Source organism: Benincasa hispida, chromosome 11 (genome assembly GCF_027475165.1).
Source record: "Benincasa hispida cultivar pf3 chromosome 11, pf3_genome.v1.1, whole genome shotgun sequence".
Lineage (NCBI taxonomy): Eukaryota > Viridiplantae > Streptophyta > Magnoliopsida > Cucurbitales > Cucurbitaceae > Benincasa > Benincasa hispida.
This window is the reverse complement of record NC_143488.1, coordinates 69,553,916-69,610,104: the sequence shown is the minus strand read 5'-3', so window position 1 is coordinate 69,610,104 and position 56,189 is coordinate 69,553,916. Positions and strand designations below refer to the sequence as shown.

Genomic DNA, 56,189 nt, shown 5'->3' with positions numbered 1-56,189 from the left:
AGAATTAGAGATGGATTATCTTTAGATCAAATTTATGGAGAGAAATAATAAGTTTTTTAGTTAAAGATTTTGAACACTCACAAAATAGAATGATCAATTCTATTTATATATTATTGACATGCAACTCAATACACAAATAGTTTTCTTAGCTAAACTTAAAATAAAAGTACAAACGCTAAAGTTCAATTCCAAGTGTCACAATGACGATACTAGTAAAATAACAAACATATCCCTACTTAATATATTGTAAAAAGAATAAAAGTAAAAAATAATAATAAAATTACGTCCAAATTATTAATTGGAGACTTAGCCCAATGTCTACCACCAAAGTCGCCTTTTGTCGCCCCTCGAGCGGATCTTCACTAGTTATACTTGCAACATCTTATATTCACGTGGTGATATTCTATCTTTCTAAGAGTTAGTACTACCCTCTATGTAGTCTCGCCTTCCTCATTTCCCTGGACCTTCCCCATAGAGTGCTTCCTCAAGTTGGGCCACTTATCATAAGAAAAAAAGAAAGGAATTCACGAGCTCCCGTTTTGCGACGTGGTAGCAGAAGGTCCACTTTGAAGCTTCAACCTATACAAGGGAGGTCGAATTGACAACTAATGATGATACACTTTTTACATAACTTCTAATACAATTCTTTTTCATTCAATCAGTTCATCAGTAAATGGATGAGAACTCCCCTAGGTCTTATTATAAACCCTACCAACGTGTGCTTTACAAATGCATGCTTCACAGGCGGCTTTTATGGATCAAATGTGCTCCAAGCTACTACAGGTGAGAGAAAGAGATCCGTTGCATGAGCAACCCGACTATGCCCTTTAAAAAGAAGACCCTTAGGCATAAGATTAAAGAGTGTAAGTGACACACAGTACAAGCATAAAGTATCCTATACTGTTTCGAGGGTGAGATAATATCAAATTCAATTAGCAGAAAGTTGTTTACGTGTTTTACTTGTGTTGGCAACATCGACATATCTATATCGGTAGGAACAATGTCCTCAGGCTTTCTTCGAAATAATCTCGATCAAGCTATTGCTAGTTGCAAATTTTCTCTTCCAAAAGAACCTATTTGCCTACTGACTTTTAGCTAGCGAAAAAGAAGTGAAGATTTTGCTGAGGAACGCTTTGGTAACCAGTTGAAATTGGGCTACAATCGAGAAATGACTTGATGAACCGTTCCATTCGCCTCCTTGACCTTCATTCTAGATGAACTGCTAATACAGCTGTGGCCATTCTTGATAAGTGTCTTTCTTATATTGTGTAAACAAACTTCAAATCAACACGAATTCCTCCACCCTTTGATGAAAGCCCTAGTTGCTCGGACCTGATGGAAAGCTTCAAAAATCACAATTAGAGAAATGGACAACCAAAGGAGTATGAGTTCGAAGAGCTATGGAAATCCATATTTCCAAGATTCTTAGTCTGAGGTTCTTTGTAACAAGGGATTTGCTTTCTCTTACCCTTCTTTGTCCTTTTGCTTCAAAGAGTAAGCCAAACAACTTACTTCCCAGAGACATAGTTAGACTAACTTTTGTTGCCAAAAATACATTCCTAAAAGGAGATCTTCATAGCGCATAGAAGGCAAATGCTTGGCCCAGAAAATGCCTTAGGCATAAGGGAGATTGGAGCAACACGGAACGAGTAGCTCCCGTCCTCTCATATCATATAAAAGAGAAATTTGTCCTGCTTATAGCGAGGGTGAGCTAACTCTAAAAATCTGTCCTCAATTCAGATTGTAGGTTGCAAATAAGTGGAAGATTCATTAAACTGTGAAATGTTACCTCGTTGGTTGTTGTAACTATAGGTGGCACGAGTCTTGCTACAATAATAGCTAAAATTAAATTATTTAGGCTCTGTTTGGTAATCATTTCGTTTGTTGTTTTTTATTTTTAAAAATTAAATCTAGCTCCTTCCAATTTCTTACAAAGGTTTGCATATTTTTTAAGTACAATTGTTGAGTTCTTAACCTAATTTCAAAAACAAAAACAAAATTTTAAAAGTCACCTTTCTAATTTTTAAAATTTGGCTTAGTTTTTTAAACTATTAATAAAAAGTAGTTAACAAATAAAGGAATTTAAAGGACGAAATAATATCTATAGACTTAATTTTTAAAACAAAAGCAAAAAATCTCAAATAGTTATTAAATAGGGTCTTGACTTTTTTAAATCAATCTTTTTTTTTTTTTCTTTTTTCTTTTTTTTTTCCTTTTTTTCTTTATTTTTTCTTTCTTTTTTTATAGGAAAGAAATGAGAGAACCATAGTTGTGTCAATGGGGTTAAATAATATTTATTCAAAGATTTGGTCCTTTTAGATTAAAGATTCGAAAAAAAACTATTTAATTTGATTTGAACAAATTTCGCTTGATATGATAGATTTGGAATAAATTTATCCATTTTGAAGGAATTTATTGGCTTTTTAATTTCACGTAACATGCTGTACAGATACAATATACTCTTTTTATGTCAACCCTTAGTTTTCAAACATTTAGGTTCTTTTGATAATCTTTTTTTTTTTTTTTTTTTAAATTTTTTTTAATTTTTATAATTAAAAATTAAATGCATGACATTATTTCCACTCTCAAATTTCTTCATTTTTTATCTATTTTTCACCAATAATAATAAAAAAAAGTTAAATTTTGAGAATTAAAAAATTAGCTTTTATTTTTGAAATTTAACTAAGAATTCAACCATTGTAATTAAAAAAAAAGATGTAAATCATGATAAGAAATGTGCATGAAATAGACTTAATTTTAAAAAACAGAAATAAAAAATCCAATAGTTATCAAACGAGACCTAAAACTCTCCATATCGATACAATTTCAACATAAGATCAAAATTATTGAGAGAAATAATAAGTTCCTTAGTCCAAGATTCGAAACGTCGCAAAATAGATTGATCAATCTTATTTATATATTTGACATGCAACTCAATACATGAATAATTTTCTTAGTCAAACTTAAAATAAAAGTACAAACGCTAAAATTCAATTCAATAGTCTCACAATGACGAGTTTAGTAAAATAACAAAAATATCCCTACTTAATATCTTATAGAAAATATAAAAGTAAAAAAGACAATATTAAAATTAAGTCCAAATTATTAATTTGACGTGATATCAAGATTACTCACAAAACTATTGAGATTATAATGCAAATAAAAATAGACCAAATAAAAAATTTGATCCTCTATTTTTAATATAAATTTTAATTTGGAAATTTTACTTTTTACATTTTAAGTGAGAGAGAGAAACCTTTAAAAGAATATTATAAGCTAATTACAAAATGTTTTCCATTTGAAAAATAGGTAAGTTCTCATTTACTGAATAAAAAAAATCTATCAACCTGTTTATATTTTTTTTATTTATCTAATTAACTAGATTAACAGTATAAAAAATTGCTAATAGATGTCCAGTGATTAAGGAGACAAACTTGAAATCTGTGTTAAGCTTTAACTAACAATTTAGTTTCGGAACTTTAGTTTATAACAATTTAATCCTTATACTATCAATTTTGAAATAATATAGATTTTGGATTTTGATATGCAACAATTTAGTTCTTGTACTTTTAAATTTGGAATGATTTTGTTTCAATTTAAACCCTTAACTTTCATAATTGTATCAATTTAAACCTTCACACGTGTGTGGTGAAAGGGTTATACTTCACCACCAACACACTTTAGACTCACATCTAGCATGTCTTAGTATTTATACCCTTTAGGTATTGCTAAATTTTTTAATGTGGGACAAAGCTCTCCTATTCTCTTAACTTTTGTATGGGTTTAAGCCCAAAAGTCATTTCCAACCATCTCTCACAAATGATTGTTACAGAAAAGTTAACAAGTAAAACAAAAAACAAAATAATTTGAAGAAACTGTTATGAGGAAATAAAGGAGATCAAAATTAAATATCAATATCTAATGATTTGAATTGATGCATAATAAAGCAGGGCAACAACCTTGTTAGAGAGAGTGAGTTACCTCTTGAACTTTCAATAACACTAGTTAAGATCCCGACAACACTTTTTACTCCTAGTCTTTTTCTTGATTCTACGATATAGAATGTGCTTATTATGGCCATGTGAAGAAAATCTAAATAGAGATCTCCATGAGCAGCGGAAGTGGATCATTCCAAATCTCATTCAGAATGAACCCACGGTCTTGAACGGAAACGAACAGATTATGCATAAATCGAAAATACAACATGCTACAAGTGGATACAAGGGATAGAGTATGCGTACCTTTGAAGAACTATTCTTCAAGTATCCCTCGATCGATTTCCAATGCGTCCAAAGCAGCACTCGAACGCAACAAACAGAACACGGCCTCCACGAATGTCTGAATGAGCCTTGATCCCAATCGAGTCCAACTTGATCCACGAAATGAACAGAGACACCACCACAAGTATTACCTTGGTATTTTCGGTGTGAGAATCCAGGAGTTGTGGGCTCTGTATGATATTCGATTGAGGAAGATAGGAGGTATACGATCGAGTAAATGGGAGATATTAAGCCTGTCTATCGTATAGACGATGTACTCGATTGTTTAGAGAATGAAGCCTATCGTATAGACTTTGTTACTCAATCGTGTAGCAACGATCAGCGAGTTACTATCATATAGTCAACTCTTAGCTCAATCATGTAGACTCTCAATGCTATCGCTTAGTAAAAACACGTTTTACTTAAAAGCCTTTTCCCTGAGATTTTCCCGAATGAATCAATTCCTAATTTTGGAAAACAATTTTCCTTTTTATCTCACGGTTACCATAAAACTTCCAATAATCTCCCACTCAATTCGGTTATTAGAGAAAATGAATTAATTATCATATTATTAATATTATAAATAAATATGATAACCAACTTATCATATTATATTTATAACCTATAGTTTTAATATTTCATCATATGAAACATATAAACCATAGTTCTTTTTCTATTTAATGGTACTTAATATAAATCATTTTATATTAATTCCTCCAATTAATGTATCTAATACATCACATCAATTATATCACATATAATTGAATTTCTTCTTGTTAATTTGAACACTTCAAACTAACCCAAAATCTGATTCTCAACTTGAACCCATTGAACTACCAAGAGGACTTCATGGACGTGTAGCTTGAAGCTCCAACGACACGTGAATAATTGACTAAACTCTTTAGTCATGAGATCCACCATCCGTTAACTGTTGGTTACTCCATTAAAGACCGACAGCTGCACTCTTCTCACTAAAGATATATTTTCGTGTCCATATAACCAATCAACAGTGCGATAACCCTTCACAAATTGCTCGTAAGTATAGTTGGGCCAATTTACCATTTTGCCCCTGTAGTTACATCTAACTCTTTAAGTACCACTGATTCCTCTAATGAACAATAAGTCATAGTCTTACTATGACTAGTTCTCTCTTCTAAAGAGAGGGTATGGTCACTATGTTCAAGATCCGAAATTAGCCCTCAAGAGAGCAATTTATCTACTTACCCCTACTTCAAGGAGTGAATTTCATCTTGTGTAGCTGAGTTCCCAATTCCCCAATCAGACGAATCCTCAAAAAGGTAGGCCTGTTGAGTTGGCAATCTGGCCACTCTCACCCATACTACTCAAAGAACCGCCCTCATAGGCAGGAGTTCCCAACTCACTCAGGTTTAAGGTCATGTCACCTATGGTCATTTTAATGAAATGTAAGTTTCAGTTATCAACGGCATTATATAAAGAGACTAATCATCTCGTGGTCCGGTCTTATACAAACTCTTTGTATAGGACACCCCCGTTCGCATGTCTCCACATGAATGGTCAGGATCAGACCATTTGTAGCACTTTAAAACACTTGTAACATCTATAAAGCAGGACGTATCCGTAGTATCACCAGGATAAGGTATCCCTCCTTTATCCATTTATTACAGACTATTTAGGTTATTACTTAAGGCATGATCCACTTGTACGTCTCACATACATGCTTAAGTTACATGAAATAATCACAGATCTTAGTTTATTGGACTTGAGTAAATGCAAATAAAATAACATTTATTTTATTAATAACAATGTGTACAAAATGTTTACAAACTACGAGACCATCAGGAGAATAAACTAACCCAGTATACAATATATAATAAACTAGGGCATACTCTATACCCCAGTATCATCTCCCATTTTCCCTAGACAAGGTGTCACATGTCTCGTAGACCAGACTCTTCAGATGACCCTCGAACAATTTAGTTATGGAGGTCGTTCGTGTTGTTGCTGAGGAGTTCGTGGCTGAGGCGATCGTTGAGGACGAGCATGAAGTGTTCGTGCTATGTTCATTTCTGTGTTGCGGTCGTGTAGATCAAACGTTCGAGGTTGTTGTTGTTTGAGAGATCGTGTGCAAAGGAGCGTGGAAACGCATCTTCAAATGTTTGTAGAGTATTCTCTTTGTTCATTTGAGTTTTCATGCTATAATTTCTGTAAGAATTGTACAACCGCATGTTTCTGTTCGACTGTATATGTAATGTTCATTCATGATTGTGATTGGAAATAATCTTTTTTTCACTGCTCATGGAAATCTTGAGTTCAATTTCCTTCAGGCAAGGTGGGTGTTTTTTCATGAGATATATGAAACTGATGCACTGCTATGGTTTTCTGAGTTTTGACATCTTAATTCTCTTTAATTTCTCAATTAAATTTGTAATTGGCTCTTGTTTGATGAGCATTTATGTGTTAGTAAGAGTCTGTAATTTATTTGGAGTCATTAGAGTTGAAATTAAGATGTAATTGAAGAAACAAGCGAAGGAGGTTGAGCTGCTGTTCCAGTATTTTCAGCTTATGCTCAAATTTGTTGTTGAGGTCTAGTTGCTAAATGATCATTTAGCTCCATACATTACACGATAACAAGAAAAGCTAGACGATCGTTTAGTAATATGCGTTGGTCGTTGTGATGTTGAACGCTAAAGGATCGTGTACCTGCGGAAGGTAAGCGATGCGTTCATTTGCTATACGATAGCATTACGCGATCGTTTAGTTTTGTTGTAGGAACTAGACGATATGTTGATTTTGCTAAACGATGGTGCTATACGATCGTTTAGCAACGATGCCCGCTAAGCGATGCGATGAAATGCTACGCGATAGCATTGAGTGATCGTTTGGTCGCGGAGCTAAGCGATCGTGTAGATAAATTCTATGTGACGCAATGATGTTCTATACGATGGAGTTAAGCAATCGTTTAGCTGCGACGGATACTAATCAATGACTTGAATGCGCTGGGTGATGGTCTTATACGATCGCTTAGTACTATGCGATGGAACTAAGCGATCGTCTAGTCCTATGTGATAGAGCTAAACAATCGTTTAGCTTTCAGCAAACACTATGCGATTGTGTACTTCCTCTCAACTGAAGGCGATGACACTAGACAATTACCTCCAAGCGTTACATGATCAGCCTTAGCAGCACATTGAGGTTGGACCGAGAGCAACCGGTTCGACCGGTTTACTCAAGGTTCAATCTGGTTTAGCCTCAAATTGTTTGGTTGGTCCAATTCAGACTCATCCAGCCTGGTTCAAGTTGTTTTGGGTTCTGTTTGGAGCGGTTCGAGTGGTTCAAAGATGGTTATGAAGCTGTTTGTAATAGTTAGCTATCTGTTTGATTGTTTATGCCAAAACGAAAACCATATCAGTTAGTATTTAATTGTTTATGCATGAGATGTATGTGATAATTAAATAATTTATGTATATACATACAATATGCCATGTAGATTTAAAACTCCACCATAGGAAGCATGTTACATACATTAACAGTATGTTACAATTGTTATAATATATAGTATGCATGTTAAGGTTATGTTTAATATAATAGTTATATTAGATACCTTTGTTGAATGTTGTGGATGTTACATGTCTAAATTTTGTAAGTTGTTACAAAATTGGTTAGATGTTTAAAATCTATAAAGAACAGTTGCATGCTCACTTAGGTTAACAACTAATTTTAATCGTTAAAATATATTGTTACATTATAAAATACAGTTACAAACTCATATCGGTTCATAAACCTGTCTAAGTCTGGGGGTACTTAAGTTGACAGTTTACGAAACACCTCCTACCTGGGGATTATGACTGAACTATTGAGAGTCGTTAATTGATTTTATGAGCTTGCGTGAGCGATATGAGGTAATAAAATAGTTTATCACCTAGACACTGTAGGTTAAATCTAATTATAAGAGTTATATTTGGATAAAAAATCTAATTATAAGAGTTATATTTGGATAAACCACTTAGACTTAGGTTGTATGAAATTAGCCGTCATGCTTAAGTAAATTACTCAAACATTTAGAACACTTCAGTTGAAGATTAACAATATATTTGATATATAGCTATTAGCTCTCATGTCCTCAAGGGTTCACACCATAAGATCCATGCTCGACTTCTTATCGATTTTACCTCGACTACTCCATACAGAAAGTGTTTGCATGGGTCAATAACAAGGTGAATGAGGGAAGTGGTTCATAGTAAGTGGGTGAAGAAAATGTGTCAAACATTGTCCTGCGATCTCTTCCATTAGTTTGAACCGTGAGATTCCTATGTTGCACCTGCTCTCGTTTCTATGCGGCACTAGCTAGTCGTTAACCGCGGCGATCCCTACGGAGGGTTGTAACATAGGATTCGGAACAACCCAGGCTTCAGTAAAATGAATAGGGTTTTATAGTTCCATCTTGGATATTGTCTTCTATCTCGGAGGCATATTCATACCGTCCTATAAGATCTGAAAATGGCGGATCACACTTACAAGAATTACTAAGTGTTAGTAAAGATCTTGATTGAAAATGATAACCAAAAGAACTATTAGGATAAGAGTTATTCTAGATAATAGTATTTGGTCAAGAATTGTCTTGCTTCTGTGAAGGAATTTTTGAATGCCCTATGGTAGCACTTGTTCTAAATCACTTAAGTATCATTGCAAATAAATAAAGATTTATTGGGTACTTTATTAATTTTGCTAAAATGGATGTAGATGCATATTTAATAGACTTTATTTAAAATGTTTCAGCAATGTTGAACTCGATTATACAACTGCTTTCTTCTGACAAATTTAACGGAGAGGGTTACTTAAATTGGAAATCAAATATCAATACAATATTAGTTGTAGATGATTTGAGGTTTGTGTTAACGAAGGAGCGTCCTCCAGTTCCCAGTTCAACGGTGACCCAAAATGTTTGGGATGTTTATGATAGGTGGGTAAGGGCAAATGAAAAAGCTCGGGCCTATATTGTTGGGATCGGTGTCCTAATTCTCCCGAAGTCTCATTGTTTTGTAAAGATACACATTGTTCAATGAATAAAATAAGTGTTATTTAATTCTGGCATTTACTCATATCCAATAAACAAAGCTCCTTGGTTATCTTATGTGAACTTAAGCATGTATATGTGATATACAAGTAGATCATGCCTTAAGTGATAACTTAAATAGGTCTGTAGTATAAGGATTAAGGTGTGATACCTGATCCTTGTGACACTATGGATACGACCCGCTTTGTAGAGGTTTGCAAGTGTTGTAAACGACCCGATTAAGGTGTGTTATCAATTTATACTTGTAGAGGTCTGTAGCATTGTTCCGTTGATTTCGTGATTCGAGTTTAGAAGTGTATTGTATAAAATAATTGGAAAAATAAGTATAAATATAAATGATGCATTGATGCGTTAGTGATGTGCAACAGGACGCATGACACTCCTCTATTGATGTTCGAGTTTTCCTAAATCAGATCCAAGTATAAATCTAACTTAGGCTCTTGGTAAGTCCAGGGTCGAACTCAGGGATTCAGATTAAAGCTAACGCACACCTTGCATTGTAAAAGTTGTAGGGATATTCTAAGTGTATGGAGAAATGAGTTATTTACACTAAGGTGTGGTGTGTGTATGCAAGAAGATACAAAAGGGTAGAGTAGAGAATGACGGGTCGCATGAAAATGGAGTTTGATGCGTCGATCTAAGTTGGATGTACACGAACAAGAATATGATGCGAATGAGATGACGTGTTTATCTCTGTTTATGCGTTAGACTCTATTCGACATTTTTCAATGCGAATATCATACAATACCTATCTCTAGGATGTATGCGTCATACATAGGATGCAATAAAACATCAGTGCATTTATCTCTAGATGTACTAGGTGTTCTAACTTGATGCTGGCTTACTTATTCTCTCGATTAGTTTAAGCTAAAGAGGCTTTTACCAATTGATTTAGTTGGCTTAAGCGTTCGAAATGAAATTTTGCATGAAGTATAGATGCATCAAACAGAAACAAGAAATACACAATGACAAAGTATGATAGATCAAATATGTGAATTTATAAAGAAACTGATTGTCTTTACAAAACCAATGCTTAATCAGATGGAAAGATGAAAGCGATAAGTAAGATGAAATGAAATGAGTCAAGCCGCAGAGTACAATCTCTTGTCCTCTTTGGCTCAATTCTAATTGTGTACAACCACTTGTGTAAGAATTGGAAGAAGTGTCTCTCTCGAGCTCAGCTTCCTCCGCTCCTTGATCGGCGATGGTGGTGATTCTCTTCCCTCTTGTTCTTCTCGGCACCACAGCACAACTCTAAAGATTTAAAACTAAAACTAAGCTAACATTGAGACTAAAACTGAGAGTTGAGAATTTGGAACTTCTAACTCTTTCATCTGGTGGGATTTCTTCTATTTATAGGCATCGGTCTTCTCCAACTTGATGATGGGTAGCATTAAATTCCATACCCTAGTCAGCCGCCTGACACTCAGATGCTTTTCAAACGCCGCCCACTGCAGGTGCCCATGCTTGCAAGTGGTGATTTGACACAAACAGCATAAATCAATGAATATTCCTTGCGTTAAATCCCTCAAACGCATGCCCATGCGTTAGACTTTGCCTGCAACATTTTTCTTAATCATGCGTTAGCCTCTTTAAATCCCTCCAACGCATGCCCATGCGTTAGATTTAGCACGTCATCCCTGCATTCTTATGCAGGGTCTTCATCCATAAATCACAGAGGGTTCCTAAGGTGAGCAGGTAGCGGTGGCAGGGAAACATTCCGACCAAGACTTTATTAATATACTGCGTTGTGTAGACAAACTGGTCTTGCATTCTTCTTGTTTGCTGCCTCAAGTAATCCCTTAGAACCCTATTTTGTTGCTGAAGACTTTCAATGGACGCGGCCAGTGGTCTGAGTTGATCACTAATAAAAGTTTTCAACTCATTAATATCAGTGCATTGTTATGGCGGTGCTGGCTCTTCAGTTCTTTCAATTGGGTCTTAAATATTTTCTGCATTACTTGACCCTAACCCAGTTGGTTCAAAAATGACTGAAGGAGGCACAGAAGTTGGAATTGGAATTGGTGAGGGCGAAGGAAGGGGATTAGGGATTTCTTGATCTACATCGGTAGGCTCATGGTGCGTTGGATCAAGACTCCCTTATTGCGGGGCCAATGGTGAGTTTTGGAGATAGATGTTTAGGTCTGGCCACGCTTCTTCATCAGTAAACGCAAGCTCCGCTTCGTAATCTTCATTCTCCGAAACTTCATCGATGTGTTCAATCATCCGAATGTGTCTTCTTTTGGGGGCGCGTTTGGTCAAGGTCTGGCTGCCGCTTCTTTGCAAGGTAGGGCAGGCTGGTGCGGCGAACCGCGAAGCAGATGCCTGATCAATTTTATATCCATCTGACTATCGATTTCCTCATAATCATCCCCTAGAGGGATGCCCCTGAGTTCACACAGCGCGCAGATCAGCCAAAGGAAATAAAGTTGTCCTCGTGGTTTGGTTTTAATGGCTTTGATCTGGTCCCTTATTATCCTCTCTACATCTAGAGGAATGAGCTGCATGATACAGTAAGTGGCCAAGATGTGTTCTCTTGACAATGTCTCATCATGCATTGTAGGCATGATGCTTTTCTTAATCAAATAATACCACATGTTCGCGTCTGGTTTCAAGTTCCTAGAAGCTAACATCTTTACTCCATTTCTTGATGTTTGCCATTTGCTTCCAGGTTTGGCCACTACTCTTAACGCATCTTCTATTTGGCTCAGTTAAATGTTCCAAGATGTGGTTGCCCTCTGTGTCCGGGTTACTTATGATATTGAACACTTCATTAATCTTATTAGCTGAGAAGTGTACCAAAACACCATCAAGGAATGCCATACTTTTCTCCATATCGAACTCACTACTGTAAAATTGGCAAAAAAGGTTGGGCCAAATTCTTGTATGCCCAATGCATAGCTGACCCCAACCCATTGCTTTCATAGTTTCAGTTATGTATGCTGGCAATGGGTTGCGTTCGGGAAAGAAGCCCTTTTCTGCAAGAATGTCACTAAACTGACGCTTCCTTCCTGTGGTCTTTTTAGGTAACGTGTCAGTTACCTTGCGCTTTCTTGCCTCATGTGCTTTGGCTTCCCGCCAGCTCCCTTAATTCATTTTCAAATTCTCTTTGGAGAGCCGACTTCCTTCGCCCCTGCCTTGTGGGCTGATATTGTTCCAATTCCTTCTCTAATGCTATATGCCTTGAGCAGCTCTCATGCGTTGTACCCTCAGGACCAGATGCAGAATGCTCTTCTTCTTCCTCCAAAATTAATTTTCTTTTTCTCATCACTCTCTTTGCTTTCGATGGCCCTTCATTCGCGTCAGATTTGCGAGGTTCCGACGCATCCGGGCCAACTTCCCTTTCTTCATCTTTTTCCAACTCAGCTTCAAGCATCATTGCATAGTGCTCTGCTTCATCGATTTCAAGTGATACGTTGGTTGGGTCAGGATGCATCACTTGTTCCTCTTCTTGGCCCTGATTCAAACTTGCCAAGATTGCTCCGAAGACTTCTTACTCGTCTCTTCGACCCAATTCCGCGAGTTCCTTGATGTTTCACTCTGACGCGGGACTAACAGAGCTGGGTCTTGGTGGAGTGATTGGTGAAGTGCCGAATGGGGTATGCGGCGACCCAAGAGATGAAATGATAATGGGTGAACGCCGCGGAAGGGGTTGGCTGGCTACTTCTGCTTCAATCAGGTAAATGGTGGCTAAGGGTTGGATGGAGTGGGGGAGGTGGACGCACTGCGGGTGATGGCACGTTATGGAGATAAGTAGGGATAGGGTCATGTGTCGCACCCACCGGAGTAATATTTGGAATGAACGGTGGTGGGGCGGGCTTGGTGTAAGGTTTCTTGGCAGCCGCGGAGGAAGAAGGGCGTCGTTGCCTCAGTTTTGTGGCGGGTTTTGGGTTTTGGTTTTGCGATGGTTTTGGGTTTTTGGTGGGTTTTAGAGGAAGGGTTTGTGGTGGTTTTGATGGGTTTCGACCGAAATGGTCATTAGGAAGTAGAATAAGGCTCGTCATGCAAAGGCTTGGTCGGAATGGGCGTTTTTGAAGTTTGGCGAGGGTTTGAAGAAGGTGACATTGAAGCAGACGAAGAAGAGAATGAGCTTACTGACGACATGCCTCCGTAGCTCATCAATTAGTTTTGGCTGTCGGATGCTGAAAACATTGCTGCAGAATAATGAGCGGAGTAACAAGCTTGATTGAGCGGCGGTAAAGGCTTCGAGCGCTAGAGTTTTTTTTTTTTTTTTAGAATGCTTTGAAGGAGATGGAAGAAGAGAGAAACGAAGGATTGCGTGTTTTATAGGTTTGGGAGAAAGAGTGGTGACGTCAGGCACCGCCTGACGTCCGCATTTGTTAAGAAGACGAAAGGATGTGCCTAGGGCTTCCAAACAATCGAGTGTTTTGCGTTTTTCGAAATGCGTCCTTTCAGTTTAGGCCATACGTTGGCTTTAGTCCAACGCGTCCATTTTATTCTCAACCTAAGCTTCTTCTGATTGTACACAACTTTTTTTTATTATTTAAAACAAATAAATCTCTTAACTATGAAAGAAATAACATTCATCAATCAACTTAAAACGTAAAGACAAGCAAACAAAGTAAACTCAAACGCAGTGATAAAATACATATTGCAAAAGCAATGAAGATAGAAGAAGCGTCCTTGGAATATGTGTCGATGTGAACGCAGTGATGCTTTGACGCAAGCCTCAGTTGGCTTTTCGTAATACGAGGGATGACTTTTGTCGTTCTACATCATCTTCAAAGTAAGGCTTCACTCTTTACCCATTTACCTTGAACGTATTTGTGCCATCCTCCCATGTCAACTCTATTGCTCCATGGGGAAAGATTATTTTGATAATGAATGGTCCTGACCACCTTGACTTTAATTTTCCTGGGAACAAACGCAATTGTGAATTGAATAATAAAACTTTTTGGCCAACAACAAACTCTTTCTTACTAATGCGTTGGTCATGCCAACATTTGGTCTTCTCCTTGTATTGTTGTTCTCGTATGCGTTCAACCGCCATTCCTCAAGCTCATTGAGCTGTAGTTTGCGTTGATCGCCCACGGCGTCCAAGTTTAAATTCAGCTTCTTTACTGCCCAGAAAGCTTTGTGCTCCAACTCTAGGGGTAAGTGACAAGCTTTTCCGAATACTAAGTATGAAGACATACCTATGGGAGTCTTGTAGGTAGTCCTGTAGGCCCAGAGTGCTTCATCCAACCTCTTTGCCTAGTCTTTCTGCGATGTGTTGACAACTTTTTCCAGTATTGATTTTATTTCCCGACTTGATACCTCAACTTGATCGTTGGTTTGCAGGTGGTATGTGGTAGCGATCTTGTGCCTGACATTATATTTGGCAAACAATTTTGAAATGATGCAGTTAATGAAATACGTACCTTCGTCACTTACCAGGGCTCTTGGTGTTCCAAAGCGTGTGAAAATGTTCCTGGTAAGAAACTTAGAAACAGTCGACGCATCATTTCTGGCATAAGCTACTGCTTCTACCCACTTTGATACGTAATCTATTGCAAACAGGATATATTGTTGACCACAAGACAGGGGAAAAAGTCCCATAAAATCAATGCCCTAGACGTCAAATAATTCACCTTCAAAAATATTGTTCAGAGGCATTGCGTCCCTTGATGAGATATTTTCGGTGCGTTGGCAAGGGTTACACTCGCGAACATACTCCCTTGTGTCTTTGAAGAGGGTAGGCCAGAAGTATCCATTTTGAAGAACCTTTGTAGCGGTTCTTTGCCCTCCAAAATACCCTCCGTAAGAAGAGTCATGACACTCAGCAGGATGCATTATGTCTCTTCCTCCAGAACGCATCGACGCATGATGGAGTCGGGACCTTGTTTGTAGAGAAACAGTTCATCTCAAAAATAAAATTTGTTGTCGTGTACCAACCGTTTCTTTTGCTGAGAGTTAAAGTGTTTGGGGAATTGCTTGGTAGTTAAGTAATTAACTATGTCTGTATACCAAGGTTCCCTGCCTTCAACTCTGAATAAGCTTTCATCAGGAAATGCATCTTTGATTTCATTTTCTTGGTCTTGTATTTCCTGATTCTCTAATCTGGACAGGTGTTCGGCCACCTGATTCTCATACCCCTTTCTGTCCTGAATATTGATGTCGAATTCCTGCAATAGCAGCACCCATCTAATTAATCTTGGCTTCGTGTCCTTTTTACTCATCAGAAACTTAATGGCTGAGTGATCTGTATAGATGGTTGCTGATGCACCAACTAAATAAGATCTAAACTTTTCTCCAAACACTACAGCCAGCATTTCTTTCTTCGTGGTTGTGTAGTGTTCTTGAGAGTCGTTCAGTGTCTTGGACCCATAAGAGATGGGGTGTATCAAATTCCCTTTCTTCTGCCCCAACATGGTACCTACTGCAACATCACTTACATCGCACATTAGAATGAAACATTGCGTCCAATCCAGTGCTATTAGTACTAGAGCTGTAGTCAACGCATACTTTAGAGTTTCAAATGCGTCGCAGCTGTCGTCATTGAATTTGTAGGGCTAGTTTGCTTTGAATAATGTGCTCAGAGGTCGCGAAATTTGAGAAAATCTTTTAACGAACCTTCAGTAGAAGCCAGTACGTCTTAGAAAACTTCGTAGAGCTTTTACATTTGATGGTGGAGGAAGTTTAGCTATGACATCTATCTTGGCCTCATCAACTTCCAACCCAACTTTAGATACCTTGTAGCCCAAAACAATGCTTTCAGTCACCATAAAATGACATTTTTCCCAATTTAACACAAGATTTTTTTCCTCGTATCGAGCGAGGACAACCTCCAAGTTATCTAAGCATGATTGAAAGGAATCTCCAAAGACTGAAAAATTGTCCATGAAAACTTCAACGGTCTTCTCCAAGAAGTCAGAGAAAATTGCCATCCTGCACTTTTGGAATGTTCCAGGTGCGTTGCATAGTCCAAAGGGCATGCGCCTGAACATGAACGTTCTAAAGGGGCAAGTGAATGTTATCTTTTCCTAATTTTCTGGGTCAATTAAAATTTGGTTATAGCCATAGTATCCATCAAGGAAACAATAAAATTCTTTTTCAGCCAGTCTGTCAAGCATTTGATCAATAAAGGGAAGAGGGAAGTGATCCTTCTTGGTTGCCGCGTTGAGTTTCCTATAGTCCATGAAGATGCGCCAACCCGTGACAGTCCTTGAAAGGATGAGCTCATTGTTACTATTGACTATCACTGTTGTTCCCCCTTTCTTAGGGATGCATTGAATTGGGCTTACCCAGCTGCTATCGGATATAGGGTAGATTACTCCTGCGTCCAACTGATGCGTTATTTTATTAAGTGTGGAATATGGATGATATGCGTTGATAAAATTACGTTGTGCACTCAAGTTTCCCTAGCGGAATTCAAGTGTAAATTCCTCTGAGTTTCTTGGTAAGTCCAGGGTCGATCACAGGGACTTGTGAAAATAGTTTGCATTGATAATTTTCTTATGAAAACTTTAAGGTAACGGGTAAAATAAATAAGGTGGTTAGTTTGTTGGTTGCGTTGATTGAAAATAAATGAAATAAATGCGGCGGATTTGAGAAACGAAAGTTGCGTTGATAGATGCAATAAGTATGCGATGAACGGGTTGAGAAAATCTTTAGCTAGCGTTACTTGGGAATGCGTCGGACTATGCGATCATGTTACTACCATGCACAGCAAGTCATTTTCCAATGTAAATGCGATGCTCCTAAATCTAGGACACAAGTGTTGCATGAAAAATGTCCATAGAGCTTATTCCTAAGTCTCTACTCTTGTCCTATGCGATGCAAAATGCATGAAAGCAAGGTGACCGCATACAATCATATCTTATTGCTAAGATGCATGCGATGTGTTAATAACAAATAGTGCTCATCCCTAAGCGCCTATCTCTCGTTTATGCGTTTGAATCTGGTTTTCCCAAACCTAGATTTTGACCTGACCTTCCCAAGTTTAGATCCTGTCCTTATACTACCCTCCCGAGTATCTCTAATAGACGAATGAAGCATACATAAACAAGATAATCACAAAGAATGAAGATTCCCTCGTTGTGCTAGCTAAATGCTTCTCAACCCATTCAACTAATTTAGCTACTCATGCGTCAATCACAGAGAGTGAATAGATATAGAGAAAGAAATTTCATTCTTATAAATAAGTCAAGTACAAAATGCTAATGGAAGTTAAGGTAGAGAGCCTGGTAGCAATTCCTTGCTGACTGAGGCTTTTTACACTAGGATCTCTATTCTGAACTAAAGATATTCTCACTTCCACAGAAGTTGGCCCTCTCTCTGTCTTGGAGCTTCTGGTGCTTTCCCAAGCTCGCCGGAATGATCTACCGGCACATCTTCTTCCTCGCGTCCACCTTAAAATGAAAGAAGACTATGGACAGAGACGCGAACTTGTAAAATAATGAAAATAATCGATTGCTTAACCCCTCCTCTGAAGAATGCACTTGGTATTTATAGGTCATCAAAGGTGAAAGGAGTCTTTTCTCTCCTGGCTATACAGATGGGACAGCTTTAATTCCTGACTAATGCGTCGGATAATTTTCACCGATAAAGCTGGATGTACTTATTGACCATTATAGGCTGCCAACTTAATTTGGATCTGACTGCCGTCAGCTTTCTGTCCCATCGATCTTAATTGTCCTTTCGTCCGGATGCACCCATTATGTTGCGGTGATTCTTCTTGGGTGAATGTTTGCGAGCACGATCAACACAAAGTCTTGCGGTGAAGTTATGCTCGACCAATGTATTCCTTTTATCACATTCTTTGCATTGCGTTAACACATTATTCTGCACAAAAATATAAAGATTAATTGCTCTAATGCGTTGGACGCATGCGACCACAATATTATAGAATTTATGTTTAATGGACACATCTAACATATTTCAACAATGCAATCCAACATTGTTTAAGGATTTAGCACTATGATAATGTGCATTTCTGCCCGTTATCACCAACCACTTTAAGATTTCTTTCTTGACCACTTCCTTCATTATAGGATTCAGCCTTCGTTGAGGCTCAATCGATCTATTCTTCCCTTCTTCTAGCCTGATTTTATGCATGCAGTAAGATGGGTTGATGCCACGGTTGTCAGCCAACGTCCAACCTATTGCATGCATGTGCTTTTGTAACATCTGTAAAAGAGAATGTTTGTTAGGCTAGGTAAGATTTGCGGAAATAATTACAAGTAAGGTTTTGTTTGTTCCAAGGAAAGCATATTTAAGGTGATTAGGTAACGGTTTCAGCTTTAGTTCTGATGGTTCCTCTAATGATGGACACGTTGGTTTCATCTGTTGCTCACTCAGACTTGGCAGCTCGGGTTCTTTCATGTTTTCTTCCAACGCGAGGACCTCGCAAACTTGGGTCGCTTCCTCTTCAGGAAACTCTATTCTGTTCAGTTGACATTCTTCACTATCTGGGAACTTTAATGCGTTTAACACATTAAACTTCGCTTCTTGATTGTCTACACGCGTGGTCAATTCTCCCTTATGCACGTCTATTAATACTTTCCTAGTGGCTAGAAAGCGTCGTCCAAGAATAATTGGTACATCCTTGTCTGCTTCATAGTCTAGGATGATGAAATCCACTGGGAATATGAAGTTGTCAACTTTTACCAGAACATCTTCAATCTTTCCTTCAAGGTACTTGATCGTCCTATTAGCGAGTTGAAAAGTTACAGAAATGGGTTGTACTTCAGCAATTCCCAATTTCTTGAAGATTGAGAGTGACATGAGGTTAATGCTTGCTCCCAAATCACACAACGCATGTCCCACGTCTAACCCTCCGATTAAGCACAGGACTGTGAAGCTTCCTAGGTCCTTCTGTTTCTTGGGTAGTCCATTGTTGACTAACACATTGCACTCCCGTGTTAGCACAATTACTTCCGTCTTGCTGATTCTCCTTTTCTTTGTTAAAATATCCTTAAAAAATTTGACGTATTTTGGCATTTGTTCCAAGGCTTCTACAAGTATAATATTGATGTGCAGTTGCCTCAAGAGTTTAAGAAAATGCTTAAATTGTTGTTCATCATTCTTCTTCATCAAGCGTCTAGGGAATGGTGCATTCAGCTACACCGCAGGTTTTCCCACGTTAGACGTGCTTGGCTCCGAGTGGCTTGTGGATTCAGGTGTCCTTTCTTCTTGATCTTCTAATGTCGTTGGGTGTGTGTTGAGTTCTTTTGAAGGATTATTGGCTCTTGGGTTCATGGTTCTTTCTTCAAGAGCTTTGCCACTTCGCAATGTCACCGTATGACATTGCTCTTTTCCATTGTTATTCCCCAGGGTTTTCGTATTGCTAGGCAAGACTCCAGGCTGCCGATTCTTCAACTCACTCGCATTCTACCCCACCTATATCTCCAGGTTTTTGATGGACGATGCCTGGCTTTTTAGCAATGCGTCGTTCTGGGCAATATACTCCTTTAAGAGGTTTTCAAGTGAAGATGCTAAACTCGACGCATGACCTCCTCTATTAAAGGATTATTGGTGCGGCTGCTGCATTGGCTGGAATGCAGGCGGCGGTCCTTGCCTTTGCTGCTGGTTCACCCCTGGGTGGTGTGGCTCCTGTTGATTACCTGCCCAAGAGAAATTTGGATGGTTCCTCCATCCGGGATTATATGTGTTTGAGAATGGGTTATTTTTAATAAAGCATACCGATTGCGGATTTTGTGGGCAATCAAAGTAGGTATGAGGATCTCCACAGCCCACACAACTAACCATGGGCTGTGTGAATGTTTCTACATGATTTACCTTTTTCTGGTTTGATGCGTTCCCCAGTGACATATGCTGCAAAAGGTTTGTCATAGTAGCCACTTATGCAGAGAGCGTGGCTATTGTGTTAGAGTCAATAGAATTCACATTCTGAGATCGCCTCTTCCTTTCTACTCTTGCGTCATAACTGTCATCTACCTATTCCATATTATGCTTGGCAATGCGATCCAATATTTTCTTAGCTTCATTATAAGATTTTTCCATGATACCACCAGCTGCTGCTGCGTCGGCTGCTATTTGAGATGCTCTATTTAATCTGCCATAGAAAGTCTCCATCTGGATGGTTAACGGTAATCCATGATTGGGGCAATTCTTGACTAATCCCTTAAAACGCTTCCATGCGGCACTCAAGGTTTCAGCTTCTTCCTGCTCGAAGTTCATGATCTCTCTCCACCTCCTTGCATTGGTGGTGGGTGGAAAGTATTTCTGCATGAATTTCTCCACCAACTTTTCCCAGGTTGTGATCTCACTAGGCTTCAAAGAACTTACCCATTGCTTTGCTTCGTTACGCAGAGAATATGGGAATAAAGATAGCCTGATAGCTTCTAAGGTGATTCCAGGAATCACAAATGAGTTGCACATCTCCAGGAAACATTTCATGTGGTTGTGAGGGTCTTCTCCCCGAGCACCTCTAAATTGTCCAGCTGTTTGAAGCATTTTTAATATCACAGATTTCATCTCAAATCTTGTCCCATCTGGCGTTGGATATATGATCCCTGGTGAGAAATCATACAATACAGGAGACGCATACTCCCTCATGGGATGCGTACTACTGTTTCCCATTATGATACGATTTTGCATAGCATGGGCTAGCTGTGAGCTAAGTTTTGATTCGCTTGTTCGTCCGCCATTTATTGTTCCCTGGTTTTTTGTCTGAGTAGTTGTTGCCTTAACCTACGACGACGATTAGATCGATTTCTTCGTCAGAAGGTCCTTTCAACTTCGGGGTCGTATACAAGTTTAGGAGTACTCTCTCTGCTCATAAACATTTACAAGCTTCAGCTTAGCTCGTAATTCTCCCTCAACTGAAGTGTTCCTACAAAAGATACAAGCAAAATTTTTGGTTAGTTTTGTTGCTGAATCCCCGATAACGGCACCAAAAACTTGTTCCGTTGATTTCGTGATTCGAGCTTAGGAGTGTATTGTATAAAATAATTGGAAAAATAAGTATAAATATGAATGATGCGTTGATAACGGGTTGATGCATTAGTGATGTGCAACAAGACGCATGACACTCCTCTATTGACGTTCAAGTTTTTCTAAATCAGATCCAAGTATAAATCCAACTTAGGTTCCTGGTAAGTCTAGGGTCGAACTCAGGGATTCAGATTAAAGCTAACGCAGACCTTTCGTTGTAACTGTTGTAGGGATATCCTAAGTGTATGGAGAAATGAGTTATTTACACTAAGGTGCTGTGTGTGTGTGCAAGAAGATACAAAAGAGTAGAGTAGAGAATGATGGGTCACGTGAAAATGGAGTTTGATGCGTCGATCTAAGTTGGATATACACGAACAAGAATATGATGTGAATGAGATGACTTGTTTATCTCCGTTTATGCATTAGACTCTATTCAACGATTCTCAATGCGAATATCATACAATACCTATCTCTAGGATGTATGCGTCAAACACAAGATGCAATAAAACATCAGTGCATCTATCTCTAGATGTACTAGGTATTCTAACTTGATGCTGGCTTACTTATTCTCTCGATTAGTTTAAGCTAAAGAGGCTTTTACCAATTGATTTAGTTGGCTTAAGCGTTCGAAATGAAATTTTGCATGAAGTATAGATGCATCCAATAGAAACAAGAAATACACAATGACAAAGTATGATAGATCAAATATGTGAGTTTATAAAGAAACTAATTGTCTTTACAAAACCAATGCTTAATCAGATGAAAAGATGAAAGCGATAAGTAAGATGAAATGAAATGAGTCAAGCCGCAGAGTACAATCTCTTGTCCTCTTTGGCTCAATTCTAATTGTGTACAACCACTTGTGTAAGAATTGGAAGAAGTGTCTCTCTCGAGCTCGGCTTCCTCCGCTCCTTGATCGACGATGGTGGTGGTTCTCTTCCCTCTTGTTCTTCTCAGCACCACAACACAACTTTAAAGATCTAAAACTAAGACTAAGCTAACACTGAGACTAAAACTGAGAGTTGAGAACTTGGAACTTCTAACTCTTTCATCTGGTGGGATTTCTTCTATTTATAGGCGTTGGTCTTCTCCAACTTGATGATGGGCAACATTAAATTCCATACCCTGGTCAGCCGCCTGACACTCAGATGCTTTTTAGACGTCGCCCACTGCAGGTGCCCATGCTTGCAAGTGGTGATTTGACACAAACAGCCTAAATCAATGAATCTTCCTTGCGTTAAATCCCTCCGACACATGGCCATGCATTAGACTTTGCATGCGACACTTTTCTTAATCATGTGTTAGCCTCTTATTGAGATCCTGCAATATCATGCGTTAGTGCCACAGTACTTTAGCAATAAACATTCTTTTGCATGAGTTTGATAATGTTAGAGTAATTCCATGCGTTTTCTCTAAAAATGATGAGATTTTATCATTAAAGACCCTAATTGTTCCAACTTATGAGCCACAATAACTTGTATTTCTACAAGTTATCAACCATTTATGTGGAGACATGCAAGCAGGGGTGTCCTATACAAAGAGTTTATATATGACCTGGACCACAAGATGACTAGACTCTGTATATAACGTCATTGATATTCTGTATATAACATCGTTGATACTAGAGACTTACATCTCACCTAAATGACCATAGGTGACGACCTCAATCCTGAGTGTTTTGGGAACTCCTGCTTTTGAGGGCGATCCTTTGATTAGTATAGGTGAGAGTGGCCATATTTTCAACTCAACATGCCTACCATTTTGGGGACTTGTCTGATCTGGGAGCTAGGAACTCAATCCACAAGATGGAATTCACTCCTTTCCCAAAGCAGGGATATGTAGAAAGATTGATCCCTTAAGGGCTGATTCCGAGGTTTGAACATAGTGGCCGTAGCTTCTCTTTGGAAGAGACGACTCAGTCATAGTATGTTCATTAGAGGGATCAGTGGTACTTAAGGAGACAGATGAAACTATAGGGGCATAACGGTTATTGGCCCAACTGTACTTACGAGCGATTTGTGAAGGGTTGTCGCACTGCTGATTGGTTAAGATGAACACATAATATATCTATGGTAAGGAGAGTTTGGTTGTCGGTCTTTAGTGGAGTGCCTGGTAGTTAACGGACGGTGGATCCCGTGACTAAAAAGTTTAGTCAGTTATTCACGTACTGTTGGAGCTTCGAGCTACAGGTCCATGAGGTCTCCTTGGTAGCTCAATGGATTCAGTTGAGGATCAATTCTTGGTGTTGATTTGAAAAGTTCAAACTAACAAGAGGTATTTTGATTATATGTGATATAATCGGTTTGATGTATGAGATACATCTAGTGGAGGATTGATGTAAATGAGATTTACATTAAATACCATGGAATAGAAAAAGAACAATGGTTTATATGTTTCATGAGATGAAATATTAAAATTATAGGTTATAAATATAGTATGATAAGTTGGTTATCATTTATATTTATAATAATATTAATTATTGGATAATTAATTCTTTTTCTTTAATAACCAAGTGAGTGGGTGGTTATTGGAATCATGGTAACCGTGAGTTTAAAAGGAAAATGGTTTTCCTATTTTGAAAAGAAGTTTTTACAAAAGGTTGAAATTTTTTTTTGAGATTTCTCTCGGCAAAAAGGGATCTCACGGTAGTCGTCAGGTAAATAAAGATTTACTAAATGACGGCTGGGCGAGCTAAACGATCGTGCAGTGGTGAGCTACGATCGCACAGTATTTACTAATGATCGCATAGTTTTGTTAGACAATCGCTTGCCTTAAGTAAATGATTGTGTAGTGTCTGTAGGCGACATACCAAGCTAAACGATGAGCTAAACGATCGCATAGCTTTTGCTAAACGATCGCATAGCTTTTGCTAAACGACCGCTTAGCTTTATCTAAACGATTGGGCATCGACCTATACGATAGGTCTCCGCCATCTCCCACTTGCCCAGTCGTGTACTGATGCGTTGTTTTATGCGGTGAAATAATGAAAGGTATTGCGATGATGGAAAATGCATTGTGCAACAAGTTTTCTCAGCAAAATCAAGTATAAATCCTACTGAGTTTCCTAGTAAGTCCATGGTCGAACTCAGGGACTAAGGAAAACGATATGCGGTGGTAATTTTTAAGATAACTTTGCAGTAACAAATAAATAATGATTGGTTGGTTTGTTGTTTGCGGTATAAAATGTATGCGGCAGAGTTAAGAAAAGAGTTAATATTATGGAAGATGCGATGAATATGTGGGGAACGGGTTTAGAAGGGGTTCAGCTAACACTTCTTAGGATTGCGTTCATGTTATGCGATCATTAACACACATACAATAGCAAATCATCTCTCAACGCAAATGCTAAACCTTCTAGTTTTAGAACACATGCGATATATGCGATATATGCGATAAAGTATATAGGACCTACACATAAGCCTCTATTATTGTTTATACGATGACGAATAACATACACACATACAAGGCGACCGCATAATACCATAACCTATCTCTAGGGTGCATGCGATGCATGTTAGCAAACAGAGCTTATCTCTAAGTCCCTATCTCTTGCTTATGTAGATCTAATCTTGCTCTCTCGAGTCTAGATTCTAACCTAGCTTTCTCAAGTCTCAGGTTCTTTCTTTAGACTCTCTCTCGAGTAGCTCTAAAGGGGTGTTGGGTGCAACATAAGAAAAGATAATCGCATGCAATGAAGATCCTAGGTCATGTTGGCTAAGTTCTTCTCAATCTATTAGATTTAGCTACTCATGCATGCTTTTAAGAGAGTGAATAGGTGTAGATAAGAAAGTTCCATTTTATAGATATAGAATTGAAATACAAAATAACAATGTGAAATAAGAATAAAGAGCCTGATAGCAATCTCTTGCTTCCCAAGGCTTTTATATTGTTCTTCTCTACTCTGCTCAAAACATAATCTCGCTCTCGCGAGAGTCGGCCCTCTCTTTGCTTTTTCACACCTTCTAGGTTCTCTCTTGAGCTGACCAGAGCGATCTTCTGGCATCTCTTCCCTTCTCTCGCTCTGCCTTCTAAGTAAAAGAAAAACTATGAACAAGGCTACTTCTATCTAAGGGAAAATTATCTAACTGTCGAACTCCTTCACTGAAGGTGGCCTCTAGTATTTATAGAGTTTTGGGGTGAAAGGCTTCTTCTCTTTTATGATTGCACTGATGGGATGACATTAATTCTCTATCTGATGTGCCGAATATTTGTCACCGAAAAGTTGAATGTACTTGCTACAGTAGTTCATTAATGGCTTGTCAACTTAATTCGGAATCGACCGTCATCAGCTTTTTGTCCCATCGTGATTTATTATGCTTTTCACCTGGATGCGCCCACCAAGTTAAGCCGACTTTATGCGGCAACCTTCTTGAGCAAATATTTGCGAGCGCGAATGAGCGCATAGCCTTGCGGTAACGCAGTCTTTTGATGCACTCGACCGTTGATTTCTTTGTATAACATTTTCCGCCTTGCGTCAATGCATATTCTGCATAAAAATTCATAAGTTAATTGTTTTAATGCGATGGACGCATGCGACCGCAATATTGTGAACTTAATGCTTTTTGGACACAATCTTGTATATTTTTATCAATGCAAACTTGCATTGTTTTATAACTTAGCACTGTAATAACGTGCATTTCTTCCCGTTATCATACCCCCAAATTTAAACAATGCTTGTCCTCAAGCATAAGCTAAAGATTTCCTTTAGAAAGTCGACCGCAATCTATTTTCCTAGATTTCTCAAGGATGCCTTATTCGAATCCTATACACCAAAATTTCCTTAAAAATATTTCTAAAATTTAGGGACTGCAAGTTTAACCTTCAAAAAGACTTTACTAGATTCCAGGACATCGCATGATTTTTTTTTTCAAAATTTTTTTTTCACTGGGTGTTAAATGATTTTTTATCCTTACTTATTTTAGACATTATTTTTTTTTTCTCTCTGACCTTGCGCTGATCCAAGTGCCCTGCCTTTGTTTTGGCTTGCCCCCACGCGTGTCATACGGACATCCAACTACGAGCAAGGCGCTCTTTCTCAGACTAAACTCATGCCCATTTGGCAGCGAAGATGCGGTCATTTATTTATGCATTGATCACGATGCCTACCTTCGTTTTGGCTTGACCCCACGTGTATCATGCGGACATCCAACTACGAGTAGGATCCGATTGCAACGTTTTGATTTTTTTTAAGGCCAAAAAATAGCAAGGTCAAAAATAAATACCGCACCCCCAAATTTAAAATGCGGCAATGTCCTCATTGCTAAAAGATTGAAAGAAGTCTTCTTAGGAAGTTTCATAAAGGGTCAATTTAAAAGAAAGCTAGCAGACCACTAACATCTAGAAATATTTCATGAGGTGACTGTCCTAAAATTAAGTTGACTCTAGTATGTACAAAAAGATAGAGGCATGTGTTTCATCATTGAAATCATAATTGGCAAAGAGAAATCATGCGGTGACTTACTAAATTGATCAATGTTAAATGATTGCGGTAACCAAAGAGGATGCGGTGATAAAATTTTCAAAATTAAAATGCGATGCAATAACGAAATTTGGAATAAAATCAAGGAAAGATACAACCCCCAAATTTGCGTTGTTCCCCGCATTATTTGTTGACGCATCCTACTTTGCGGCGATCTACTTCCTTTGGATTGTGGTGACGAAATAAAGTAGCTGCATCTTTGTGTAGTGCCTCCGCAATCGTTTACCTTGATCATTGCAAAGAAAAACATTGAGAGGGTCAAATGATAACCAAAAAAAAAAAAACAAAGTTTACAAAAATTTTCTCTCTTTTTTTTTTTGTTTTTTTTTTAAGCAATCAGATAGTGAAATGATAAAACTAAAAGGGAATATAGATTAGTTTATGAATTCGGGTTTTCAACGGATCCTTCACAATACTTGCGTCGTGCGTCCCTGATGAATTTGAATCGCTTGATAGCGCAAGGACCACCTACTTCTTTCCCATTCAGAGTTTCCCAGGTCCACGGAGGCGACCTTGCGATGCCAATCTTCTCTGCAATAAAATTTCACTCATTGCCCATTAACTTTGAATATGTTGGTTCTGTCGTCATTGGATAACTCGACCGCGCCATGTGGGAATACTTCTCTGACTATGAAGGGTCCAGACCAACATGACTTTAATTTCCTAGGGAAGAGTCGTAGCCGTGAATTAAATAATAAGACCTTTTTCCCGACTTGGAGGTTCTTTCCACATAATTGTTTGTTGTGCCAGCGCATTGCGCGCTCTTTGTAGATCTTTGCGTTCTCATATGTGTTAATTCTCCATGAATTAAATACTTCACAAAACTTACTTCTTCTACTGCCTTTAAGTCGAAATTAAGCTTTTTCACCACCCACAGCGCTTTATGCTCCAGCTTCAGTGGTAAATGACATGCTTTACCAAACACTAACACATATGGAGACCTGCCTATATGTGTCTTATAGGTTGTCCTTTATGCCAACAATGCATCGTCCAGCTTTGTTGCTCAATCTTTTTGCGAAGGCTTTACCACCTTCTCCAATATCAGCTTGATCTCCCGGTTGGACACTTCGGCCTGACCATTCATCTGCGGATGGTATGCGGTAGCCACTCTATGGAGGATATTATATTTGCACAGTAATTCTTTAACAGTATGATTGACAAAGTGGGTGCCTTCGTCACTTATTATGGCACGTGGAGTGCCAAAACGAGTGAAGATGTTTTTCTTCAGGAATTTGGAGACCACTGTCGCATCGCTTGCGGCGTATGCCATTGCTTCTACCCACTTGGACACGTAGTCGACGGCTAACAAAATATAGTTTTGACCATTCGATGGTGGGAATGGTCTCATGAAATCAATGCCCTAGACGTCGAACAACTCCAGTTCCAAAATGGTGTTCATGGGCATCGCATGTTTCCATGAAATATTACCCGTGCGCTGGCACCAATCACACTTCATTGTAGTCACTTGCATCCTTAAATACTGTTGGCCTATATTATCCACTTTGTAATACTTTAGTTGCAGTGCGCTGGCCTCCAAAGTGCCCACCATATGGTGAGTCATGTCATTGTGATAATATACGTTGTTGAGCAGCATCCGATACACACAGTTGTTGAATCTAGTCTGACCCCCTCTTATAAAGTTTGGCTCATCCCAAAAACAATATTTGCATTCATGCCTGAGCCGCCTCTTTTGTTGGTGGGTATAATCTTCGAGAAATTGCTCAGAAACCAGATAATTTACCACGTCTGCATACCATGGCAATTCTTCGGTCTGAAATAGTTATTTGTCGGGGAACATTGCGCTCACCTTTGACTAATTGCGGTCAAACTCGGGATTTTCTAATCTGGTTAAATGATCCGCAACTTAGTTCTCCGTCCTCTTGCGATCAATTATTTCCATATCGAATTCCTGGAGGAGGAGAACCCATCTAATCAACCTCGGCTTCACGTCCTTCTTTGTCATCAAATATTTTATCGCCGAGTGGTAAGTATGGATGAGTACTTTTGTTCCCAGCAAATATGCTCTGAGTTTCTCCAACGCAAATATTACCGCAAGCAACTCTTTTTCTGTGGTGGTGTAGTTAGTTTGAGCAGGATTCAAAGTCTTACTCGTATATGCGATGGGATGAAGCATTGTTTTTCTCTTCTGCGCCAGCACTGCTCCCATTGCATATTCGCTCGCATAGCACATCAATTCAAAGGAAGTGTCCATCTGGTGCGATCAACACGGGCACAGTCATTAGTGCGTTCTTCAAAATCATGAATGTGTTGTGGCAATTGTCATCAAAGTCAAAGTTTCTATCGGACTCCATCAACGCACTCAACGGTCGTGCTATCTTTGAAAAGTCCTTAACAAAACGTCTGTAAAATCCGACATGTCCCAAGAAACTCCTGATAGCCTTTACACTTGTTGGAGGTGGGAGCTTCTCAATTGCTTCAATTTTTGACTTGTCCACCTCCAACCCGTCCCTAGATACCTTATGCTCCAGCACAATGCCCTCCTTCACCATAAAATGGCATTTCTCCTAATTAAGCACGAGGTTTGTCTCCTCACATATTTTCAATATCTTCTCCAAGTTGTCAAGACAGACTTCGTATGTATGCCCATATACAGAGAAGTCGTCCATGAATATTTCTACAGAGTCTTCGAGATATTTTGAAAAGATGGCCATCATGCACCTTTGGAAAGTGCTCGGCACATTGCAGAAGCCGAACGACATGCGGTGAAAAGCAAATGTTCCATACTGGCAGGTGAATGTGGTCTTTTATTGATCTTCGAGAGCAATCATGATCTGATTATAACCGACATACCCATCCAAAAAGCAGTAGAAGCCATTTCCAACTAGACGATCCAGCATTTGGTCAATGAAAGGTAAAGGGAAATGATCTTTCTTCGTTGTCGCATTCAGCTTGCGGTAGTCCATGCAAATACATCATTCGATGACGGTCCTTTGCGGTATAAGCTCATTATTGTATTAGGAACTACCGTCATCCCACCTTTCTTCGGCATACACTGCATAGGGATGACCCACGTGCTGTCTGCTATCGGATAGATGATGCCCGTGTCTAACCACTTGATTATCTCCTTCTTTACGACCTCCGTCATCGCAGGGTTAAGTCTGCGTTGATGTTCGATCGATCCTTTATGGTTTTCTTCGAGACGAATTCTATGCATACAGTATGCGGGGCTAATTCCTCGAATGTCTGCGAGCGTTCAGCCAATTGCTTTTACATATTTTCTCAAAATGCTCAGCAGCGCATTTTCTTATTTTTCATTAAGTGCGGAGGAAATGATTACCAGTAGCTTCTCATTCGACCCCAGAAACGCATACTTCAAGTGGTTAGGAAGGGTCTTCAGCTCTATTATTGGTGGTTGTTTTAAGGATGGTTGTGTTGTTTTTCTTTCTTCATTCACTGTCTGCTTATCTTCTTGGGTTGCGATCATCTCATCTTCCTTGTTTGTTTTTTCTGTGATCGCATTACATGCAACATTGGATGCGATCGCATCCTTATCTTCGTTTTCATCTTCAGGCTTTTCTTCTTCATTCAAACTCTGTTCATCGTCAGATTCATTAAGGTCTTCTTCATCAGGATATTTCATGGCACGGATGATGTCAAACTTGAGCTTCTGTCCATTCACGCTCAAGGTGATCTCTCCTTTGTGCACATCAATCTAGGCATGATCGGTTGATAAAAATGGCCGTCTCAGAATGATGGGCACATCTTTGTCTGCTTCATAGTCCAAGATGATGAAGTCTACTGGCAATATAAATTTGTCGATTGTAACCAGCACGTCCTTCACCTTCCTCTCTGGATGCACAAAAAATCTATCCGCTAATTGGAGAATCACGGTCGTGGGCGCAAGTTGCCCCACATTCAGCTGTTTGAAAATTGACAAAGGCGTCAAGTTGATGCTGGCTCCAAGATCGCACAGCGCTTGCCCGATGTACAATCCTCCAATGGAGCAAGGTATAATAAAACTCCCAGGATCGCGCATCTTCGGTGGGATTATAGATTTTGATCTCTGCATCAAAGCCACCGTGGCGAACTTACCAATGCCTCTATTCTTTGTCACCATATCCTTGAGAAAATTCGCATATGTGGGCATCTCCTCAATTGCTTCAGTGAACAGAATATTAATATGCAATTGTTTTAACATATTCATGAAGCGTTGGTATTGTACCTCATCGTTTTTCTTCTTTCTGAGTCTCTGTGGGAAAGGTGGCAACTGTACTCTCACGGTCCCCTGTTCTTTTGGCTCTGAGGTCGACGCAATCTCTGGCTCTATCGCTTCTTTTTCTCCTTCTTTTTCTCGAGTCACCGCAATCTCTGGTTCCAGCGTAATGCACTGCAGTTCTGCTCGGCTCTTTCTTCTCCCCTACCACAGTCTTGCCACTCCGCAATGTCACGACTTGACATTGCTCTTTACCCGTATCCCCTGGGTTACGTGGGAGTTTTGTTGAACTCGACATGGACCCTTGCGGTCTGTTCATGAGTTCACTCGCAATTTAGCCCATCTGTAGTTCCAGGTTGCGGATAGACGTCGCCTAGTTTTAAAGCATAATTTCATTCTTCCTAATATATTTCTTAAACAAACTTTCCAAAGAGGAAGATTGCAGCATCTGCGAACTGCTGGCTTGATTACTCATCTAACCGTTATTTCACGAGAAAAATCCCTGTGGCCCTTCTTTTTGCGCCCCTGATTGGAAATTTTACTGCTGATTTTTCCACGCAAAGTTGGGGTGGTTTCTCCACCCAGGGTTGTACATGTTAGAAAATGGGTTGTTTTTTACAAAGTAGATTGACTGTGGGTTTTGTGGGCATTCCTCCATTGTGTGTCCTTCACCACAGGTAGCACACCTTGCGTCAGTCTTGTTGATTGCGTTCACTTGCCCACTATGCATTGTTGGGTTGTTGATTGCGATTCCCTGTATCAAGTTCATCATCGCAGTCATCTGACTCTAAAGTGATGTGATAGCACCATTGTTTGCGTCACTATCCTTTATTCTCAATCTTTGATCACTCTCTCTCCAGTCCTCGTGATTTTTAGAGATGCGATCAAGGATGTTTTTAGCCTCATCATACGTTTTATCTAGCAGACCTCCAGCGGCTGCCGCATTGGCAGCGGTCTGCGAAGAAGGGTTTAATCCGTGATAAAAAGATCTTTATTTGCAAGCAGTCTGGTAATCCATTGTGCGGGCAGTCTTCTACCAGTCTCTTAAACCTCACCCAAGCATCGCTGAGCGATTCGTCCATGTCCTGTTCAAAATTGGTTATTAATCTCCTTCTCCTAGAATTCTCAGTTGGTGGGAAATATTTCTTCATAAACTTCTCTACTACTTGTTCCCAGGAAGTAATCTCCCCCGGTTCGAGAGAGTACGCCCATTTTCGTGCCTGGTCACGCAACGAAAATGGGAACAAAGTTAGTCGAACTTCCCCAGTAGAGATATTCGGAAACACAAAAGTGTTGCAGATTTCTATGAAGCTCCAAAGGTGGGCATGTGGGTCCTCGCCATGCCTTCCTCCAAACTGTCCAGCAGTCTTGATCATCTGCAAAATCACTTGTTTCATTTCGAATCGCGATCCATCAAGAGCGGGCCTCATAATTCCTGGGGAGAAATCATAGAGGTTTGGCAATGCATAGTCCCGAATGGGCCTATTGCGATTGCTCGCCAATATGATAGGATTCGCCATGACATTATTTTCATTTGATGCTCCGTTTCCAGGTTGTTCCGCCATGTTGTCTTTATCTAGTTGTTGTTGTTGTCGGTTATCTCTCAATCTTCGTCAGAACGTTCTTTCAATCTCTGGGTCGTAATTCGCCAAAGATTGAAAGCTGCAAAGAAATCAGAAAAATTACTCTTAGCACACTGAATTGCTGAAGTCCCCGGCAACGGCGCCAAAAACTTGATGCGTTATTTTATGTGGTGAAATAATGAAAGGTATTGCGGTGATGGAAAATGTGTTATGCAATAAGTTTTCTCAGCAGAATCCAAGTATAAATCATACTGAGTATCCTGGTAAGTCCAGGGTCGAACTCAGGGACTAAGGAAAACGATATGTGGTGGTAATTCTTAAAATAACTTTGCGGTAACAAGAAACATGAAACATGAGGTCATGGCCACAACTCGTGAGATCATGGCATCATTACAGGAGATGTTCGGACAACCGTCATCGTCTGTTAGACATGAAGCTATCAAATATATGTATGTGACACGTATAAGGGGTGGGACCAATGTAAGAGAACACGTTCTCGACATGATGGTCCATTTTAACATCACAGAGGCTTACAGGGCTATGATAGACGAAACAAGTCAAGTGAGCATGATACTAGAATCTCTTCCTGAGAGCTATCTGCCATTCAGGACAAATGCTATCATGTACAAAATCACTTATAACTTAACAACGTTGTTGAATGAATTGCAAACTTATCAATCGATGATGAAACTCAAGAAAAAAGAAATAAATGTTATTTATCAACTGAAAAAGTTTTACAAAGGGTCTATTCTGGTATGAAACCCGTTGATGATAAGAAAAATGGTCCTTCTTCTTCTTCTATGGATAAAATCGTACAGATGAAAAAGAAAGGAAAAGGAAAAAGAAAACCGCTGCGAAGAAAAACAAAAACAAAAACAAAACTCCCAAAAAAAAATGTTTACATTGTGGAGAGGTTGTGCATTGGAAGCGTAATTGCCCAAAATATCTGGCTGAAAAGAAAGCAGAAAAGAATAAACAAGATAAATATGATTTACTAGTTGTTGAAACATGTATAGTGGAAAATTCTCACCTTACCTGGATATTAGATTCAGGCGCCGCTAAACGTATTTGTACTTTTCTACTGGAAACTAGTTCTTGGAGAAGACTTTTTGAATATGAGATGACTTTGAAGGTGGGCACAAGTGAAGTCATTTCAGCTGATGTAGTGGAAGATGTAAAGTTGTTTTTTTGGAGATTCTTTTATCTTACTCAAGAATGTGTTCTTTTACCTAAGAAATCTTATATCCATTTCTTGTCTTTTAGAGAATATGTACAGTGTATCTTTTGAATGTAATGAAGTGTTTTTTTATTCAAGAGGTGTTTATATTTGTTCTGGTAGACTTGCAAATAACTTATACATATTACAACCAATGGAAGCAAAAGCTATTTTAAATATAGAGATGTTTAAAATAGTTGAAACTCATAATAAAAAGCGGAAAATTTCTCCTAATGCCTATCTTTGGCACCTCAGGCTTGGTCACATTAATCTCAACAGGATTGAGGATTGGTAAAAAAATGGTCATCTAAATCAATTAGAAGATAGTTTCCTACCTCCATGTGAATCATGTCTTGAGGGAAAAATGACGAAAATATCTTTTTCTGACAAAGGTCTTCGTGCTAAAGAACCTCTTGAACTTATACATTCAGACCTTTGTGGTCTGATGAATGTTAAAGCTCGAGGAGGATATCAGTACTTCGTCAGTTTTATTGATGATTACACTCGATATGGCTATATTTACTTAATCAGTCATAAGTCTGAAACTCTTGAAAAGTTCAAAGAATTTAAGGCTGAGACTGAAAATCAGTTAAGTAAAAGAATTAAGGGGTTTGTATGATAAAGTGTTTGTATCAACAAATGTTAAAAATCATTCAATATGGCTATACTTTTATGATCCCCAAGAAGATAAAGTGTTTGTATCAACAAATGCAACTTTCTTAGAAGAGGATCATATTAAAAATCATCTACCTCGCAGTAAACTAATATTGCAAGAACTGTTTAAAGATACTACGGAAAAATCAACAAGAGTTGTTGATCAAGCTGGTACATCAACAACAGTTGTTGTCCCGTCACGTCCATCCCAAAAGTTGGGAATGCCTCGTCATAGTGGGAGGGTTATTCAACAACCTGAACGCTACATGGTTTTAATGGAAACTTAAAACATCATACAAGATGATGGTTTAGAGGATCCATTAACCTTTTAAAAGGCAATGGAAGATGTTGACAGGGAACAATGGATAAAAGCCATGGATGATGAAATGGAGTCTATGTACTTCAACTCAGTATGGGAACTTGTAGATCAACCACAAGATGTTATATCTATAGGTTGTAAATGGATCTACAAGAGAAAACGAGACCAAACTGGCAAGGTACAGACCTATAAAGCCAGGCTCGTGGTAAAGGGTTTTACCCAAAGAGAAGGAGTTGATTATGAATAAACTTTTTCTCCTATTGCCATGATTAAATCAATAAGAATACTTCTGGCGATTGCCACATATTATGACTATGACATATGGAAAATGGATGTCAAGACAGCTTTTTTGAATGGCTATCTTGATGAAAGATTTTTATGTCTCAACCAGAGGGATTCATCGAAACAGGATAGGAACAGAAAGTCTGTAAGCTTAATCGATCCATTTATGGATTGAAACAAGCGTCCAAATCCTAGAATATAAGATTTGACACTGCGATCAAATCTTATGGCTTTGAGCAGAATGTTGATGAACTTTGTGTATACAAGAAGATAGTCAACAAAACTATAGTATTCTTAATTCTATACGTTGATGATATCTTGCTCATTGGGTATGAGACAAGTTTTCTTGCTAATGTAAAGAGATGGTTAGCATTTCAGTTCCAAATGAAGGATTTGGGTGATGCTCAGTATGTTCTAGGAATACAGATCTTTCGAGACCAAAAGAATCGAATATTAGCACTGTCTTAAGCATCTTATATTGACAAGATGTTGTCAAGGTATAATATGCAAAATTTCAAGAAATCTTTATTACCTTTCAAGCATGGAATTCATTTGTCGAAGGAACAATATCCTAAGACACCTCAAGAGGTTGAGGAGATGAACATAATTCCATATGCTTCTGTAGTTGGGAGTTTGATGTACGTTATATTGTGTACATGTCCCGACATATGTTTTGCAATTGGAATCGTCAGCAGGTTCCAATCTAATCCTGGACACGGTCATTGGACCATTGTAAAAAAATATCCTCAAGTTTCTTAGAAGAACGGGGGACTATATACTTGTGTATGGACCTAAAGATTTGATACTTAAGGGATACACTGATTCTGATTTTCAGACTGACGTAGATTCCAGGAAATCTACCTCAGGATCAGTTTTCACTCTTAACGAAGGAGCTATAGTTTGGAGAAGCATCAAGCAAAGTTGTATCGCGGACTCTACCATGGAAGTGGAATACGTGGCTGCATGTGAAGCTTCTAAGCAAGCAGTATGGCTATGCAAATTCTTAGCTGATTTGGAAGTTGTTCCAAATATGCACCTGGCTATCACACTGTCTTATGACAACAATGGTGCAGTTGCTAACTCAAAGGAACCCAGGAGTCACAAGCGTGGAAAACACATTGAACGAAATTACCATCTCATCCGGGAGATCGTACACAGAGAAGATGTGCTCGTCACAAAGATAACCTCTAAAGACAACCTTATTGATCCATTCACAAGGGCCCTCTCGGCTAAAGTTTTCGAGGACCACCTTGTTGGACTAGGACTCCGAGTAGTGTAATCTAGGGCAAGTGGGAGAATGTCTATGGTATTGTAGATGCCCTAGTTTATTGTATTTTTCCCATTATGTATCTCAACATTATATTGTATATATTTGTTCTCACTGGAGTTTTAGTCCAAGTGGGAGATTGTTGGGAATGTCTTAGAACTCGCAGTTCGTGTTAAACATTCTATTTTATCAATAATAATGACTTTTGATTTTGCATCTTATTATAAAAATCCAATAAACGCATCCTTGGCTATAGTCTGAATGCTGTAACTTTATGTAGTGACATAATTAGGATCAAGTTGACAATATATAGCCTAAATGGTCTAATAAGTATATGGATGAAATTGGGTATCTCATCCTGGTAACACTATTGGATGTGGCCCACTCTGTAGTTGTTACAAGAAATTGTAATGTGCTACAAACGATGTGATCCATAAATCGTTCATGTTGAGACATGAGAGTGGGGGCATCCTATGCAATGAGTTTTCATATAGACTGGACCACAAAAATAGTCACTTTTCTTTAACGACCGTTTACTGTTAAAACTGACTATTTCATTTATTATATAACCTAGGTTAATTTGATCTTAATCCTGACCTAGTTATGAACTCCTGTTTGTTCGGGATTATCCTTTGATCTGCAAACGGTGAGAGTAGTCCAATAGCACTAGTCAATAAGCTTACCATTTTTTGGATAAGACCGGATGAATAGCTGGGGACATAGCCTTGCAAGATGGAATTCACTCCTGCCCTATTTAGAGTTAGCAGATAGGTTGTTCTCTTAAGTACTGACTCCAAGTCTTGAACAAACGGGGTCCTGCCTTCTCATGATAGAGAATGGATTTGATTCATAGAGATTATGAATCAGAATTTTTCATTGGAGGATCAGTAGGAACTTAAGGAACAAGATGTAGTCACAGGGGTAAAACGGTATTTTTGACCTAGCTATGATTACGAATAATCTGTGAAGGATCGACTTACTGATTATGGTTATTAATTGGACATAATATATCTACAGTGAGGGGAGTTCAACTATGGACTATAGTGGAGTGTCCCATTAGTTAACGAATGGGGGTTAGCCGATTAATCTTAAATCGTTGTACCCATGATCTGTAGGTCCGTGATATCAAGTAGGGGAGGTTTTGATATAGACTACTGTTGTACACACATTTTCTTGGAGATTTCAAGGTATGATTTGAAAACCCATTTTTCAGAAGAGCATGTTTAGTTTTTGCCAAAATTAGTGAATTTAAATGCTTATAGATCCTTGATACTTCTGTTGCATGTTATTTAACTCTTTCAATTTTTTGTATTGTTGTCTATTATGTTTTAATAACCCTAAATCCAATAAACTAATATCCAAGATTATCTTATGATTCTTGAATTGTATGTGGAGACATACATGGATCAATGTTCAAGATATAGCCTAAAGGGTCTATAGTAAAGGGATAAGGCTAGATACCTTATCCTGGTAACACTATGGATACAAACAAATTTGTATTTGATACAAATGTAATGATCCAACTATTGGGGTTTATGCCCTAAATCTCGTAGGGTCCTGTAGTTTGTAATTGTATTGTACAAACATTTTATTTATTTAATAAAATATGAGATATTTTATTTGACATTCAGTAGCATTAAACCCATAAATCAATAAACTAACATTCAAGGTTATCATTTGTAACTTAAACATGTATGTAGATGCATACCGGTGGATCATGTTTAAGTGATAACCTAAATGGTCTATAGTAGACAGATAAGGTTGGATACCTTATCCTAATGACACTACGAATACGACCCGCTTTGTAGATGTTACAATTGTTGTAAAGTGCTACAAATGATCTGACACTGATCATTCATTTGGAGACATGTAAGCGGGGGTGTTCTATACAAAGGAGTTTGTATAAAACCGGACCACGAAATGACTAGTCTCATTATATAACGCCGTTCATAATTGAAATTTAAATTTCACTAGGATGACCATAGGTGACATGACTTGAATCCTAAGTGAGTTGTGAACTCCTGTCTATCAAGATGATCCTTTGATTTGTATGGTTGATAGTGATCAGATCGTCGACTCAATAAGTCTACCGTTTTGGGGATTCGTCTAATTGGGGAGTTGGTAACATAGCTACAAAAGATGCAATTCACTTCTTCCTCGATGTCAAGGTAAGTAGATAGATTGCTCCCTTAAGGGCTGATTCTGGGGCTTGAACAATGTGTTGTCACACCATCTCTTAGCCGAGAAAGTTTTGTTCATAGTTGGACTATGACTTATTGTTCATTAGAATGATCTGTGGTACTTAAGGAGTTAGATGTTACTACAGGGACAAAATGGTAATTTTAGTCTAGCTATACTTACGAGCAATTTATGAAGGATCATCACACTATTGATGATCATATCCAATGGATACAAAAATATATCTGTAGTGCGAAGAGTTTAGTTGTCAGTCTTTAATGAAGTACCCGACAGTTAATGGATGTTGAATAATTAAATTAAAGAATTAATTATTCAAATACCATTGGAGCTTCAATCCACAGTTCCATGAGGTCTCTTCTATAGCTCAACAAGGATTTAATGAGAATCAGTTTTGAATTAATTTGAATTGTTCAAATTAAATGGGGAAATTAATTATATGTGAATTTTTAAAGGAAGGGAAATAACTTCCCTCCCCTTAATTCTCTCTTTAATCTTATGGTCAAGGTGAGAGTTGGGGAATGATACTGTTTTCTTCTTCTTCTTGTTTTTTACAAAAAACGGAAAAAATGGTTCTCTAAGAAAAAAAAACACTCTAAAAATCTCTAAGACTTTCTCTTCTCTCAATTCCTCTCAATCTCCCTCTCTCCCAAAATTCCAAGAGCCCACACAACTCCTTGGATTTTCATTCTAAAGAGTACAGAGGAAACACTTTTGGTGGTGGCCATTAGGGTTTCGAGTTCGTGGCAGTACATGGCCATTTTGGATAAAAGGAAATACGTGAAGAAAAGGTTCTTCAAAGGTAAGTCTCTTCTCTAATCCTTTTCTCAATTTTTATTGCATGCTTTAAATTTAATTGAATTGCATAATTGTTTCTGTAATTTGTGTTTTGTGGAAGACCGAAAATTGGGACGATCCACGTTTCCGCTCAAGACCTTCACAAGTTCCTTCACCAAAGCGTTCGTGTAGGTGACATGCGAGTGGGGGTATCCTATGCAATGAGTTTTCATAAGACTGGACCGCGAAATATAACCACTGGATGTAACACCATTGACTAGTTAGGTTTCTATTTCAATAGGATGACCTAGGCGAATTAGTCTTAATCCTGAGTATATTATAAACTCCTGTTCACGAGGGATTTGTTGGGGTTGATGCCCTAAAGTCTCGTGTCCTGTAGTTTAACTAGGTTAAAGAATTTGAGCGGTTTGTCTCGGATCGTTGAAGCCCATGATCTGTAGGTCTATTGGGTCTCCTTGCTAGCTCAATTCAGAAAAAATTGAAGAACTAGGTGAAGTGAGAATTTGAAATGTTCAAATTCGGCCTTTAGGGAAAATTGTATTTTATATGAGATATAATTTACGTTTATATAATTAATTATTTTTTGAGAATACATTTTGAATAAAATATTAGCATCAAAGTGTTTTAAAAATTGATTGATGTGATTAATCAAACTTAGGTGTCAAAGTTAATTTAATATGTGATATTAAATTTTTTATTTTATTAAATAATTTCTAAAATATGAAAAATATATTTCATATTTTTTGTTAAAAAATGTTTTATTATAATTTTATTTTAATAAAAAATTAGTCAGTGAAAAAATCCAATTGTTAGATTTTTCATTAACATGGATTATGAAGTGTTTCATGCTAAACTTGACAACTAGTTTTAACATGCAAATGGAGTTTGAGGTAAAGGTCATGCAAGAAGAGTCTTTGCAGGTGTTTTGGTTATAAATAGTTTTTTATATCAAAAACTAAAAACTATTACTTCTTTGACTTTTGACAATTATTCTTTCATAAACTCTCTTTGACTCTCCAAATTAATTAGTGAAATTTCCTATCTTTCACTAAAGATTCGGTCCCACAATCGTGTTCTTCAACCACAAAATAGCGAGAAGTTACCGTTGGTGGTGCCGATTGTTCACGAAGACGAAGATACTTGTGGAAACTACAAAGTTGTATTTCTTACTCTCTTTCCATGCTTAATCCTTGTTTATTTAATGTTATTAGAACATTATTGATCCATTGCTTCCGTTGTGCATGCTTCTATTTATCCATCAATTGGTATCAGAGCATGCTTATAACTTCTATTGCATTGGTGGGTGTTATTCATGCGATGAATGCTTTGTGGGCTTAAAATGGATACATTACGGTTTTTTGGCATTTGTTTTCTCATTAATTTGTTGTTAAAATTGTAATTGCTCACATTTGTTGTTGAAATTGTAATTGCTCACATTTATATGGGTTTTCATGTGTCGTAAAGGGTCTATATTTTTATAGGGTCATTAGAGTCCAATTAGGCCTTCTTTTGTTCAAAAGAACAGGTCGAACTCAAGCTAGCCAAGAGAATTGGAGAAGAAAACCTCACAGACCCGGAAACATGCTTCCAAACCCGTTTTGACCCGACGATCCGACCCATGTGCCTTCACGACCCACGTAGTGCAGCCTAATGCGTGAAGCAGCTCCAAACCCGACTCCGACTCGTCCGCTGACCTAACCCGATTTGTGGCTCTCGTGCATGCGCTTGCTCACTCCGCCCAACCCACTTCGCATCCCGGTTGCTCGCCTGCTCACTCCGCCCGACCCACTCGCAACCCGGTTGCACGCCTCCAGCCATACCTACTCCAGCTCGTTAACAGGTCTGGTTTGACCAGTTTTGACCGATTTTTGGCGGTTTTTGGAGCTTTTGAGCCGGTTCGGGTTGGTTCAAAACGTTTGAGGCCGGTTCGACGAAACTGCTTGTTGAATTATGTAATAATTTAGTTGTTTGTTTGTTTTAATGCCAAAACCGGTCCACTTTAATTTTTTTTAATTATTATACATGTGATGTATGATATTGTTTTTAATATGTGTGCATAAAGTATGCCATATAGTTTAAAAACCCCACTATAGGATAAGTATGTAGCATGCATTTATTATATGTTATAAGTGTTATAATGTATATAGTATGCATGCTTAGATTTTCATAATTTAATATAAGTATTATATTAAAGCATGATTTTTTTTAAGGAAGCGTGTTATAGATGAATGTTCTAGGGTTTTATAATTGTTATAAAATAACCTAAACTTTTAAAACCTATAACAAAGATAAATTGCATGCTCACCTAGGGTTAATCGGTACGATTCAATCATTTTTTAAGAGTTAAAATAGATCGATTACTTGTAAAACAAGAGTTGTTTACTTACCCCGAAAAATTTTGTCTAAGGTTGAGGGTACTTAAGTTGACAGTTTACAGAACACCTCCTATCTAGAGATCAAACTGGTGTCTAAGTCAATAACCCTAGTTTTATGAGCATGCATGAGTGGTGTAAGGTAATAAAATTGGTTTATCACTTAGACATCATAGGTTAATTCTCAATATAAGAGTTATACTAGGAAAAATTACCTAGACTTAGGTTGTATAATATTAGCCGGTTAATAAACAAGTCAGCACCCAATTTTTATAAAATACAACACTTCATGGGAGATTAATAATATATGAGATATATTATTTCTAGCTCTCAAGTGAACAGGGTCTTGAATTGCACGAACTGAACCGCCCAACACCCGAACCGGCCAAGAACTGCTCGAACCAACTGAATCGGGTAGGAACTAACCAAGCAACGAACCAAACCACACGCAAGCCGATTTGTTCTTTCTGTCTCGCAGTGTTGCAACGTTGTGACCTAGTGTTGCAACGCTATGGATAGAACACTCTATTTTCCTAATCGCAGTGTTGCAACGCTATTGTATAGTAGCCATTGTACAGTTGCAATCTCCTTTGATTCTTCTCCGATTTTTGCCTTGTTTTCTCTAGAAATTCACCAGAACAACCACAAACGACTCAATACAGAACAAATACAGAATCTATAACACAAATTATGCCTAAAACATGGATTCTTACAAATCAAATTTAAAAATTAAAAGTTGTAAAGACTAAAATCCAATCCCAAAATTATCCAAAATTGTAAACCAAACATTCCATACATTCATCAATCATGAATTAAATACATAATGCAAAAACCCACCAAGAATCTGTTAAAATTAATTCTGAAAAATTGAAAAAACTGAGACCAAACCTGACTCTGATACCAATTGAAGGAATTAGTGAAGGTCCCAAATCCCAATTTTTATAAAACATATAGTTTTACAGAATAACCAGAAAAATTGTGCATTAAATCAAAATTACACCATACATTTAGAAATTAAGAAAAATATTAGGAACTTACCCTAGATCAATCTTCTTCACGTGAATCCTTTTCTCCAAAATTGTCACGAGCTGCAACGATCTCAAAACCCTAATTAGCCACCACCAATCAGAATCTTTTGTATTCTCTTTAGGGGAAGAGAATCTACAAAGGTGTGGACTTTGCAGTATTTTGGGTGAGGGTGTGAGATTGAGAGAAGAAGAGGGTGAGATCCAGAGAGATTTTTCTCAAAAAACTTATGTGTAATCTTTTGTAATACTGAAGAGCAATAAGAGAAAACCTAACCTTATGCACATTCACCCACACACCCACATAGTAGATAAAAAAAAAAGGGAGGAATTTACAACTCCCTCCCAAAATATTTTTCAAAAATAAATTAATTAAAAAAAACTTATTTTAATAAAATAATATATATTTATATGATAACCACTTTATCATATAATATAATTTAAAATATATGTTATATCAAATATAAAGTATAACCTATAGTTCAATATTGTATCAAATACAATATACCCTACAGTTTTCATTCTCTCATTAATGCACGGTATTTAATATAAATCTCATTTATATTAAATTTAATTATATGAATCCAATTCACATAATTAATATCTGAATCAATATTTATTTCCTTTCAAATAAACTTTATATTATAATGTATCATATACATTATAGTAATTATATCATATATAATTAAATATAATTAATTATATCACATATAATTAATTCCCTCAATTCATTTGAACAATTCAAATTAATCCAAAATTGATTCTTATTTAATTTCTGTTGAGCTACAGAGGGGATCTCATGGACCTGTAACTTGAAGCTTCAATAGTACATGAATAATTAATTAAACTCTTTTAATTAAATTATTCAACATCCATTAACTGTCGAACACTCCACTAAAGACTGATAGCTGCACTTTTCGCACTACAAATATATTTCTGTGTCCATTGGATATAACCAATCAACAATGCGATGACCCTTCACAAATTGCTTGTAAGTACAACTAGGCCAAAATTACCTTTTTTCCCCTGTAGCTACATCTAACTTCTTACGTACCACTAGTCCCTCTAATGAACAATAAGTCATTGTCCAACTATGACCAAACCCGGAGTCAGTCCTTAAGGGAGCCATTTATTTACTTACCCCGACCTCGGGGAAGGAGTGAATTTCGTCTCGTGTAGTTGTGTTCTCTGCTTCCCAATAACACGAATCCCCAAAATGGTAAGCTTATTGAATTGGCGATCTGGCCACTCTCACTAATATAAATCAAAGGATTGCCTTCATAGGCAAGAGTTCACAACTCATTTAAGATTCAGGTCATGTCACCTATAGTCATCCTGGTGAAATGTAAGTTTCCATTATTAACGGTGTTATATAATGAGACTATTCATTCGTGGTCCGGTCTTATACAAACTCCTTTATATAGGACACCCCCACTCACATGTCTCTAAATGAATGATCAAGATCAGATCATTTGTAGCACTTTATAACAATTGTAACATCTACAAAGCAGGTCGTATTCATAGTGTCACCAGAATAAGGTACCCAACCTTATCTATCTACTACAGACCATTTAGATTATCACTTAAACATGATCCACTCATATGTCTTTACATACATGTTTAAGCTATAATTAATAACCTTGGGTGTTAATTTATTGGTTTGTGGGTATAATGCTACTAAATGTCAAATAAAATATCTTATATTTTCTTAAACAAATAAAATATTTGTACAATACAATTACAAACTACATGACCCTACAAGATTTAGGGCATCAACTTCAACAGTTTAAAGGTCAATAGATTCTCAAAGCGATCATTAGGTATGACGACCTGAGTTTCTATCAAACCAACGTATCGGTCAGGCTATTGAATAACCCTCTCACCATATCGAAGCACTCTCAACTCTTGAGAAGGATGTGATGGACCAATTTTATCAACAACTCTTGTTGAAGAACTAGCCTGATCAATAACTTTTTTTTTTTTTTATCTATATGTAGTTTCTTTGGTCATTTCACTCAATACTAGCCTACTGCGAGGTTGATGATTCTTTATATGGTCTTCTTCTAAGAATATAGAATTTGTTGACATAAATACTTTATCATCTTGAGGATTATAAAATTGACCACCTTTTGTTTCATTAGGTTATCCTACAAATAGGCATACTTTTTAAAACCATTCCAGTTTTTTTAGGTTCTGCATCAATACATGTGTCGAGCATCCTCAAATTCTGAAGTGACTACATAACTCATATGGTGTTTCTGAAACACTTTTTGAGGGAACTATGTTCAAAATATATATTGTATTCTATACTGCATTTTCCTAAAATGAATTAGGCAGTTGAGCATAACTCCTCGTTGAATGAACCGTCTAATAGGGTTCTATTTCTCCTTTCTGCTACACCATTTTATTGAGGTGTATCAGGTATTGTGAGTTGAGGTTGAATTCTATGTTCTATTAAATAGTCCTGGAATTTTAAGTCCAAAGACTCTCCATCTCGATCTGATCATGGTGTTTTAATCTGTTTACCTAATTGGTTCTCAACCTCTGCCTTGTATTCCTTGAACTTTTCAAGGGTTTCAAACTTATGATGCATTAGGTAAATATAGCCATATCTAGAATAATCATCAATGAAACTGATGAAATATTCATACCCTCCTTGTGCTTTAACATTCATCGAACCATGGAGATCTAAATGCACGAGTTGTAAGGTTATTTGGCTCTAAGACCTTTTTCCATAAAAGATTTTTTGGTCATCTTACCCTCAAGATAGAACTCACACGATGGTAGAGAGTTGCCTTCTAACTGATTTAGGAGTACACTCTCAACCAATCTCCCAATCCTATTGAGATTAATGTGGCCAAGTCTTAAGTGCCAAAGATAGGCATTAGGAGAATTTTTTCGACTCTTATTTTGGGCTTCAACTGTTTTTAGTTAAAGTGGTAAAATGAAAGGGGGGGGAGGAGGGATTGGTGTGGATTGGAATAGGTAATGCATAAAAGAAAATAAAATGCAAGAAAAGTAAAGATAGAAATCCAATCAATCGAGATGTCCTAGCTCAGAGGAATGGATTCACCCATTGCAATTAAGATCATTGAACCATAACGTATAACTTAAACTCCTTACTTATGTCTAGCCAAATTAATTAGAACCCTAATTAATCGTCCTTATTGTACAATTAACTAGCATGAGAAGACGAACCCGCTCTAATCACATTATTATACAATTAACTAGCATGAGAAGATGAACTCGTTCAATACGATTTTCACATCAAGATTGATTAAAGCATTATCTAGTGCGGTTAACTTAAAACACATTAGTCTAATATCTTGCTTCCTATGGTTCACTGCCTTAATCAAGGTTAAATCTAAGCATGGAACTACATAAACAAGTATTGATTGTCAATCAAATACATGGAAATGCAGTACGTAATCAATAAATTTAGAGTGAGAATCCATAAGAAAGATCATATACATCATAAATTAAGAATCTCCCAAAATAACATTGAGTTCCTCCAAATCCCTAAGCTAGGAAACCAAAATCTTACCTTCCCATGGAGAATGAGAAGCTACAACCAAAATTTGCTCGATTAATTACAAAATGAACACCCAAATAAGAAAATGGAATGAAAAAGAGAGGGAAAGAGGGCTGGAAGACCAAGTGTGGGTGATTATTACATCCTACTATGCCCTAAAACTGAAAGAATCTTATATATTGTAGTCGACACTACGATGCCTCACGCGCGTCCGTCAATAATTGGAGCATTGCAACGCTACATATTGTTAGGGTTCATGCCCTAAATCTTGTAGGGTTTTATAGTTTGTAAATGTATTGAGCAAACTCATCATTTATTTAATAAAATATATGATATTTTATTCAAATTCATTGTCTATTTAATAAAATGTATGATATTTCATTCATATTTTAGTTGCATTAACCACAAAACAATAAACTAACATCCAATGTTATCTTGTAACTTAAACATGTATGTAGAAACATACAGCTGGATCATGTTTAAGTGATAACCTAAATGGTCTGTAGTAGATGGATAAGGTTAGGTACCTTATCCTGGTGACACTACGAGTATGGTCGATTTTGTAGGTATTATAATTGTTGTAAAGTGCTACAAATGATCTGATCCTGATCATTCATGTATAAACATGTGAGTGGAGATATTCTATACAAAGGAGATTGTATAAGACTGGATCACGAAATGTTTAGTCTCATTATATAACGTCATTCATAATAGAGACTTTCATTTCACCAGGATGACCATAAGTAACATGACCTGAATTCTAAGTAAGTTGTGAACTCCTGTCTATGAGGGTGGTCCTTTGATTTGTATAGGTGAGAGTGGCCAGATCGCCGACTCAACAAGCCTACTATTTTAAGGATTCATCTGATTGGGAAGTTGGGAATTCAGATACACAAGATGGATCTATAAGGATAAGATTTGCAATAAAAAAATGAAATATGATTACATATCAATGAAGCACATTTTTAAAATGATTCTAAACCTATTCATGCATGATTAAGTTCAAAGCCCTACTAATTAAGCTTGCAAAACTCGGAATGATTTTATAGGGCCCTCAATTCGTTATCCTCCAACTCTAGCTCAAAGGTTCAAAAGCCAAGCTTCCTAGACTCAACAATGCAATCACACACTTAAGAAAACCAAACTTTTATTCTATTTATTTTTTTCATTTTTTTACTTTAAAAAAAAAGGGGAAACTTATCTAGACACGTCACCTTCGTTTTGGCTTGTCCACACAGGTTACGTGAAAGACATCCAACTACAAGCAACGTCTCCTAATAAGGTGTCGAAGCTTACTCATTCCTCGGGGTACTTTAGCTTAGAGAGAAACTACAGGTGTCATAGCTGCCCCAAGTTAATCATAACCTCAAGAAATAGGAGTAATCCCCTTCAAAAATAATATAAAAACTTGCTTTTACTTTACAACATGTTTTGCTTTTTACAAACTTTCTTCTACTGTACAACATGCTTGGCTTTTATAATACAAAACAAGAGTTTGGAAAAAACTTAGGCATGCATTACTAGGTTGAGCTTTCAGTCACTTAACACCTATCATCTAGGCTGCCTTAAATTGATCTTCTTTTTCTTTAGGGTAGAGGGAAAAAGCCTACAAAAGAAAAACAAGAAGTTAAACTAGAAAGCAGTAAAGGAAAGCAATAAATTTTTCATCTGGATCCCTCCAGGAAGGGCAAATTTTTAACATTGATCGCTCGACATGACCTGTCCCCTGTCAAGATACAAAGAAATTCTCATATTTCTCTTGTTTTTAGCTAAAGCAGTGGGAGATATGAAGTTATTTATAGGAGATAAGTACATTTATTTGAAAAATGTATATTATATTCCTTCTATGAAAAGGAATCTAATATCTATCTCTTGTTTGATAGAACAAAATTATAATGTTTATTTAAAAAATGATGAAGTGTTCGTCAATAAAAGAAGTAAACATGTTTCCTCTACAAAATTAGAAAATAACTTGTATATGTTAAAACTAAGGTCAAAGCCGTTTTGAACATAGAGATGTTTAAAACTACTAGGACTCGTAAGAAAAGGAAGATTTCTCCAAATGCCTATCTTTGGTACTTGAGACTAGGTCACATAAATCTCAACAGAATTGAAAGATTGGTTAAGAGCGGTCATCTAAATAAGTTGGAAGATAGTTCATTACTACCATGTGAGTCCTATCTCGAGGGTAAAATGACAAAAAGATCTTTTTCTGGAAAAGGTCTTAGAGCCAAAGAACCCCTAGAGCTTATTCACTCAGACCTTTGTGGGCCTCTAAATGGTAGAGCGAGAGGAGGGTATGAATATTTCATTAGTTTTATAGATAATTATTCCAGGTATGGGCTTATTTACCTAATGCACCAAAAGTCTGAAACATTTGAAAAGTTCAAAGAGTATAAGGCTGAGGTTGAAAACCAATTAGGACTTAGATCGGATCGAGGTGGTGAGTATATGGACTTAGAATTCCAGAACTATTTGATAGAATTGTTGGATTTTATGTCCTAAAACTCATAGTTTGTAAATTGATAAACATATTCTGTTTTGTTTTTTTATAAAATTGTTATTGAAATTGTAATCTTGAATCCAATAAACTAAGGTCCTGAGACTATTTAATGTAGTTTGAACTTTATCTAATGACATAAATGTGCATCAAGTTCAAATGTATAGCCAAAATTTTCTATAGTATATGAATAAGGTTGGGCGCCTTATTCTGGGGACACTATGGATACGGTCCATTTTATAGTTAGTACAAACGATGTGATCCTAAATCGTTCATGTGGAGACATGAAAGTGGAGGCATCCTATGTAAAGAGTTTACATAAGACTGAACCATGAAATAGTCACTTTTTACGTTCTAAACGTCGTTTATGTATAAAATTGACTATTTCGTTAATTGATGACCTAGGTAACTTAATCTTAATCTTGAGCTAACTATGAACTTCTGTTCACTCGGAATTATCCTTAGATCTGCATAGGTGAGGGCAGCTCATTATCTCTAGCCAATAAGCCTCCCATTTCAGGGATAAGATTAGGTGGATAGCTAGGAACATAGGGTGTAAGATGGAATTCACTCTTACCCATTATAGGGATAGTAGATAGGTTGTTCCCTTTAGTACTAAATCCAGGTCTTGAACAAGGGGCCCCACCCTCTCCTTGGCCTGAGAGGAGTTCGGTTTATAAGTTGGACCTTAAACCAATTGTTCATTAGAGGATCAATGGAACTTAAGGAACAAGATGTAGTCTTGGGGGTAAAACGGTTTTTATGACCCAGTCGAGATTACGAACAATCTGTGAAGGATTAGCTTACTAATCATGGTTATATCAAATGGACACAAATATATCTATAGTGAGGGGAGTGCAACTACGAGACTATAGTGGAATGACCCGTTAGTTAACGAATGTTGATTAGCTCCGTCTAAAAGAGTTTTAGCCAGCTAATCTCGGATCGTTGGAGCTCATGATCTATAGGTCCATTAGGTTCCCCTACTAGCTCATATGGAATAAACTTCGGACAGTATGATAGAATAATTCGAATTGTTCAAATTAGGTGAAGAGAGAGAAACCAACAAGTATATGTGATATAGTAGTCAATTTTTCAGTTTAGAGATACAACTTTAATATTTAAATATGATTTAAATATCAAGAATATGAATACGTTCATATTCGGAAGCTTGAAAATAATGGAAGTGGTCAAAGATGTAAAAGGTCAAAGAGTTGACTTTTGACTTTGAAAAGTCAAACTTTGACCAACCTTATATTCAAATGTGATTTGAATTTCGAGAAAATGAATGCAGATTCGTGCTCGAGAGGTCAAAATTAGTCAACATGGAAAATATCATAAAAAGTCAAAATGTTGACTTTTTTGTCAAAGTTTGATTTTGACAAAATGACTATTTTGCCCTTTGACTAAAGTTAGTGGGAAAATCCAAACTTTTGTTGGATAATTCCACTAACAAAATAGTGGGCTAGGTGTTGGCTTATAGTGGAGACATCAAGCCCACTTAGATAGTGGATTTTGAGGTGTTGGGTTTTTATGAATTTGTTTCATGCAATTGTTGCATGGATTTTTTCTATAAATTTGGGCTTTCAAATTGGATGAAAAACTTTTGTCATTTTTTTTCAAAATTTTTTTCTAAATTTGGGCTGAAAAAATCACTATTTTTAGTGAAATTCAAAACCCAAACCCAACCCAAAATTCCATCTTCTTTTCCCATCTCTTTCTCTCTCTCAGGTTCTTCATCCATCAGGTCCCACAACCCGGTTCTGAGTCCAGAGGATAGTAGGTCAACTTTAGTGGTGGTCCGAAAGAGTTTGGGTCGAGATTCAGCGAGGAAAAGCGTTTTTCGGGAGCTACAAAGGTTGTATTCTATCCCTATTAATTTACTGTTTTTCCTTCATTTGCATGCTAATTTCCTTTTAATTAAAAGAAATTAGAGTATAATTAGATCCTTATTCCGCTGCGTATGCCTCGTGTTCTATCATGTGATATTAGAGCATGCTTTAATTACGCTCAATTGCTTTTGGTGAGTAGTTTTTCCTTTTCTATTCAAATGTTGAATGAAATGTGCACTAAAATAGATTTATTATGGTTTTGGCATTGTTTTTCTTTAAATTTCTTGTGGAAATTTGTAATTGCTCACATGTTTATGATCATTAATGTGTGAAAAAAGGGTCTGTAATTTTGTTTGAGTCATTAGAGTTGAAATTAGGTTGTAATTACTTGGTTCCGGGAGAGAGGACAACTTCAAAATGAAGGAATTCTTTAGTTCCAGACCCGTTTCAGCCACCAAACCCGACGACCCGCCCGTCTGACCCGGTTCGAAGTAACTGCGTGCGTCGTTCGTCTACGACCCACGACCTTATATTCAAATGTGATTTAAATTTCGAGAAAATGAATATGGATTCATGCTCAGGAGGTCAAAATTAATCAATACGGAAAATATCATAAAAAGTCAAAATGTTGACTTTTTGGTCAAAGTTTGACTTTGACAAAATGACAATTATGCCCTTTGACTAAAGTTAGTGGGAAAATCCAAACTTTTGGTTGATAATTTCACTAACAAAATAGTGGGCTAGGTGTTGGCTTATAGTGGAGACATCAAACCCACTTAGATAGTGGATTTTGAGGTGTTGGGTTTTTATGAATTTATTTCATGCAATTGTTGCATGGCTTTTTCTATAAATTTGGGCTTTCAAATTGGATGAAAAAATTTTGCCATTTTTTTGCCAAAATTGTTTTCTAAATTTGGGCTGGAAAAATCACTATTTTTTAGTGAAATTCAAAACCCAAACCCAACCCAAAATTCCATCTTCTTTTTCATCTCTTTCTCTCTCTCGGGTTTTTCATCCATCAGGTCCCACAACCCAGTTCTGAGTCCAGAGGATAGTAGTTCAGCTCTAGTGGTGGTCCGAAAGAGTTCAGGTCGAGATTCAGCGAGGAAAAGCATTTTTCGGGAGCTACAAAGGTTGTATTCTATCCATATTAATTTTTTGTTTTTTCCTTCATTTGCATGCTAATTTCCTTTTAATTAAAAGTAATTAGAGTGTAATTAGATCCTTATTCCACTGCGTATGTCTCGTGTTCCATCAAGAACATGGAATTCAGTCTTAACTCACTACCCCTGGCACACCTCAGCAAAACGGTGTCGCAGAAAGGAGAAACCTAACCTTGTTGGACATGGTTCGTTCCATGATGAGTTACGCTCAGTTACCAAATTCTTTTTGGGGACATGCAGTTGAGACTGCGGTATATTTTGAACATGGTTCCCTCAAAAAGTGTTTCTGAAAGACCTTACGAGCTTTGGAGATGACGTAAAGAAAATTTACTTCACTTCAGGATTTGGGGTTGTCCAGCACATGTGTTGGTGCATAATCCTAAAAAGTTGGAATACCATTCGAAAGTATGCCTATTTGTAGGCTACCCAAAAGAAACAAAAGGTGGAACACCGTTCTTGTATTGAAAAATGCAACCTTCCTGAAGGAAGACTATGTAAAGATCATCAACCTCGCAGTAAGCTAGTAATAGAAGAAATGTCCAGAGAAACGAAAAATATATCAACAAGAGTTGTTGATAGAGCAGGTCCTTCAACAAGAGTTGTTGAGAGAGTAGGTCCATCAACAAGAGTTGTTGATGAAACTAAGACTTCACATCCTTCTCAAGAGTTGAGAATGCCTCATCGTAGTGGGAGGGTTATGCAACAGCCTGACCGGTACATGGGTTTAACTAAAACTCAAGTCATCATACCAGATGATGGTTTAGAGGATCCATTGTCTTTTATCCAAGCAATGAATGATGTGGATAAAGACCAATGATTAAAGCCATGGACCTTGAAATGGAATCTATGTATTTCGATTCTGTCTGGGATCTTGTAGATCAACCTAAAGGAGTAAAAACCATCAGTTGCAAATGGATCTACAAGAGAAAAAGAGACCAAGTTGGTAAGGTACATACCTACAAAGCTAGTCTTGTGGTAAAAGGGTTTATCCAAAGAGAATGGGTAGATTATGAAGAAACCTTCTCTTCAGTTGCCATGATAAAGTCTATTAGAATACTCTTATCCATAGCCACGTTTTATGATTATGAAATATGGCAAATGGATATCAAGACAACTTTTCTGAATGGCTATCTTGAAGAAAGTATTTATATGTCTCAACCATAAGGGTTTATATAGCAAGATCAAGAGCAAAAGGTTTGTAAACTTAATTGATCCATTTATGGATTGAAACAAGCTTCTAGATCCTGGAATATGAGATTTGACACTACGATCAAATCTTATGGCTTTGAACAAAATGTTGACGAACCCTGTTTATACAAGAAAATCGTTAACAAAACTGTCGTTTTTATGGTGTTGTATGTTGATGATATTCTACTCATAGGGAATGAGGTAGAATATCTAGCCGACGTTAAGAGATGGTTGGCTTTGTAATTCCAAATGAAAGATTTGGGAGAAGCATAGTATGTTCTTGGAATCCAAATAGTTCGGAATCGCAAGAACGGAACATTAGCATTATCTCAAGCATCTTATATAGACAAGATGTTGTCTAGGTATAAAATGAAAAATTCCAAGAAAGGATTTTTACCTTTCAGACATGGAATTCACCTGTTAAAGGAACAGTCCTAAGACACCTCAAGAGGTTGAGAAGATTAATCGAATTCCATATGCTTCAGCAGTAGGGAGTTTAATGTATGCAATGTTGTATACTCATCCCGATATATGTTATGTCGTAGGAATAGTTAGCAGATTTCAGTCCAATCCTAGATATGATCACTGGACTGCTGTTAAAAACATTCTCAAGTATCTTCGGAGAACGAGAGATTATATGTTTGTGTATGGTGCTAAGGATCTGATCCTTCCTGGATACACTAATTCTGACTTCCAGACCAATATTGATTCGAGGAAATCAACTTCGAGGTCAGTATTCACTCTAAATGGAGGAGCATTTTTGTGGAGAAGTATCAAGCAGATTTGTATTGCTGACTCCACAATGGAAGCTAAGTATATAGTTACAAATGAAGCAGAAAAAGAAGCAGTATGGCTCAGAAAGTTCCTGACAGATCTAGAAGTAGGTCCTAATATGCACTTGTCTGTCACTCTCTATTGTGACAACAGTTGAGCAGTTGCAAATTCAAAGGAACCACGAAGCCATAGGAAAGCATATCGAGCGGAAATACCATCTCATCAGGGAGATTGTACACCAAGGAGATGTAATCATCACTCAGATTGCTTCACAAGACAACTTAGCTGATCCATTTAGAAAGACCTTCTCGGCTAAAGTGTTCGAGGGTCACCTTGTAGGACTAGGACTACGAGTTTTGTATCACTAGGACAAGTGGGAGAATTTATGGGTATTGTAATGCCCTAATTTATTGTACTTGTACATTTTATTCTCTCCATGTAAACTCAATATTGTATATATTTGTATATATTGATCCACTGGAGTTTTAGTCCAAGTGGGAGTATTGTTGGGTTTTATGTTCTAAAAACTCGCAGTTTTTAAAATGATAAATATTTTCTATAATCAATAAACTTATTATTGATTTCATAAATTGTATGAAAGTCTAAATCCAATAAACTAAGACCCATGATTATTACATGAGTACTTGAACTTTATGTGGAGACATAAGAGTGGATCAGGTTCGAGTAAATAGTCAAAATGATCTATGGTGCATGAATAAGATTGGGTACCTTATTCTGGTAACACTATTGGATGCGGCCTACTCTGTAGTTGTTACAAAGAGTTGTAAAGTGCTACATACGATATGATCCTAATTCGTACATGTTATGACATGAGGAGTATGAGCGTTCTATGCAATGAGTTTGCAAAAGATCGGACCAAGAAACAAGTCATTCTTACTTTATAACGTTGTTTATTGTATAAGACTGACTATTTCACCTAGATGACCTAGGTAAATCGATCTTAATCCTGAGCTAAATATGAACTCCTGTTTATTCGGTATTATCCTTGGATTTGCATAGGTGAGGGTTGGCTTAACAGTGCTGGCTCAATAAGCCTCCCATTTCAAAGGTAAGACCTAATAGATAGCTAGGGACATAGGGTGCAAGACGAAGTTCACGCCTACCCAATTTAGGGAAAAGAGAAAGGTTGTTCTCTCAAGTATTGAATCTAGGTCTTGAACAAGGGCCCCCGCCCTCTCACTGAGCTGAGAGAGTTTGGTTTAGTGATTTGATCATAAACCAATTGTTCATTAGAGGATCAGTAGGAACTTGAGGAATAAGACGTAATCTTGAGGGTAAAACAGATATTTGACCCAGTCGTTATTACGAACAGCTTGCGAAGGGTCTACTTGCTGATTATGGTTAAATCATATGGACATAATATATCTATAGTGAAGGGAGTGCAACTACGGGCTTTAGTGGAGTGACCCATTAGTTAACGAATGGGGGTTAATTTGGTCTAATAAGTTTAGCCAATTAATCTAAGATCGTTGAAGCCCATGATCTGTAGATCCGCGAGGTCCTCCTACTAGCTCGTAATTGGACTAGCTCTAGAATAGCGTGATAAGTTAATTTGAAACGTTCAAATTAGAATTAAGGGAATTAGTAATTATATGAGATATAATTACGTGTTTAATTTGAGAATTAAATGGAGTAGGAGAATTTATATTTAAATATGATTTAAATATATAAAGATGGATGTGTGTAAAAATTAATTTAATATTTGATATTAAATTAATTAAGTTTTATTTAAAAATTAGTTTTATAAAATTAAAAATTTCAGATTCAAATCAAAATGGTTTTTTAAAAATCAAGTTTTGATTTTGAGATAAAATTGGAAAATTGAAAAAAACAATACACAAATGGAAAAACAAGTTTTTCCATTATCGATCTTCTACTTGCTCACATAAAATCCATCACCATTGCCTTGTGTTACTCCAAGCATGAGTTGCAAGTTATGCAACTCTCTTCCTTGCATGATGGTCTGCAATATATTGAAGAGTTTGGAGTGAATTTTGGGCATGCAATCAAGAGAGAATTTTAGAGAAAATTTGTGCTAAAAAAAGTGTTCTTCAACAAGATTGCTGCTGTTAGGGGTATTCATGGGTTGGGTTGGAAGACTTTTAGACCCAATCCAATGTTCGGGTTGTAAATTTTTTTAACCCAAATGTCCTTTATTAAGAAATGATCCCAACCCAACCCAACTATGAAATATTTGGGTTGAATTGGTTCGGGTTAATCGAGTTATTTATTTAAAATTTTGTTCTAAAAAGAAGCAAAACGTAAATATGTAAAAATCTAATTTAATTATTTTCATATATTGAATTAAGATTAGCAACTCAATTTCAATTTATATAGTGAAAATTTTCTCTCTAAAATGCAAAGAAACTACTTTTAAGAGTTGTTGAAAAATAAAACATTCAAAAAATATTGAAACTAAATAAAATTAAAATCAAAATATGTATAAATAATTGTGTTATAAGTAATAAAAAAATATATTTTTTAAAGTTAATAATAAATTCGAGTTGGTTCGGATTTGTTTGGGTTATATTAGGTGAACCCAACCCGACCCATAAAATTTTCATTTATTTGAACCCAACCTAACCCAAATAAGTTAATAAC

At 37.3% G+C, this 56,189-nt stretch overlaps 1 non-coding gene across 1 annotated transcript; it reads left to right on the top strand.

Annotated features, from left to right (window-relative positions):
• Positions 1-20,368: 20,368 nt before the first annotated feature.
• On the top strand, positions 20,369-20,472 carry LOC120092311 (small nucleolar RNA R71). The gene has a single exon (XR_005486017.1). It is a non-coding gene; the product is annotated as a small nucleolar RNA R71 (small nucleolar RNA).
• Positions 20,473-56,189: the final 35,717 nt, after the last annotated feature.